General features: G+C 35.4%; 1 protein-coding gene across 1 annotated transcript; it reads left to right on the forward strand.

Moving 5' to 3' along the window:
• The first annotated feature begins 25,551 nt into the window (after positions 1-25,551).
• Positions 25,552-58,758, forward strand: LOC140157854 (aminopeptidase N-like). Its single transcript, XM_072181102.1, has 20 exons — positions 25,552-25,741; positions 39,129-39,539; positions 39,988-40,261; positions 40,756-40,876; positions 41,641-41,795; positions 42,245-42,358; positions 43,152-43,286; positions 43,414-43,479; positions 43,744-43,809; positions 44,520-44,704; positions 45,233-45,327; positions 46,989-47,122; positions 47,260-47,463; positions 47,932-48,008; positions 48,365-48,475; positions 49,263-49,430; positions 50,664-50,804; positions 51,394-51,475; positions 55,394-55,594; positions 56,960-58,758. The coding sequence occupies exons 1-19, from the start codon at positions 25,629-25,631 to the stop codon at positions 55,535-55,537; spliced, it is 2,796 nt and encodes a 931-aa protein (XP_072037203.1). The 5' UTR covers positions 25,552-25,628; the 3' UTR covers positions 55,538-55,594; positions 56,960-58,758.
• Positions 58,759-60,948: the final 2,190 nt, after the last annotated feature.

Genomic DNA, 60,948 nt, shown 5'->3' on the forward strand with positions numbered 1-60,948 from the left:
TTTAAATGTCAGGTTATCAAAACGCTAGCTCACGCTAAATAGCGCTAATTGCGCTATTAGCGCTAATAGCGTAAGAGTGCTAGGTAACGCTAATTAACGTTATTAGTTCTAAAACGCTAGATCACGCTAAGTAGCGCTAATTGCGCAGTTAGCGCTAATTAGCGTAAGAGTGCTAGGTACCGCTAATTAGCGTTATTAGCGCTAATTGCGCCCCACTGACTGGGACATCTTCAATTTTCTAATTTAGCGACAGAATGCCAGGTACCGGTTATTAGCGCTTAAACGTTAAGTGACGCTAATTAGCGCTAATAGCGCAAAGTAGCGTCAGAGTGCTAGGTAACGCTAATTAACGTTATTAGTTGACGCTAATTAACGCTACTGATAGGGCAAATTAGCGTCATAGTGCTAGATACCACTAATTGTGCCATATAAACATCCTCGTACGTATCATTCTTCCATAAATTTTCTTGGTTTTACTAGTAACTAAGGGCCATGTGGGTTCGTTTTGTAACGCAAGAAGTCAGGATCTTGTGATCACAAATCCCGACTTCTTGTGTTCCTGACTTAGCCAGTTTGAAATAAAGAGACTTTAAAGTCAGGAACTCGTGAACACAAGCCGCGATTGAGTTCACGACTTCCTGACTTTTGAAGTCAGGAACACAAGAACTCAAGCGCCGCTTGAGTTCACGACTTCCTGACTTGGAACTCAGGAAGTCACGAACACAAGAACTTAAGCACGGCTTGAGTTCGCGAGTTCCTGACTTTAACACGTGTGTTGCTAGCGCCATCATTTGATATTTATATGCATGCATTTAGGCTCTCTCATCTGGTAAGTGACACCGAACTAAACCTGTCATATACTCGGATGGGGGGATCTTGCAACTATAGTGGATTGATATCAAATATTTTGTAACAAAATTAGCACAAAAAATACACAAAATAGACACATTTACCGACATACTTGCCCGGTATTTTGATTTAAAGAATGAACGAAAAATGAACGAAAGTGATCCAGAAATGATCGTTTGCAGTATCGAATATCGCCAAAAATCTTTCGTTGGTGTGATGGTGTGTCTAGTATTATCAGGTAATGATGATGATGATGATGATGATGATGTTAATGATCATAGTGATGATGATGATGTTGATGATGATGATGTTGTTGATGATGATGATGATGATGAGCCAAAAAAGACATCATTTCCAAAGACACAGTTCAGTGACTTCGAGGCCTCCATTCAACAAGAAAGTTAACCTGACGTTGTGGAGTATGATGTGTTATATCCAATGCGTTCAGAGGTCAATTTATGAGTGCACAAACATTGTAAGGTCAACCCGACTATGTCTTTATAATTCGAACAGCATGTAACATATTTTCTTCAAGGCCAACCGGACTTTTACAATGCATTAATAAAATCAAGGAGCCAAGAGGTCAAATTTGTCCATGTTAAAAATAGAATAATATTACTACATGTAGTATATGCCAGGCATACTGCAGTTACTGTCCGTTTTCCTATACACAATACACAGTGCTCTTCCCATTGACGTGTGACCTCTACAAATAGCCTACGTTAGAAGTATGGGGATTTGCCTAGTTAACGTCGCTGTGTGAAAAATAACCGGCCGATATTAAAAGTACTCTTCTAAAATTCTAGAAAATATAGTTTTGTAACATGTCCTAAATTTTTAGCTAATTTAGATGTTTGGAAATATGCGTACTTTGGTGTTTTAGTGTATGTTACAGGTAATAGTACATTGCCTAGTTGACGTCGCTGTGTGAAAAATAACCGGCCAATATTAAAAGTACTATTCTAAAATTCTAGAAAATATAGTTTTGTAACATGTCCTAAATTTTTAGCTAATTTAGATGTTTGGAAATATTTGTATGTTTGGTGTTTTAGGAAGGATATGTAAACGACAGATACCACCAAAAATATGAAGAAATTATTATGTTGCTCATTTTCAAGAAAAAAAAAAACAAAAAAGCAGGCCATTGTCTCATTTCGTGAACAAAGGTCCACATACCATTGTTTCCTTGCGTTTCCTTTATAATCGGTTACCCAACTGAAGCTATAAATACCAGCTCATTGCGATACCGCACATATAAAACAGACACATGTGCACAACCAGAGAAGATCTGATTTAATCAGTTGAGCTGTTTTCAATCAGTGTTATCTTGGTTTAATAGCTTTTAATGGGGTTTAAGTCCTGGAAAGGTCGCGGTGAATTCTACTGTAGACATGACTGCATCATGGCATGTTTATTTCTCTTTATCGTTTGTGTATTAATTATCATAAAAAATAAAATAAATAAATGTAGATATTTATATAGCGCTTTATGCCGTAAACAGCCTCAAAGCGCTTTACATTTATTCCGCCGTCATTAGAATATGTCGGAACCACGTTTGCAGCCTACAATTGGCGCAGGATTCATCAGTACAACGACTGTGACAACCCCTAACAGCTTCCCATTGCACCTGGGTGGTCATCATCATCATCTGTCATCGTCATCGAGTCATTATCATCATCATTATCATTCATCATCATCATTATCGTCGGCGTCATCATCATCATCATTACCATCATTACCTGATTATTAGACACACCACCAGTCCTCAGAGAAAATTAATTTATAAATATTTAACATCATGTTTTATTACAACGTTTCTAATTGCAATTACAAACACAACTGCTAAATTAACAATGATTAAGCTGAAATGAAAAAATAGATTAAATAAATAATTGTTCAGAGAGAGAAGTGGTATCCGAGTATATGACAGGTTTATTTCGGTGTCACCTACCAGCTGAGAGAGCCTAAATGCATGCCTATAAATATCAAATGGCGCTAGCAACACACGTGTTAAAGTCAGGAAGCCTAGTCGTGAATTCAACCGCGACTTGTGTTCACGAGTTCCTGCGCGGCTTGTGTTCACGAGTTCCTGACTTTAAAGTCGTGAAGTCAGGATCTCAAGCGCGGCTTGTGTTCACGAGTTCCTGACTTTAAAGTAATGAAGTCAGGAACTCAAGAACTCGCAGCGCACGAGTTCTGACTCATGAAGTGGATCTCGTGATCCTGTGTTCCTGACTTGAAGTCAGGAAGTCAGGAACTCAAGCGGGGCTTGAGTTCACGAGTTCCTGACTTTAAGTCATGAAAATAGGATCTCGAGATAACTAAAGTGGATGGGCTTACAATTAAAATACTAACGCCGTGAAAATTGAACAGATTTCATGAGTTCTTGAGATCCTGAGTTGTCTTAAATATTTCTTTATTTTTATATCTTTAGTATCTCTTTATTTCAAACTGGCTAAGTCAGGAACACAAGAAATCGGGATTTGTGATCACAAGATCCGGACTTCTTGCGTTACAAAGCGAACCCACATGGCCCTTAGTTTCTTCCGTACGAAAGCAATGGTGTAGCGCTGATGGACTTTAGCGTTATCGTTTTGGGGCGGTTTTCGAAGTTTGTTTTTCTTTATTAGCATGCTCTTACGGGAGAGCGTGGCGCAATGGTTAGGGTACTTGCCTTTAGTGCATGAGGTCCCGGGTTCGATTCCCGGCGGTGGCGATTTGCTGGGATATTGACTTGGAAAAAAAGTCTGAAATTAATTGGCAACTTCTGTAGATTAAATTCAGACTTCCGCTCTCCCATGGTTCATTTAGAATTGGGTAAATGAATCATGAAAGTACTCCGTCCTTCGGAGGGACGTTAAGCCGTCGGTCCCGTGTACAGAGAGCCATCCCAGCAAACACAAAAACGTTTTAAAAACGTTTTAAATAAGTTATATTTTGGCTTTTGGTTTAGGTAAAAACGTTTTAATAACATTAAAATGTCGGGTTATATAAAGGTCATGATAACGTTGTAAAACGTGTTGTATGAAAACACACTACAAAAATATTTTAAAATATTATAAAAAAATGTTATTGTAAACTATTTTTGCAAACATTTTTGCCAAATATTGTGTCAATACTTAAATAACATTATGTTAAAATATTTGAACCCAGTAAACACAGAAATGTTCTTAAAATGTTTTTTTTTTTTTTTTTTAATAACATTTAAATGTCGGGTTATATAAAGGTCATGAAAACGTTTTTAAAACGTTATTGAAAATATTTTGGGCAAATATTTTTCGCAAAATATTTTTCCAACCCCAAAATAACATTCTGTTTAGAATGTTTTATATCAAGTTTTCAAGAATGTTTTTGGAATGTTATTAAAACGTTTTTATACCCTTTATATAACCTGACATTTAAACGTTTTCTGTAAAACATTTTTGTTTGCTGAGCAGTAGATTATCAAAAATGTTTTTTAAGGTTATGAAAACGTTTTATACTCTTAATATACCCTTTATATAACCCGACATTTAAACGTTTTCTGACAACCTTTTATAACCTTTTGCGAATGATGTCGAAAACGTTTTGTGTTTGCTGGGATACCTGTACATGTATCTCGCAGCCAGTTTCGAAAAGAGTAGGGTGTTAACCCCTGACTGTTCCCAACCCGTCCCGGTGTTCAAATGGACCCCAATGGAAATAAGCTTCAATAGAGGCTTTCTTGGGTTATCCAGGGTTGAACCCGAACAAATCAAATCAAATCAATACGTATCATTCATCCATAAATTGTCTTGGTTTTAAACAATGCGGTTTTCGAAAGCAATGGTGTAGCGCTGATGGACTTTAGCGTTATCGTTCTTGGGGCGGTTTGTGGATTTTTTTTTATAAACATCCTCGTACGTATAATTCATGCATAAATTTTCTTGGTTAAACAACGCGGTTTTCGAAAGCAATGGTGTAGCGCTGATGGACTTGAGCGTTATCATTCTGGGGCGGTTTTTGGAGTAGCGTAAGAGTGCTACAATCTACGAAAAAAGTCCTTGGAACGCTTGGTACACTCTGTCGAAATTCCGTGCAGAATTTCATATGATCATGGAAACGACGTATATATTGCCTGGGAACAAGCATGACATCTACAACAATGATTAACCCTTCCCCTCTCCCCATCAATCAATGTTGGAACACATTGGGAAACCGCTGAAGACTTTGGTATTTCTCAACATTGCACGGGGAGAGGGGTGACAGTTTTCCGTTATTTAAGCGCAAGCGTTTCAAGACTTTTTCGTTGATTGTCTCTACCGAATGCAAAATATTTCATCTAAATTTCGTTTTTGGCTCATAACTCAAAAACGGAATGTCGTATGAGCTTCATATTGCACACGATTTGAGAGTGGATTATATGCTTTGGAATCATAACAAAATTGTTGATAAAGAAATTGGTTTATTTAGGGAGTGGTCACTGAAACCATCCCCTATGCTAAACAACACACGTTTTGTAATTATGGCTCTAAACTGCTCTAAAATGTCATTTTGTCCCATAACTTAAAAACAAAATGTTGTATGAGCTTCATATTGCACACGATTTGGGAATATATAATATCCCTTTGAATCATAATAAAATTTTTGATAAAGATGTTGGATTATTTAGGGAATGGTCACTGAAAACACCTCCTATGCTAAATTACACACATTTCGTAATTATGACTCAAATCCCGTTTTTGTCTCATAATTCAAAAACACTACAAATATAGTTTTTAAAAATATTACAATGTTTTGCAGCATGTTTTGCAGCATGTTTTTGAATTTTATTAAAACGTTCTGTACCCTTTATAATATAACCCAACATGTAAATGTTTTCTGTAAAATCTGTGTTTGCTGAGTATAGGCTTATCCGAACGAATTAGAAAGATTATGATGTGACAATTTGAAACAACTCATTTCTGGATATTATTTATAATAAAATACGCTTTTGCGGTGAGAAAATAAAAAGAAAAAAGAAAACAACAATTGAATACACTTAAAGAAAAAAATCGACCACCACGGGGATTCGAACCATTCGCGTCAATCAATAGTCAAAAGATTACCAGTCGAAGGACTAAGCCGTTGCGCCACGCTGCCATTTCGCAATCGAAGTAACCAGTTTTGGTCTTTTATAGTAGTCAGGTATCGGGGAAAGTGTAAAGCTGAATAGTGCAAACGGCAAAGTGTATCAGTTTACCATAATGACAAAATGGTCCAAAATCGACCTTTTATGGTTTTTAGGCCGCATCTCATGAAGCGTGATGTTCGCTTACATTGGCTATACCAATTGAGAATGTTTGAATACAAAAGTAATGACACATTGATCGCATTTATGAAATTTGTTAGCAGTTTACCATTTTGAATTGAAATAGATATCTATACGTATATATTAGTATCAATGCAGGGCAAACTGCTCAGTATGCACGTTGTTCAATGCAGCAGTTTACCATTACAGATTACCATTATGGGTTTACACTTTACACCATTTGACTATTCGTGTTTTAATTGCGTGAATCATTGCTAAATTATGAATTCATTATTTCTATGCTTCTTTTTTTTTTTTTTTATTAAAAATAAAGAAAAAAGAAAGAAAGAAAGAAAGAAAGAAAGAAAGAAAGAAAGAAAGAAAGAAAAGAAAGAAGGAAAGAAAGATCAATAATGAATCAATGACAGAATGAACGAAAGTCATTTTATATAAAATACTTAGTTTCAATCATGAAAGAATGAACGAAAGACATTTTAAATAAATAAAAACATGAACGTGGAAAAAAAGTTGAAGTGACCGCTTATAGGTTCAAATTACAAGCGTCTTAATCACGAAGCTCCCGTGGCGAAGTGGTTAAGGCAGAGAGTCTTATAAACCTGAGGGTCTGAGTTCGATTCCCAGGCGGTATCACTTTTTCTGTCTCATTTATTATTTGCGACGGTGAACCTGGTGAATTTTTTTTGTTTATTATAAATACATGAAGTATACATTTTGTCTTTATTTTTTCTGTCTTTTTTTCTTCCTTTCTTTCTCTATGTTTGATTTTATTTTATTTTATCATTTCTTTATTTCTTTCCCAAAAGCTCCCAAATGAAATACTTTCCGATTTAAATGTGATCTTATAATAGTCCTACAAACCCCTCCGCCCTACCCCAGATACATCCCACGCCCTACACCATGCACGCACACACCCCACACATTATACATACACACAAATTTGTGAAGCACACATCTGCTGAAGATAGTTGTTACATCATGTCAAAAACAAGTTAATGCTATCTACTGAAGATAGTCGTAGTTTATTATTTACTTCATTACAAATCGTAACCTACATGCGGTTTTAGTATTAAATTAAAACTCAATTTTCTTTTTCTAACGTTCATTCACCTATCTGACAAGTGCTATGAAGGTGAACTTTAATATTAATTTTAAAAATAAATTAGGCAACTCGGAATCATGCAGCTTAGAGCCGTAATTACGAGATATGTGTTTGAAACGATTTCTCGGTTTTGAGATATAGCATAAAAATTTCATTAAATGCGTGTAAGTTGGGGTATGGGGTGTTTCAGTGCCCACTCCCTGAACCAACCAATTTCTTTATCAGCAATTGTATTATGATTCCTAAGTACATGGTCTACTTCCAAATCCTGTGAAATATGAAGCTCATACAACATTCTGTTTTTGAGTTATGGGACAAAAACGACATTTTAGAGCAGTTTAGAGCTATAATTGCAAAATGTGTGTATTTTAGCATAGGGGGTGATTGCAGTGACCACTTCCTAAAGAAACCAATTTCTTTATCAACAATTTTGTTATGATTCCAAAGCATATAATCCACTCTCAAATCGTGTGCATTGAGAAGCTCATACGACATTCCGTTTTTTGAGTTATGAGCCAAAAACGAAATTTAGATGAAATATTTTGCATTCGGCAGAGACAATCTACGAAAAAAGTCCTTGGAACGCTTGGTACACTCTGTCGAAATTCCGTGCAGAATTTCATATGATCATGGAAACGACGTATATATTGCCTGGGAACAAGCATGACATCTACAACAATGATTAACCCTTCCCCTCTCCCCATCAATCAATGTTGGAACACATTGGGAAACCGCTGAAGACTTTGGTATTTCTCAACATTGCACGGGGAGAGGGGTGACAGTTTTCCGTTATTTAAGCGCAAGCGTTTCAAGACTTTTTTCGTTGATTGTCTCTACCGAATGCAAAATATTTCATCTAAATTTCGTTTTTGGCTCATAACTCAAAAACGGAATGTCGTATGAGCTTCATATTGCACACGATTTGAGAGTGGATTATATGCTTTGGAATCATAACAAAATTGTTGATAAAGAAATTGGTTTATTTAGGGAGTGGTCACTGAAACCATCCCTATGCTAAACAACACACGTTTTGTAATTATGGCTCTAAACTGCTCTAAAATGTCATTTTGTCCCATAACTTAAAAACAAAATGTTGTATGAGCTTCATATTGCACACGATTTGGGAATATATAATATCCCTTTGAATCATAATAAAATTTTTGATAAAGATGTTGGATTATTTAGGGAATGGTCACTGAAAACACCTCCTATGCTAAATTACACACATTTCGTAATTATGACTAAAATCCCGTTTTTGTCTCATAATTCAAAAACACTACAAATATAGTTTTTAAAAAATATTACAATGTTTTGCAGCATGTTTTGCAGCATGTTTTTGAATTTTATTAAAACGTTCTGTACCCTTTATAATATAACCCAACATGTAAATGTTTTCTGTAAAATCTGTGTTTGCTGAGTATAGGCTTATCCGAACGAATTAGAAAGATTATGATGTGACAATTTGAAACAACTCATTTCTGGATATTATTTATAATAAAATACGCTTTTGCGGTGAGAAAATAAAAAGAAAAAAGAAAACAACAATTGAATACACTTAAAGAAAAAAAATCGACCACCACGGGGATTCGAACCATTCGCATCAATCAATAGTCAAAAGATTACCAGTCGAAGGACTAAGCCGTTGCGCCACGCTGCCATTTCGCAATCGAAGTAACCAGTTTTGGTCTTTTATAGTAGTCAGGTATCGGGGAAAGTGTAAAGCTGAATAGTGCAAACGGCAAAGTGTATCAGTTTACCATAATGACAAAATGGTCCAAAATCGACCTTTTATGGTTTTTAGGCCGCATCTCATGAAGCGTGATGTTCGCTTACATTGGCTATACCAATTGAGAATGTTTGAATACAAAAGTAATGACACATTGATCGCATTTATGAAATTTGTTAGCAGTTTACCATTTTGAATTGAAATAGATATCTATACGTATATATTAGTATCAATGCAGGGCAAACTGCTCAGTATGCACGTTGTTCAATGCAGCAGTTTACCATTACAGATTACCATTATGGGTTTACACTTTACACCATTTGACTATTCGTGTTTTAATTGCGTGAATCATTGCTAAATTATGAATTCATTATTTCTATGCTTCTTTTTTCTTTCTTCGCATTAAAAATAAAGAAAAAAAGAAAGAAAGAAAGAAAGAAAGAAAGAAAGAAAGAAAGAAAGAAAAGAAAGAAGGAAAGAAAGATCAATAATGAATCAATGACAGAATGAACGAAAGTCATTTTATATAAAATACTTAGTTTCAATCATGAAAGAATGAACGAAAGACATTTTAAATAAATAAAAACATGAACGTGGAAAAAAAGTTGAAGTGACCGCTTATAGGTTCAAATTACAAGCGTCTTAATCACGAAGCTCCCGTGGCGAAGTGGTTAAGGCAGAGGTCTTATAAACCTGAGGGTCTGAGTTCGATTCCCAGGCGGTATCACTTTTTCTGTCTCATTTATTATTTGCGACGGTGAACCTGGTGAATTTTTTTGTTTATTATAAATACATGAAGTATACATTTTGTCTTTATTTTTTCTGTCTTTTTTTCTTCCTTTCTTTCTCTATGTTTGATTTTATTTTATTTTATCATTTCTTTATTTCTTTCCCAAAAGCTCCCAAATGAAATACTTTCCGATTTAAATGTGATCTTATAATAGTCCTACAAACCCCCTCCGCCCTACCCCAGATACATCCCACGCCCTACACCATGCACGCACACACCCCACATTATACATACACAAATTTGTGAAGCACACATCTGCTGAAGATAGTTGTTACATCATGTCAAAAACAAGTTAATGCTATCTACTGAAGATAGTCGTAGTTTATTATTTACTTCATTACAAATCGTAACCTACATGCGGTTTTAGTATTAAATTAAAACTCAATTTTCTTTTTCTAACGTTCATTCACCTATCTGACAAGTGCTATGAAGGTGAACTTTAATATTAATTTTAAAAATAAATTAGGCAACTCGGAATCATGCAGCTTAGAGCCGTAATTACGAGATATGTGTTTGAAACGATTTCTCGGTTTTGAGATATAGCATAAAAATTTCATTAAATGCGTGTAAGTTGGGGTATGGGGTGTTTCAGTGCCCACTCCCTGAACCAACCAATTTCTTTATCAGCAATTGTATTATGATTCCTAAGTACATGGTCTACTTCCAAATCCTGTGAAATATGAAGCTCATACAACATTCTGTTTTTGAGTTATGGGACAAAAACGACATTTTAGAGCAGTTTAGAGCTATAATTGCAAAATGTGTGTATTTTAGCATAGGGGGTGATTGCAGTGACCACTTCCTAAAGAAACCAATTTCTTTATCAACAATTTTGTTATGATTCCAAAGCATATAATCCACTCTCAAATCGTGTGCATTGAGAAGCTCATACGACATTCCGTTTTTGAGTTATGAGCCAAAAACGAAATTTAGATGAAATATTTTGCATTCGGCAGAGACAATCTACGAAAAAAGTCCTTGGAACGCTTGGTACACTCTGTCGAAATTCCGTGCAGAATTTCATATGATCATGGAAACGACGTATATATTGCCTGGGAACAAGCATGACATCTACAACAATGATTAACCCTTCCCCTCTCCCCCTCAATCAATGTTGGAACACATTGGGAAACCGCTGAAGACTTTGGTATTTCTCAACATTGCACGGGGAGAGGGGTGACAGTTTTCCGTTATTTAAGCGCAAGCGTTTCAAGACTTTTTTTTCGTTGATTGTCTCTACCGAATGCAAAATATTTCATCTAAATTTCGTTTTTGGCTCATAACTCAAAAACGGAATGTCGTATGAGCTTCATATTGCACACGATTTGAGAGTGGATTATATGCTTTGGAATCATAACAAAATTGTTGATAAAGAAATTGGTTTATTTAGGGAGTGGTCACTGAAACCATCGCCTATGCTAAACAACACACGTTTTGTAATTATGGCTCTAAACCGCTCTAATATGTCATTTTTGTCCCATAACTTAAAAACAAAATGTTGTATGAGCTTCATATTGCACACGATTTGGGAATATATAATATCCCTTTGAATCATAATAAAATTTTTGATAAAGATGTTGGATTATTTAGGGAATGGTCACTGAAAACACCTCCTATGCTAAATTACACACATTTCGTAATTATGACTAAAATCCCGTTTTTGTCTCATAATTCAAAAACACTACAAATATAGTTTTTAAAAAATATTACAATGTTTTGCAGCATGTTTTGCAGCATGTTTTTGAATTTTATTAAAACGTTCTGTACCCTTTATAATATAACCCAACATGTAAATGTTTTCTGTAAAATCTGTGTTTGCTGAGTATAGGCTTATCCGAACGAATTAGAAAGATTATGATGTGACAATTTGAAACAACTCATTTCTGGATATTATTTATAATAAAATACGCTTTTGCGGTGAGAAAATAAAAAGAAAAAAAAACAACAATTGAATACACTTAAAGAAAAAAATCGACCACCACGGGGATTCGAACCATTCGCGTCAATCAATAGTCAAAAGATTACCAGTCGAAGGACTAAGCCGTTGCGCCACGCTGCCATTTCGCAATCGAAGTAACCAGTTTTGGTCTTTTATAGTAGTCAGGTATCGGGGAAAGTGTAAAGCTGAATAGTGCAAACGGCAAAGTGTATCAGTTTACCATAATGACAAAATGGTCCAAAATCGACCTTTTATGGTTTTTAGGCCGCATCTCATGAAGCGTGATGTTCGCTTACATTGGCTATACCAATTGAGAATGTTTGAATACAAAAGTAATGACACATTGATCGCATTTATGAAATTTGTTAGCAGTTTACCATTTTGAATTGAAATAGATATCTATACGTATATATTAGTATCAATGCAGGGCAAACTGCTCAGTATGCACGTTGTTCAATGCAGCAGTTTACCATTACAGATTACCATTATGGGTTTACACTTTACACCATTTGACTATTCGTGTTTTAATTGCGTGAATCATTGCTAAATTATGAATTCATTATTTCTATGCTTCTTTTTAATTTCTTTATATTAAAAATAAAGAAAAAAAGAAAGAAAGAAAGAAAGAAAGAAAGAAAGAAAGAAAGAAAGAAAAGAAAAAAGAAGGAAAGAAAGATCAATAATGAATCAATGACAGAATGAACGAAAGTCATTTTATATAAAATACTTAGTTTCAATCATGAAAGAATGAACGAAAGACATTTTAAATAAATAAAAACATGAACGTGGAAAAAAAGTTGAAGTGACCGCTTATAGGTTCAAATTACAAGCGTCTTAATCACGAAGCTCCCGTGGCGAAGTGGTTAAGGCAGAGGTCTTATAAACCTGAGGGTCTGAGTTCGATTCCCAGGCGGTATCACTTTTTCTGTCTCATTTATTATTTGCGACGGTGAACCTGGTGAATTTTTTTGTTTATTATAAATACATGAAGTATACATTTTGTCTTTATTTTTCTGTCTTTTTTCTTCCTTTCTTTCTCTATGTTTGATTTTATTTTATTTTATCATTTCTTTATTTCTTTCCCAAAAGCTCCCAAATGAAATACTTTCCGATTTAAATGTGATCTTATAATAGTCCTACAAACCCCCTCCGCCCTACCCCAGATACATCCCACGCCCTACACCATGCACGCACACACCCCACACATTATACATACACAAATTTGTGAAGCACACATCTGCTGAAGATAGTTGTTACATCATGTCAAAAACAAGTTAATGCTATCTACTGAAGATAGTCGTAGTTTATTATTTACTTCATTACAAATCGTAACCTACATGCGGTTTTAGTATTAAATTAAAACTCAATTTTCTTTTTCTAACGTTCATTCACCTATCTGACAAGTGCTATGAAGGTGAACTTTAATATTAATTTTAAAAATAAATTAGGCAACTCGGAATCATGCAGCTTAGAGCCGTAATTACGAGATATGTGTTTGAAACGATTTCTCGGTTTTGAGATATAGCATAAAAATTTCATTAAATGCGTGTAAGTTGGGGTATGGGGTGTTTCAGTGCCCACGCCCGGCACCAGCCAATTTCTTTATCAGCAATTGTATTATGATTCCTAAGTACATGGTCTACTTCCAAATCCTGTGAAATATGAAGCTCATACAACATTCTGTTTTTGAGTTATGGGACAAAAACGACATTTTAGAGCAGTTTAGAGCTATAATTGCAAAATGTGTGTATTTTAGCATAGGGGGTGATTGCAGTGACCACTTCCTAAAGAAACCAATTTCTTTATCAACAATTTTGTTATGATTCCAAAGCATATAATCCACTCTCAAATCGTGTGCATTGAGAAGCTCATACGACATTCCGTTTTTGAGTTATGAGCCAAAAACGAAATTTAGATGAAATATTTTGCATTCGGCAGAGACAATCTACGAAAAAAGTCCTTGGAACGCTTGGTACACTCTGTCGAAATTCCGTGCAGAATTTCATATGATCATGGAAACGACGTATATATTGCCTGGGAACAAGCATGACATCTACAACAATGATTAACCCTTCCCCTCTCCCCATCAATCAATGTTGGAACACATTGGGAAACCGCTGAAGACTTTGGTATTTCTCAACATTGCACGGGGAGAGGGGTGACAGTTTTCCGTTATTTAAGCGCAAGCGTTTCAAGACTTTTTTCGTTGATTGTCTCTACCGAATGCAAAATATTTCATCTAAATTTCGTTTTTGGCTCATAACTCAAAAACGGAATGTCGTATGAGCTTCATATTGCACACGATTTGAGAGTGGATTATATGCTTTGGAATCATAACAAAATTGTTGATAAAGAAATTGGTTTATTTAGGGAGTGGTCACTGAAACCATCCCCTATGCTAAACACACACGTTTTGTAATTATGGCTCTAAACTGCTCTAAAATGTCATTTTTGTCCCATAACTTAAAAACAAAATGTTGTATGAGCTTCATATTGCACACGATTTGGGAATATATAATATCCCTTTGAATCATAATAAAATTTTTGATAAAGATGTTGGATTATTTAGGGAATGGTCACTGAAAACACCTCCTATGCTAAATTACACACATTTCGTAATTATGACTAAAATCCCGTTTTTGTCTCATAATTCAAAAACACTACAAATATAGTTTTTTATTAATATTACAATGTTTTGCAGCATGTTTTGCAGCATGTTTTTGAATTTTATTAAAACGTTCTGTACCCTTTATAATATAACCCAACATGTAAATGTTTTCTGTAAAATCTGTGTTTGCTGAGTATAGGCTTATCCGAACGAATTAGAAAGATTATGATGTGACAATTTGAAACAACTCATTTCTGGATATTATTTATAATAAAATACGCTTTTGCGGTGAGAAAATAAAAAGAAAAAAAAACAACAATTGAATACACTTAAAGAAAAAAAATCGACCACCACGGGGATTCGAACCATTCGCGTCAATCAATAGTCAAAAGATTACCAGTCGAAGGACTAAGCCGTTGCGCCACGCTGCCATTTCGCAATCGAAGTAACCAGTTTTGGTCTTTTATAGTAGTCAGGTATCGGGGAAAGTGTAAAGCTGAATAGTGCAAACGGCAAAGTGTATCAGTTTACCATAATGACAAAATGGTCCAAAATCGACCTTTTATGGTTTTTAGGCCGCATCTCATGAAGCGTGATGTTCGCTTACATTGGCTATACCAATTGAGAATGTTTGAATACAAAAGTAATGACACATTGATCGCATTTATGAAATTTGTTAGCAGTTTACCATTTTGAATTGAAATAGATATCTATACGTATATATTAGTATCAATGCAGGGCAAACTGCTCAGTATGCACGTTGTTCAATGCAGCAGTTTACCATTACAGATTACCATTATGGGTTTACACTTTACACCATTTGACTATTCGTGTTTTAATTGCGTGAATCATTGCTAAATTATGAATTCATTATTTCTATGCTTCTTTTTTCTTTCTTCGCATTAAAAATAAAGAAAAAAGAAAGAAAGAAAGAAAGAAAGAAAGAAAGAAAGAAAGAAAGAAAAGAAAGAAGGAAAGAAAGATCAATAATGAATCAATGACAGAATGAACGAAAGTCATTTTATATAAAATACTTAGTTTCAATCATGAAAGAATGAACGAAAGACATTTTAAATAAATAAAAACATGAACGTAGAAAAAAGTTGAAGTGACCGCTTATAGGTTCAAATTACAAGCGTCTTAATCACGAAGCTCCCGTGGCGAAGTGGTTAAGGCAGAGGTCTTATAAACCTGAGGGTCTGAGTTCGATTCCCAGGCGGTATCACTTTTTCTGTCTCATTTATTATTTGCGACGGTGAACCTGGTGAATTTTTTTTGTTTATTATAAATACATGAAGTATACATTTTGTCTTTATTTTTTCTGTCTTTTTTCTTCCTTTCTTTCTCTATGTTTGATTTTATTTTATTTTATCATTTCTTTATTTCTTTCCCAAAAGCTCCCAAATGAAATACTTTCCGATTTAAATGTGATCTTATAATAGTCCTACAAACCCCTCCGCCCTACCCCAGATACATCCCACGCCCTACACCATGCACGCACACACCCACACATTATACATACACAAATTTGTGAAGCACACATCTGCTGAAGATAGTTGTTACATCATGTCAAAAACAAGTTAATGCTATCTACTGAAGATAGTCGTAGTTTATTATTTACTTCATTACAAATCGTAACCTACATGCGGTTTTAGTATTAAATTAAAACTCAATTTTCTTTTTTCTAACGTTCATTCACCTATCTGACAAGTGCTATGAAGGTGAACTTTAATATTAATTTTAAAAATAAATTAGGCAACTCGGAATCATGCAGCTTAGAGCCGTAATTACGAGATATGTGTGTTTGAAACGATTTCTCGGTTTTGAGATATAGCATAAAAATTTCATTAAATGCGTGTAAGTTGGGGTATGGGGTGTTTCAGTGCCCACTCCCTGAACCAACCAATTTCTTTATCAGCAATTGTATTATGATTCCTAAGTACATGGTCTACTTCCAAATCCTGTGAAATATGAAGCTCATACAACATTCTGTTTTTGAGTTATGGGACAAAAACGACATTTTAGAGCAGTTTAGAGCTATAATTGCAAAATGTGTGTATTTTAGCATAGGGGTGATTGCAGTGACCACTTCCTAAAGAAACCAATTTCTTTATCAACAATTTTGTTATGATTCCAAAGCATATAATCCACTCTCAAATCGTGTGCATTGAGAAGCTCATACGACATTCCGTTTTTGAGTTATGAGCCAAAAACGAAATTTAGATGAAATATTTTGCATTCGGCAGAGACAATCTACGAAAAAAGTCCTTGGAACGCTTGGTACACTCTGTCGAAATTCCGTGCAGAATTTCATATGATCATGGAAACGACGTATATATTGCCTGGGAACAAGCATGACATCTACAACAATGATTAACCCTTCCCCTCTCCCCATCAATCAATGTTGGAACACATTGGGAAACCGCTGAAGACTTTGGTATTTCTCAACATTGCACGGGGAGAGGGGTGACAGTTTTCCGTTATTTAAGCGCAAGCGTTTCAAGACTTTTTTCGTTAATTGTCTCTACCGAATGCAAAATATTTCATCTAAATTTCGTTTTTGGCTCATAACTCAAAAACGGAATGTCGTATGAGCTTCATATTGCACACGATTTGAGAGTGGATTATATGCTTTGGAATCATAACAAAATTGTTGATAAAGAAATTGGTTTATTTAGGAGTGGTCACTGAAACCATCCCTATGCTAAACAACACACGTTTTGTAATTATGGCTCTAAACTGCTCTAAAATGTCATTTTGTCCCATAACTTAAAAACAAAATGTTGTATGAGCTTCATATTGCACACGATTTGGGAATATATAATATCCCTTTGAATCATAATAAAATTTTTGATAAAGATGTTGGATTATTTAGGAATGGTCACTGAAAACACCTCCTATGCTAAATTACACACATTTCGTAATTATGACTAAAATCCCGTTTTTTGTCTCATAATTCAAAAACACTACAAATATAGTTTTTAAAAAATATTACAATGTTTTGCAGCATGTTTTGCAGCATGTTTTTGAATTTTATTAAAACGTTCTGTACCCTTTATAATATAACCCAACATGTAAATGTTTTCTGTAAAATCTGTGTTTGCTGAGTATAGGCTTATCCGAACGAATTAGAAAGATTATGATGTGACAATTTGAAACAACTCATTTCTGGATATTATTTATAATAAAATACGCTTTTGCGGTGAGAAAATAAAAAGAAAAAGAAAACAACAATTGAATACACTTAAAGAAAAAAATCGACCACCACGGGGATTCGAACCATTCGCGTCAATCAATAGTCAAAAGATTACCAGTCGAAGGACTAAGCCGTTGCGCCACGCTGCCATTTCGCAATCGAAGTAACCAGTTTTGGTCTTTTATAGTAGTCAGGTATCGGGGAAAGTGTAAAGCTGAATAGTGCAAACGGCAAAGTGTATCAGTTTACCATAATGACAAAATGGTCCAAAATCGACCTTTTATGGTTTTAGGCCGCATCTCATGAAGCGTGATGTTCGCTTACATTGGCTATACCAATTGAGAATGTTTGAATACAAAAGTAATGACACATTGATCGCATTTATGAAATTTGTTAGCAGTTTACCATTTTGAATTGAAATAGATATCTATACGTATATATTAGTATCAATGCAGGGCAAACTGCTCAGTATGCACGTTGTTCAATGCAGCAGTTTACCATTACAGATTACCATTATGGGTTTACACTTTACACCATTTGACTATTCGTGTTTTAATTGCGTGAATCATTGCTAAATTATGAATTCATTATTTCTATGCTTCTTTTTTCTTTCTTCGCATTAAAAATAAAGAAAAAAAGAAAGAAAGAAAGAAAGAAAGAAAGAAAGAAAGAAAGAAAAGAAAGAAGGAAAGAAAGATCAATAATGAATCAATGACAGAATGAACGAAAGTCATTTTATATAAAATACTTAGTTTCAATCATGAAAGAATGAACGAAAGACATTTTAAATAAATAAAAACATGAACGTGGAAAAAAGTTGAAGTGACCGCTTATAGGTTCAAATTACAAGCGTCTTAATCACGAAGCTCCCGTGGCGAAGTGGTTAAGGCAGAGGTCTTATAAACCTGAGGGTCTGAGTTCGATTCCCAGGCGGTATCACTTTTTCTGTCTCATTTATTATTTGCGACGGTGAACCTGGTGAATTTTTTTTGTTTATTATAAATACATGAAGTATACATTTTGTCTTTATTTTTTCTGTCTTTTTTTTCTTCCTTTCTTTCTCTATGTTTGATTTTATTTTATTTTATCATTTCTTTATTTCTTTCCCAAAAGCTCCCAAATGAAATACTTTCCGATTTAAATGTGATCTTATAATAGTCCTACAAACCCCCCTCCGCCCTACCCCAGATACATCCCACGCCCTACACCATGCACGCACACACCCCACACATTATACATACACAAATTTGTGAAGCACACATCTGCTGAAGATAGTTGTTACATCATGTCAAAAACAAGTTAATGCTATCTACTGAAGATAGTCGTAGTTTATTATTTACTTCATTACAAATCGTAACCTACATGCGGTTTTAGTATTAAATTAAAACTCAATTTTCTTTTTCTAACGTTCATTCACCTATCTGACAAGTGCTATGAAGGTGAACTTTAATATTAATTTTAAAATAAATTAGGCAACTCGGAATCATGCAGCTTAGAGCCGTAATTACGAGATATGTGTTTGAAACGATTTCTCGGTTTTGAGATATAGCATAAAAATTTCATTAAATGCGTGTAAGTTGGGGTATGGGGTGTTTCAGTGCCCACTCCCTGAACCAACCAATTTCTTCTTTATCAGCAATTGTATTATGATTCCTAAGTACATGGTCTACTTCCAAATCCTGTGAAATATGAAGCTCATACAACACTCTGTTTTTGAGTTATGGGACAAAAACGACATTTTAGAGCAGTTTAGAGCTATAATTGCAAAATGTGTGTATTTTAGCATAGGGGGTGATTGCAGTGACCACTTCCTAAAGAAACCAATTTCTTTATCAACAATTTTGTTATGATTCCAAAGCATATAATCCACTCTCAAATCGTGTGCATTGAGAAGCTCATACGACATTCCGTTTTTGAGTTATGAGCCAAAAACGAAATTTAGATGAAATATTTTGCATTCGGCAGAGACAATCTACGAAAAAAGTCCTTGGAACGCTTGGTACACTCTGTCGAAATTCCGTGCAGAATTTCATATGATCATGGAAACGACGTATATATTGCCTGGGAACAAGCATGACATCTACAACAATGATTAACCTTCCCTCTCCCCATCAATCAATGTTGGAACACATTGGGAAACCGCTGAAGACTTTGGTATTTCTCAACATTGCACGGGGAGAGGGGTGACAGTTTTCCGTTATTTAAGCGCAAGCGTTTCAAGACTTTTTCGTTGATTGTCTCTACCGAATGCAAAATATTTCATCTAAATTTCGTTTTTGGCTCATAACTCAAAAACGGAATGTCGTATGAGCTTCATATTGCACACGATTTGAGAGTGGATTATATGCTTTGGAATCATAACAAAATTGTTGATAAAGAAATTGGTTTATTTAGGGAGTGGTCACTGAAACCATCCCTATGCTAAACAACACACGTTTTGTAATTATGGCTCTAAACTGCTCTAAAATGTCATTTTTGTCCCATAACTTAAAAAAACAAAATGTTGTATGAGCTTCATATTGCACACGATTTGGGAATATATAATATCCCTTTGAATCATAATAAAATTTTTGATAAAGATGTTGGATTATTTAGGAATGGTCACTGAAAACACCTCCTATGCTAAATTACACACATTTCGTAATTATGACTAAAATCCTGTTTTTGTCTCATAATTCAAAAACACTACAAATATAGTTTTTAAAAATATTACAATGTTTTGCAGCATGTTTTGCAGCATGTTTTTGAATTTTATTAAAACGTTCTGTACCCTTTATAATATAACCCAACATGTAAATGTTTTCTGTAAAATCTGTGTTTGCTGAGTATAGGCTTATCCGAACGAATTAGAAAGATTATGATGTGACAATTTGAAACAACTCATTTCTGGATATTATTTATAATAAAATACGCTTTTGCGGTGAGAAAATAAAAAAAAAAGAAAACAACAATCAAATACACTCAAAGAAAAAATAGACCACCACCGGGATTCGAACCATTCGCGTCAATCAATAGTCAAAAGATTACCAGTCGAAGGACTAAGCCGTTGCGCCACGCTGCCATTTCGCAATCGAAGTAACCAGTTTTGGTCTTTTATAGTAGTCAGGTATCGGGGAAAGTGTAAAGCTGAATAGTGCAAACGGCAAAGTGTATCAGTTTACCATAATGACAAAATGGTCCAAAATCGACCTTTTATGGTTTTTAGGCCGCATCTCATGAAGCGTGATGTTCGCTTACATTGGCTATACCAATTGAGAATGTTTGAATACAAAAGTAATGACACATTGATCGCATTTATGAAATTTGTTAGCAGTTTACCATTTTGAATTGAAATAGATATCTATACGTATATATTAGTATCAATGCAGGGCAAACTGCTCAGTATGCACGTTGTTCAATGCAGCAGTTTACCATTACAGATTACCATTATGGGTTTACACTTTACACCATTTGACTATTCGTGTTTTAATTGCGTGAATCATTGCTAAATTATGAATTCATTATTTCTATGCTTCTTTTTTCTTTCTTCGCATTAAAAATAAAGAAAAAAGCAAGAAATAAATCAAGCACTAGAGAAAGAAAGAGAGAAAGCAAAGAAAGAAGGAAAGAAAGATCAATAATGAATCAATGACAGAATGAACGAAAGTCATTTTATATAAAATACTTAGTTTCAATCATGAAAGAATGAACGAAAGACATTTTAAATAAATAAAAACATGAACGTGGAAAAAAGTTGAAGTGACCGCTTATAGGTTCAAATTACAAGCGTCTTAATCACGAAGCTCCCGTGGCGAAGTGGTTAAGGCAGAGGTCTTATAAACCTGAGGGTCTGAGTTCGATTCCCAGGCGGTATCACTTTTTCTGTCTCATTTATTATTTGCGACGGTGAACCTGGTGAATTTTTTTGTTTATTATAAATACATGAAGTATACATTTTGTCTTTATTTTTTCTGTCTTTTTTCTTCCTTTCTTTCTCTATGTTTGATTTTATTTTATTTTATCATTTCTTTATTTCTTTCCCAAAAGCTCCCAAATGAAATACTTTCCGATTTAAATGTGATCTTATAATAGTCCTACAAACCCCTCCGCCCTACCCCAGATACATCCCACGCCCTACACCATGCACGCACACACCCACACATTATACATACACAAATTTGTGAAGCACACATCTGCTGAAGATAGTTGTTACATCATGTCAAAAACAAGTTAATGCTATCTACTGAAGATAGTCGTAGTTTATTATTTACTTCATTACAAATCGTAACCTACATGCGGTTTTAGTATTAAATTAAAACTCAATTTTCTTTTCTAACGTTCATTCACCTATCTGACAAGTGCTATGAAGGTGAACTTTAATATTAATTTTAAAAATAAATTAGGCAACTCGGAATCATGCAGCTTAGAGCCGTAATTACGAGATATGTGTTTGAAACGATTTCTCGGTTTTGAGATATAGCATAAAAATTTCATTAAATGCGTGTAAGTTGGGGTATGGGGTGTTTCAGTGCCCACTCCCTGAACCAACCAATTTCTTTATCAGCAATTGTATTATGATTCCTAAGTACATGGTCTACTTCCAAATCCTGTGAAATATGAAGCTCATACAACATTCTGTTTTTGAGTTATGGGACAAAAACGACATTTTAGAGCAGTTTAGAGCTATAATTGCAAAATGTGTGTATTTTAGCATAGGGGGTGATTGCAGTGACCACTTCCTAAAGAAACCAATTTCTTTATCAACAATTTTGTTATGATTCCAAAGCATATAATCCACTCTCAAATCGTGTGCATTGAGAAGCTCATACGACATTCCGTTTTTGAGTTATGAGCCAAAAACGAAATTTAGATGAAATATTTTGCATTCGGCAGAGACAATCTACGAAAAAGTCCTTGGAACGCTTGGTACACTCTGTCGAAATTCCGTGCAGAATTTGATATGATCATGGAAACGACGTATATATTGCCTGGGAACAAGCATGACATCTACAACAATGATTAACCCTTCCCTCTCCCCATCAATCAATGTTGGAACACATTGGGAAACCGCTGAAGACTTTGGTATTTCTCAACATTGCACGGGGAGAGGGGTGACAGTTTTCCGTTATTTAAGCGCAAGCGTTTCAAGACTTTTTCGTTGATTGTCTCTACCGAATGCAAAATATTTCATCTAAATTTCGTTTTGGCTCATAACTCAAAAACGGAATGTCGTATGAGCTTCATATTGCACACGATTTGAGAGTGGATTATATGCTTTGGAATCATAACAAAATTGTTGATAAAGAAATTGGTTTATTTAGGAGTGGTCACTGAAACCATCCCTATGCTAAACAACACACGTTTTGTAATTATGGCTCTAAACTGCTCTAAAATGTCATTTTTGTCCCATAACTTAAAAACAAAATGTTGTATGAGCTTCATATTGCACACGATTTGGGAATATATAATATCCTTTGAATCATAATAAAATTTTTGATAAAGATGTTGGATTATTTAGGGAATGGTCACTGAAAACACCTCCTATGCTAAATTACACACATTTCGTAATTATGACTAAAATCCCGTTTTTGTCTCATAATTCAAAAACACTACAAATATAGTTTTTAAAAAATATTACAATGTTTTGCAGCATGTTTTGCAGCATGTTTTTGAATTTTATTAAAACGTTCTGTACCCTTTATAATATAACCCAACATGTAAATGTTTTCTGTAAAATCTGTGTTTGCTGAGTATAGGCTTATCCGAACGAATTAGAAAGATTATGATGTGACAATTTGAAACAACTCATTTCTGGATATTATTTATAATAAAATACGCTTTTGTGGTGAGAAAATAAAAAAAAAAAAGAAAACAACAATTGAATACACTTAAAGAAAAAAATCGACCACCACGGGGATTCGAACCATTCGCGTCAATCAATAGTCAAAAGATTACCAGTCGAAGGACTAAGCCGTTGCGCCACGCTGCCATTTCGCAATCGAAGTAACCAGTTTTGGTCTTTTATAGTAGTCAGGTATCGGGGAAAGTGTAAAGCTGAATAGTGCAAACGGCAAAGTGTATCAGTTTACCATAATGACAAAATGGTCCAAAATCGACCTTTTATGGTTTTTAGGCCGCATCTCATGAAGCGTGATGTTCGCTTACATTGGCTATACCAATTGAGAATGTTTGAATACAAAAGTAATGACACATTGATCGCATTTATGAAATTTGTTAGCAGTTTACCATTTTGAATTGAAATAGATATCTATACGTATATATTAGTATCAATGCAGGGCAAACTGCTCAGTATGCACGTTGTTCAATGCAGCAGTTTACCATTACAGATTACCATTATGGGTTTACACTTTACACCATTTGACTATTCGTGTTTTAATTGCGTGAATCATTGCTAAATTATGAATTCATTATTTCTATGCTTCTTTTTTTTTTTTTTTTAAAAATAAAGAAAAAAGAAAGAAAGAAAGAAAGAAAGAAAGAAAGAAAGAAAGAAAAGAAAGAAGGAAAGAAAGATCAATAATGAATCAATGACAGAATGAACGAAAGTCATTTTATATAAAATACTTAGTTTCAATCATGAAAGAATGAACGAAAGACATTTTAAATAAATAAAAACATGAACGTGGAAAAAAAGTTGAAGTGACCGCTTATAGGTTCAAATTACAAGCGTCTTAATCACGACGTTCCCGTGGCGAAGTGGTTAAGGCAGAGGTCTTATAAACCTGAGGGTCTGAGTTCGATTCCCAGGCGGTATCACTTTTTCTGTCTCATTTATTATTTGCGACGGTGAACCTGGTGAATTTTTTTTGTTTTTTATAAATACATGAAGTATACATTTTGTCTTTATTTTTTCTGTCTTTTTTCTTCCTTTCTTTCTCTATGTTTGATTTTATTTTATTTTATCATTTCTTTATTTCTTTCCCAAAAGCTCCCAAATGAAATACTTTCCGATTAAATGTGATCTTATAATAGTCCTACAACCCCCCTCCGCCCTACCCCAGATACATCCCACGCCCTACACCATGCACGCACACACCCCACACATTATACATACACAAATTTGTGAAGCACACATCTGCTGAAGATAGTTGTTACATCATGTCAAAAACAAGTTAATGCTATCTACTGAAGATAGTCGTAGTTTATTATTTACTTCATTACAAATCGTAACCTACATGCGGTTTTAGAATTAAATTAAAACTCAATTTTCTTTTTTCTAACGTTCATTCACCTATCTGACAAGTGCTATGAAGGTGAACTTTAATATTAATTTTAAAAATAAATTAGGCAACTCGGAATCATGCAGCTTAGAGCCGTAATTACGAGATATGTGTTTGAAACGATTTCTCGGTTTTGAGATATAGCATAAAAATTTCATTAAATGCGTGTAAGTTGGGGTATGGGGTGTTTCAGTGCCCACTCCTGAACCAACCAATTTCTTTATCAGCAATTGTATTATGATTCCTAAGTACATGGTCTACTTCCAAATCCTGTGAAATATGAAGCTCATACAACATTCTGTTTTTGAGTTATGGGACAAAAACGACATTTTAGAGCAGTTTAGAGCTATAATTGCAAAATGTGTGTATTTTAGCATAGGGGGTGATTGCAGTGACCACTTCCTAAAGAAACCAATTTCTTTATCAACAATTTTGTTATGATTCCAAAGCATATAATCCACTCTCAAATCGTGTGCATTGAGAAGCTCATACGACATTCCGTTTTTGAGTTATGAGCCAAAAACGAAATTTAGATGAAATATTTTGCATTCGGCAGAGACAATCTACGAAAAAAGTCCTTGGAACGCTTGGTACACTCTGTCGAAATTCCGTGCAGAATTTCATATGATCATGGAAACGACGTATATATTGCCTGGGAACAAGCATGACATCTACAACAATGATTAACCTTCCCTCTCCCCATCAATCAATGTTGGAACACATTGGGAAACCGCTGAAGACTTTGGTATTTCTCAACATTGCACGGGGAGAGGGGGTGACAGTTTTCCGTTATTTAAGCGCAAGCGTTTCAAGACTTTTTTCGTTGATTGTAGGTACCTTCTACGAGGTGGTATCAACATCAAGTTCATGTATCAGCTTGTACGTAGCATTTAATACAAATGTTAAAACGCTGCTGATTTATTACTCGCAAAATGAAGAAAAAAGCTGTCTATATTATCAGTGTAGCTGCCGTAGTTTTCACTGCTATTATCATATGTCTTATAGTAATTACCGCTCATGGCAGTGCAGCTGGAAGGAAACAAAGGTAAGAATAGTTAGATTTGTAGAAATTTGCTTAAAATTACCCGGGTAAAATTAAGCTTAAAGGGGCATTTCGGGATCCACAGCCTCATCCCCCCACTTTTCTCAAAAAAAGTTGAGATTTTTATATCACTGGAAACAATATAATTCGTAACAATTTAATTCGCAAAGGTTAGGGACCGTTCAAAACACTTGTTTTTTTTTTTTGGGGGGTGGGGGAGTCTGATGCAAAAAAAATTTCCGGGCCCCCTTTTCAGACCTCAAATTTCAGGGCCCCGTTTTTGACATGAAAATTATGGGTCAACCCCACAGAAAAGCATAATTTATAAACTCAATTATCACAAGAAAATTTGTGGTCATTTTTCAGGGCTCACAAGTCCCGCCACAAGTGTTTGTGAACGATTCCTTAGTATTGGGCTGCTGTGCAATCATTGCAATGTGTACGCAGGGGTGTTGAATTCTCAAAATGATTTTACAAAAATGTACTACTTGTACCATTTTACCACCCTAGGCTCATACAGGCGCGTACAGATCGAACTTCATCAATGGGGGGGGGGGATTTCTTGGTAAGCTAAGAAAGGATCATGAAACATGTTAATATAACATATATTGAAGCGTATCATGCTTAAATGGTCAAAATGGTTTAAATCGGCAAAGTGCCTCTAAATTTGGGTTTTTAAAGCTGAAATGGTCAAATAATAAGATTATTTCGTCAAAATCACATTCACACAGGCCTTTTCACCAATTTCTCTCGATCCACTTGTTTTTAATGCGAGTGGGGTGGGGGGGTGGACGTGCGGCGTGCGGCCGTTTAAAAAGGGCTGTATATACGCTATTGAACACTAAATTACAACTCAAAATACTAACCAGGTTACAACTCAAAATAGTTTAGGGCGTGAAAACAGGTGCGTGTTACCTGTTTATGGTATCGTTTTAGCCCAGGGTTAAATCCTTGTTTAGGGTGCTTTTCCGACTGATTTTGCTTGATCACATCACGTAATGTCATAGGCCAAACAAGTGCAGCAAGAAAGTAAATAAACAGAAGAATAACGACCAGTAGATCGTCGCTTTGCTGTTTAAAACGGTGTCTAGACAGTTTTTCGAATTTCATGAAATATAGCATTTAAACGAAACCCTCTCGTTTGAGTGTTGTTGATTTAGCGACATTTTCTCTTCGTTCCAGTTACGTTTTGAGGAAGTTTAATCTGAACATAATGGGTAATGTATTCATGTGTCCCGTAGAATGGGCTATTCCATTTAAAATCCACATTCCCCCTGTGGAAAATTTTGGAAATATCTTCCACAGTGGGAGTATGAATTTCAAATGGATTTAGCACATTTAGCTGCTGCATTTTAAACTTACCCTCCCTCTGTGGAAGATTCAGGCTGAATCTTTCTCAGAGGGTGTGTGAAATTCAAATGGAGCTGCCTGATGTGCGAATTCCATTTGAAATTCATACTCCCCCGTGGAAGATATTTCCGAAATCTTCCACAGGGGGAGTGTGGATTTAAAATGGAATCGCCCAATGTTAAGGTGACTTTAAGGGCACCGTCCCGAGGCTCCGTCATTTTGTATTGTTTGGTAAGGATGTTTACTCAAACAGCGTGAACAGAGTAGCCCAGAGTGTGCGTTTTTAAAAGCTCAATTGGGTCATGTGCTGACATAAATCAGGAAACTGCAAAAATGCTACAAATGAAAGAAATGAATTAGTGTGTCAAGTTTGGGTTAGTTGCCAAGTGCATGTATGACCTGTTTAATTGTTTCTTAGCAGGAAAAATAGAAGAATATATGATAGTATTTTAATTCTCTTTTATATTTTGACTTTTAGCATAAAGGCCAGAAAGAACCAGAAACGCAAAAGTCTATCATAACAGGAAAACGTCATAGACTAATATTGAAGAGCTTTGTTGCAAAAGGGAGCGATCGTTATTTATAGCAGGGGAACACGAAATTTTTTTGGGTCTTGAGGGGTGAACCTGAAATTTTTAGTTGAGCCAGGAGGGGGGATTGTTAAATTTTAAATGCAGAACATTGGAAAAAAGGGGGAAATTATGCGAAAATTTTGAGCGGACGCGAGGGAGGAACGCGACATTTTTTGTCGATATTTTTTCCAAAACGCCCATTCCCCCCTGTGGTAAATAACGATCGGTACCTTACATCCACTTCTTGACTTTTTGAGAAAACATTTTTTTTTTAATTGTGCAATTATTATTTGTTCGATTTGATTCATTTTTTTTGGATAAAGTGTTGATGAATAGAAACTAAAATAGGTTTGGTACAGGTTCCAAGCCTTCCTATTTATTTTCTTTTATATCACGCCCTTTGTGGATGTAAGGCATTTTGCAGCAAAATAAATCTACCCCTTTACTAGAAACCACGTTTGGAATCAAATTTAAAGGCCCTTTCAGTGATCCCAGCGAAAGTGCAAAAAAAAAGAAGAAGAAGTGAATTCGTTAGGTATTTTTGAAATGTAAAACTTCGGCAAAAATGAGGTAACAGCAGTAATGTCATAGCTGAGGCCCATTCAAATCATAGACCCTGGATATGTACTGTCAGTATATAATTGACAGATTTCATGCAAATGCATTATTTTGTCTGAACGGCTGAACCACACAGCAGGCTATGTTAGCACATCTATAACAAATATGTACAAAAATCTGAATTTTTATGACGCTTGTCCGGATGAGCAATCACTGATTGGGCATTTTTCATGTTCAAAGTTCATTTTTTTGCACTTCTTTATGAAACTTGACTAAATTATGCTTTCAAAATCAAAAAGAAAAATTGTATCCCATTTGCTTTTTACTATGAATTTTTAAGTAAATTTGGCAAAATGCATTTTTCGGGCATTTTTGAGTATTTCCTATTATAAGCTACAATTTTTGTTAATTAAAATGATTTTTGTTTCAAACAAAGTAACTCCAAAACAGTGCCTATTGGTTTTAATAGCTAAAGAACATTCAAGGCTACTATTATACATAAAAAACTTAAAACAAATCTATTTTAATAAAACATTATATTCTTTTTAAGTTCAGATTTTCGGAAATTCCCTTAGATTTTTCAAACGGGAAATATACGATATCTCCGGAAGGGAAGGTGGTATGAAAGTAACACAACCACCAAAATATGTATTTGTATTCCACATTATGTCATGACAATACTCGTAACAAAGTGGGTAATGGTGTCTGCAACGGACGAGGTACAAAACACACCAAGGTTCAAAGGATGATACAAGAGGATACCTAGAATAAAAATATAAAAATAGAAAGATTTGAGCCGGGTATACCAACTTGGTGTGGGAAACAAGACAAAGGCAAGATAAAAACTAATGCAGTGTGTAAACCATAAGTGTACACTGCCTCATTTCAAATATTTAGTTTTAGTTTTAGTTTTAGTTTTGTTTTGGTCACGTGGTTTCCTATTGTCCTGCCTAACCACTTGAATCACAAGATATCGAACTCTTTGTTTCTACCTTTTGTTTAAAACTAAACATTTGTGACAGGTAGTTTCGGTTTTGGTTTCAGTTTCTTATAAGTGGTGTGACGAATAAAATTAACTTAAATATTTAAATTTCGCAGTGCAATATTCACGAGCAGAGAAGTCAAACAAAGCACCCAGCAAACACAAAAACGTTTTAAATAAGTTATATTTTGGCTTTTGGTCTAGGTAAAAACGTTTTAATAACATTAAAATGTCGGGTTATATAAAGGTCATGATAACGTTGTAAAACGCTTTGTATGAAAACACACTACAACAAAATTTTTAAATGTTTTCAAAAAATGTTATAGTAAACTATTTTTGCAAACATTTTTGCCAACTATTGTGTCAATACTTAAATAACATTATGTTAAAATGTTTGAACCCAGCAAAGACAGAAATGTTCTTAAAATGTTATTTTTTTCAAAACCTTTTAATAACATTTAAATGTCGGGTTATATAAAGGTCATGAAAACGTTTTTAAAACGTTATTGAAAATATCTTGGGCAAACATTTTTCGCAAAAAATTTTTTCAACCCCAAAATAACATTCTGTTTAGAATGTTTTGTATCAAGTTTTTAAGAATCTTTTTGGAATTTTTTAATAACATTTAAATGTCGGGTTATATAAAGGTCATGAAAACGTTTTTAAAACGTTATTGAAAATATCTTGGGCAAACATTTTTCGCAAAAAATTTTTTCAACCCCAAAATAACATTCTGTTTAGAATGTTTTGTATCAAGTTTTTAAGAATCTTTTTGGAATTTTATTAAAACGTTTTTATACCCTTTATATAACCCGACATTTAAACGGTTTCTGTAAAACATTTTTGTTTGCTGAGCAGTAGATTATCCAAAAATGTTTTTAAGGTTATGAAAACGTTTTATACTCTTAATATACCCTTTATATAACCCGACATTTAAACGTTTTCTGACAACCTTTTATAACCTTTTGCGAATGATGTCGAAAACGTTTTGTGTTTGCTGGGCAGTCTACATTTGAAAGCACTGATTTAGTTTGAAAGCATTGACTTGAGACTACGAAATAGCCTAAGCTGATTTCACTGTGAAAATATATAGAACATCGAAATATTTCCACAGACATTACAATAGACGCTTGGCAGATTATGACTTCAGTGATATAAACACTATTATACACAACTCTATTTATGTGCATGTCGTATGACGGAAGATCAATATCATAGAAAGCTGGTTTAAACTGACTTTTATTCAATTTATTTATTGGAGAAGAGAGAGAGAGAAGAGATCGCCAGGGAAAGAGGGTGTGTGTGTGTGTGGGGGGGGGTAAGGGTAATGGAGAAAGAGAAACAGAGGGGAGAGAGCATTGGAAGTGGGAAGGGAAGGAGGGGGAGAGGGGAGCTCAAGAGTGGAGTGGAATAATAGGGAAGAGTCGATATCGAGTGTGGGGAGGGGGAGGAGGGGTTATATATAGGTGGCGGAGGGAACATAGGTAAGAGGTATGGGTTGTGCTTTCCGGGGAATAATCTAATTCATAATCAAATCATCTACATCATCATGCATCGTTTATATTTCAGACAAATAAACAAAACACCCCCCCCCCACCCTCTCAATATATGCACATGATTTCTACATGTAGGCCTCGTATATAGAACTCGGGTGTAATTGGAAGTGTGCCACCTACGGCAGAGAGCATCAACTGTCGCCCGCGTTGATAGATATCGATAATGAAAATGTTAGCACAATAGGCTATTATATACGTATGGTTATAGGCCATTATACTTTTGATTATACCCTCTTGTGTCCTCCCAGCGCAATAGTGTTATGATTGCAGACCAAGTCATCTCCACTTTTTAATCCCTTGATTTTTGGTTTCTGAACAAAAGAGAAACCAAAACAAATGATTTGAAATGAGGGACTGACTCGACTGCACTAGTAAAAATTCAAAACCACAGGGATAGAAGACAAAGTTAAACAAAAATAAACCAACGTTTCGAGCAGGGACAAACAACAACATATACAGCAAATAATATTGAATCTAGTTACAAGTGGGTAGCAAGCATAAAATTAATTAAATTATAGCACATAACTACTACTACTACTACTACTACTACTACTACTACTACTACTACTACTACTACTACTACTACTACTACTACTACTACTACTACTACTACTACTACTACTACTACTACTACTACTACTACTACTACTAATAATAATAATAATAATAATAATTTTATTGAGGGAAATTCCACTTCGGTGTCAAGCACTGCTTTCCAAGCAGGCCCTCATACAATTATAAATACTGTAATACATGTTGATATACAGTAAATTTACATATTATACACATGGTAAATCAATAACATAACAATTAAAATTGAACTCATATGGCAAAGATTATACAAAATACAAGCTAAAGTTAAAATGTCCTTATAAAAAGTACAATTTATAAAGGAATAGAAATCCCAAGTTATTTAGCAGAAATATTTGTTTGCGCTTTAAATTGATACAAAGACATATTATTTAATTCTTTGCGGATTTGAGGTGCAATTCCATTCCAAGTATTAACAGCTCTGGCATGAAATGTACGCTTGCCTGAATTTGAATTACATTTTGGTACAACAAGAGTATTTGATGTATGATTCCTGGTAATATGCATATGACTATCATGAACAAATTCAAATTGAGATGATAGATAAGATGGACCGAGGTTTCTTAAAAAACTAAAACAAGAAATTGATTATTCCATCTATCATTTAGTTTTATCCACGTTAGTGCACTAATTAAGTTACTTATTGGTGTTCTAATATCTGCAGTTAAAATTGTCCTGGCTAGCTGATTTTGTAACACTTGCAGCCTTGTTTGAAATTCACAAGAACAATTATTCCATACAGAACTAACATAATCAAATTGAGGCATAACAAATGCATTTGATAACATAACAATGGTTTGACGAGGCAGGAAGTATTTAACACGCCTAATTTTTTAGAAACATTTTTACATAAATAATCTACATGGGCTGACCAAGAAAGTTTAGAATCGAGTTTTACTCCAAGATATTTAAACTCGTGAACTCGTTCAATAATAAAAGTATCTTCATATGTTAGATTTATACCATTAAACTTTTCAAGCATTTGGTTGGTACCAAAGACCATAAACTTGGTCTTATCAACATTTAAAGTAAGTTTGTTTGCATGAAACCAATTTGCTACACTCTAAAGACTTGACTCTAATTTAACTTGCAATTCCAAAACATTCTTTCCTTTACACATTAAACTTGTGTCATATGCGTACATAATAGTTTTACAGTTAACAGCATTAGGCATACAATTAACAAAAATAATAAATAACCAAGGACCCAAGATTGATCCTTGCGGAATTCCAATATTAACATTTTCAAAGTCAGATAAAGAAGAATTTACACTAACTGTTTGAGATCTTTTATACAAATATGATTTAAACCACAGAAGCTCTTTACCTTGAACACCATATTTTTCAAGTTTTTTAAGAAGTATTTCATGATTGACCGTGTCAAAAGCTTTCTTTAAATCAATACATATAACACCAGTAGCGAATCCACTATCCATGTTCTTAAGTATAAAATCTTCTACATTAAGTAAAGTTGTGGTAGTTGAGTGGTTGGCACGGAAACCAGATTGATCTTCAGAGAGAAGACCTGCATTAGTCATAAACATTTCAACAACCCTTCCTATACCTTTGTACAGGAGCCAACCGTTGTTAATCCATGATGAATCCACACTTTTACTGTAGCGTATACGCAAACGCGAGCGAGATTACGCGTTACGCGAGAGCGCGTAAAATTCGTCATGCCTGGAACCTTTGTGCGTATGCAAGCTTACAATTTGAATTCAGTATTTTTCAGGTAGCGGCTAAACATTGCCGTTTTATTCTGTAGTTTTATTGCTGATATCAACAGAGAAATCATCGAAGTTTTTGCAATGATTGACTGACATTCCTCATAAAATAATCGTGCATTATACGATCTTTAGCTTCTTTTCGTTGTTGAAATGGATTCAATTATCTTTCACCGTTGTTCATCATCGATTAACAACTCGCGTCCGGCGCGTCTGCGTGGTTTACTTCGCTCGGGCAGCTAAAGCTGCCCTCGCGAAGTAAACCACGTAGACGACGCGGACGGTGATGAACAACGGTGAAACATGATTGAATCCCTAAATATAATTGATCATGAATGGCCCTCTCAATAATTGGAAGAACAGAAATGGGCCTATAATTTCCAACATCAGTTTTGTCACCTGATTTATAGATTGGTGTTACTTTTGCTTTTTTCCATAGATCAGGGAAAATAGACTTACTTAAAGATATATTACAAATATATGCAAGACAATTTGAAATGTAAGGTCCAGCTAATTTGAGCAGCTTGACATCAAATTCATCTAGACCAGTTGATTTATCAATCTTCATATTGCGTATCTGATCAAAAACAAAGTCAGGACTTATTTCCAGGAATTTAAATGTAGATGATGAATTACATTGTTGAGAGCATATAGAATTACATGCACAATTTACATTTGCATTTGTATCAAATTTTCTTCCAAGTTCAGTACCAATTGATGTAAAATACTTGTTAAATGTGTCTGCAGTATACTTTGCATTTGGAACATCATTATTAGAATTAATGTTAGGCACATTGGATGATTTACTACTTGGAATAATTTTCTTAATACTTTTCCACAGTTTTTTACTATCATTCATGTTATTAAGGCGTGGGATATGGGCGAACTTGAAGTACAGGTATCTGGAGAGGGGAAGCAACGAGTTACCCCAAATCACAGCGGCAGGTAGTCAGTGGGCCGCCGAGTGCTAATTTATATTTATTTTGGAAGGTTCGTGTTTGTTTTAAATTTTGGGGCGTTTTCCCAAAATTTGATGTTTTTTGTGATATTTCAAAAAAGCGACATGCCAAAGACAACTCTTTGGGCACATAGTTTGTTATTGTTATTGCAGTTCTTTTGCACATACCATGGAAGTGTACTTCCATGCACATACGTACGTTACCATCTGCTTGGGTGATTTAGTAATATTATATATTTTATGTCTGCAATTTGGCGTTTTCAATGCAATTTAAGCTTATCATGAAATTAAGGAAAATATCTGCTCATCAGGGGCGTAGCCAGCCCTCTTTGCCAGGGTGGGCAAGGCTAAAAATTTCCCCCAAGTTAATAATAAATAGAGCGAAGCGAGCATAGCGAGTGGAGCGACCACGGTCGTGGGGTCCAGGGGCCCGCTTTAGGGTTAGGGGCATTTTTATACCATGAGGGGAAGCCTCATTGCATACATTTGTAACGTTATTATGTGAACATTTTGCCATGTAAAAAATGTAAAGTTTTGATTTTAGAATTATCTGAAAGGGCCCGCCTTAAGGCCCCTGGTTGGATTTGTGAATTATCTGAAAGGGCCTGCCTTAGGTCCCCTGGTGGGGTCCAGGGGCGATCTGAAAGGGCCTGCCTTAGGTCCCTGGTGGGGGTCCAGGGGCGAAGCCTCCTTGCATACATTTGTAACGTTTTTATGTGAAAATTTTGCCATGTAAAAATGTTAAGTTTTGATGCTAGAATTATCTGAAAGGAAACAAAAATGAATTTACAATGTAAGAACAATGTAAGAACAATTAAAATAAATAATTATTCTTCACTATTACATTCACTTGAATTATTTCCCCCTTCTCCCCTTCGTTCTCTTTCCTTCTTCTTTACATTCTTCAATTTCTTCCCCTTTCTCTCATTCCTTCCCCCTTCCATTAAATTATTTTCCAATTACTTCCCCTTCACGGTTGTTTGATGTATATAGAATTGGCTTCATTATTAACTAAATGCAAACTATAGATGGCGCTATTGATCCTAAATCATATTTCTTTATTTGCAAGGGGTAGGTGATTAATACTTCCATTAAAACAGCTGGAACAGGTGAAATAAGCAACAAGGAAATTTTATAAACATATTTTACGAAAGAATAAAAGAAATTATTTGTATTAAAAGCTTGAAACAGTAATTTTTTTCATTAATAGATACATTTTATACACGAAAAAGCTATAAAAATGCTATAAAAGTGAATAATTTTGTAAAAGAGGGGAAATTAAAGTTGAGAATGACTCAAGAGCATCTGTATACATTAGCATGATATCACATTTAGCTGTTTTAGCATAAAATTTGGTTGTACATGATGTTTTGTTTGAAAAACTAATAAATGATCCCATCAAACAACCGTGCCTTCTGTTCCTTAAGTTTCCATTCTTTCTCTTTCCGTCTTCTTCATATTCTTCAGTTTCTTCCCCTTTCTCTCATTCCCCCTTCCACTCACTTTAATTGCTTCCCCTCAAATTCCCGGTCCTTCTTCATATTCTTCAATTTCTTCCCCTTTCTTACATTCCTTCCCCCTGTGCATGCATTGCTTCCCCACAATAAACATTCAAGTTGGTTTTTTTCCTCTTTTTCACTCTTTCGTCCTTCCCCCATCCCTCTTAGGCTTCCCTTTTGTTTTTTCATTTCCCCTTTTTTATTTATTCGGGATTCCTCTCTCTTGCTTTTCCTTCCCCCTGGACCCTTTCTTTCCCCATTCCCTGTTCCTTTTATCTTCTTTTCTGTCCCCCTCTTTCTTTTTTCCTTTCTTTTTCCCTTCTTTCCTTTCTTTTTCCCTTCTTTTCTTTTTTTTTTCCCTCTTTCCTTTCTCTTTTTTTCCCTTCTCACTGAAAATTGTCCCCCAGATTTTTCCAGGGTGGGCGAGTTGCCCACCCCTAGCTACGCCCTGCTTTTAGAATTTTTACCTGATCGTCGGCTTTTGCAGGCAACAGAATGCAGATTGGCTCACGAAAGATGTCGTATTCCTCTATGTGGATCTATTGATCATTTCATGTACATATCCGTAAAACTTTTGAATCCATGCTTTCTTCAAATGTTTTCAGCTTTGACAGCCAGTTGCCATGGCAATTGCCATGAGCTTGAAAGTTAGTCTTAAAACACAGTGGTCAATCTGTCATCCTAACCAGCTGGACTTCACTTGGGTCACCATATTATATGCCCTCTGGCAATTCCAGCCTTGAAACTCACTCCCCTGCCCAGCTGACCTCCAGAGCACCAGGAATGTGTTGACATGCAAAAGGTCAAACATCAGCAGGTGTCGAGGTATATGAGATCAAATTATGAAATTCAATATCATAAAATGAAACCAGTGAAACAAAATTTATTACCCTCGCTTTTCTCTAATCGAGGGTAATTTTGCTAAAGTTCTTTAAGGACCCGTCGACGAAATGTGATAAAATTACTTTGAATTCCTTGTAACAAGAAGATAACTTACCTCTGTTTATAGGGTTCGTCGCTGTGGCATGGAAAAGCCGTAGCCTTTAGCGCCGTATCAATATCTCGAAAAAGGGTACGACTAGCGAGAATGTGTTCATATTTCCCGCATGAAACTATACTATTATGGATACGTTGGTTGCCCATTATCAAACATGTGCTGTGATTGGTGCTGCTCTTTGTATAATGCCAGAACCGATTAGCAAGCCACCAATGACCGACCTTGTTACAGACTCTTAATCTGCTATCATGGTTATAAAGCATACAGATAAAATGCTTATTGGTTTAGAAGCTGGTCAATGGATAATCCGTCAGGACACACACCAGTTTGACTATGTAGTGAAATACCCATTATTGATTAGGCGCGGATATTAAATGCGCAGCTCCTTCGCGTGTATAGCAGAAAATTATAAATAATATAATGTTTGGAATTTAGCAGAGAAGATGTAAAGAAAGGAGATAGATCCAGCTATCCTCAAACAAAATATGTGTGTTGCCGCTCATTCAAAAGCAATCACGCTATTTAGGTTTAACAATAAAATACAACAAAAGGGTTCGAACCCATGACGGGTGTGATACACAAGTTGCTGCTTACTAGTTTTAGGGAAAGGTCAGTGTCTGTATACCATCAATACTATGCATACCATGCATGTAGATCCTAACATCCAGTTTATTTCAAATAAAATATGACCGAAGTTCCATGGCAAATAATAATTTTGCACGCTTGGTTACGCTTTCAACCTCTACGATTTATGATACAGCCTATTTTCAATTATCAAAATATCTTTATTAGGTTTGCAGGAAATGACAGGAAAATACATAAAACAATAAAATATAGATGATCAAAAATCATCCCTTTTCTAACAAAATCCTAAAACACTCTCCTAAATAATTAATATATGTTCCAAAATGGGCGGATTTTTTTGGAATCTTTACAAAACTACATTTCTTTCTTATAGTATCCACGTGTGGCATCCCTTCAGAGCAACATCAGGTACTTAACACACACGTGTCATACTTTCAAGGGATTCTCTATAGAAACATTGGATATGGTTTCAATTCTGGAGTGAAAATTAATCAACCGTAGTCGGCAACACACATCACATCAAAGGCTACTTTCAAGTAGATGTGTAACTACTTGAGAATAAAGGACTATGAATAGGTGCGACAGGATTACCTACGGGATTATCTCAAGGATATAATTCCGTTCTCCCTCCTTCTTTTTCAACTTTCCTAAAATACTAACTGCATTCTGCATTATGTATTTATTTATTTATTTATTTACGGGTCCTATGTCTATTTATTTGTTTATTTACTGACATTTGAATAACATCGTACATAAGATGAATATCAGTATTGATTTATTGTATTCAGCAATATCAAGGACTACTATCAAACCTCTCACAGCAAATAGCTAGTTGGCTTAGTGGTAATGCATTGAGTTTCAGAACCGCGAGGTCCCGGTTCGATTCCCAGCTCTGCCTAATTTTTTTCAAGGCTGGGAAAAATATCAATTTCTGAACTGCTAACTCTGAACTTATTTGGCGCGCGATCTGAGCTATTCCTTTTCTGATGGCTGTGTCTCTTGCAGGCACACTCCCTCTGGAATCCAAACTAGGTTCCTGCCCATTACCCCTCCCTTAACAACAGCTTCATTGCAATAATTCTTTTTAAGATAATATCTCATATTGTTAACTTTATTCCTTAAAGTTTTGCCATATCCCAATAAGCTGGATTGTTTGTTTTGTGTGCTTTATCAAAATAATAGTCTCTATCTTTACTTAATCTTAGAAAATCACTAGTGATCCATTCAGGAAGGCACCCTTTTATCCTTTTCTCTTTTTTGACAGGCGCATGCTTATCACAAGCTTCAATAAAAAGTGATTGCCATGTGCTAAGGGCAATGTTTACATCATAAATGTCTTCAATTTGATTCCAATCCATATTTTGAATAGTATTAATAAAATCAGCATCATTAAATTGTTGAAAACATCTAGTCTTAACATTTCTTGGAGGAAGTTTTATTTGAATGGTCACTCAGACCTAAACTGTGAACTCCTGATGAAATTACATTTTCTGGCTTAGATACAAATAACAGGTAAATTTTTGTTTTACTTGTGGGTGTTACCCTTGTATATTCATTAATTAACTGCTTCATATTTGAATTATTTGCCAGAGTAGATACCTTTTTAGAATAACTAGTCTTAGCTATATCATGGAAGGCTATATCTAAGTTAAAATCTCCAAGGATATACACTTCATCATATAAAGTTGTTACATTTCTGGAAAGTATCATTAAGTCTATCTAGATAATCAATAGTAGCAGTTGGTGTCCTATACACAGTGCTTATCAGAATAGGTTTAGTACTAGGTAAATTGATTAATATCTATTATTGTTTTGTCTGTTGCCTCACATTTGGTACTATTTCGAGGTCATACAGTGTTCGAAACCCAGCCACCAAAGTCATATCCCGACCCTAAAACTCAGGAAACCGGTCCGAATTTTCCGAAATCTCAATATTTGTCATGTATCAAATACATGATATACCATGTAAACAACAAGTCAGAATTTTAAATTTGATGATATTTTTTCATTTTGATGCAGTAATGGTGGCGCAGAGAACTTGAAGGGTATGAGGCTTCCTACTTCGCTGAAACCATCACTTTACGATGTCCGACTACGCTCCGATTTCGTCAACTTCATTTTCGACGGCGTCGTCTCAATTGATGTTGAGTGTCATGAGAAAACTAACGTTGTTGTATTGCATTGCTCAGAATTGACCGTCACTGACGTAGCAATGAGTTCTCCTGATGCTCCACATCCTACTTGGGAAAGTAATCCTGCTTTAGATGGAAAACCCAAGTTTGATGAAGAAAACCAGTTCTTAATCTTCAAACTACAAAAGCCATTGTCAAAGGGGAGTAAATACACTATCCATTTGAAATTTTCTGGTCCTCTTCAACAAGATTATGTGGGGTATTATGCTACGCCATACAATACAACTTCTGGTACGAGGTAAGGCACGAATTCCATTGTATATCGATACCGCTATCGTAGCGATCAGTAGTACGATGTGATGTGGTCGATAGGTTTTCAGGTATACTATAACATTGTGTAAGGTCGTAATAGTTCCACATTGGATTGGTGGACTTTATCCGTTTATTGAAATAATTTATTGGTATACCAGTTATTTTCTATTAATTTATTGGGATTACCAACTTTATTGAGGCTTTATGTAAATAAATTTACGATGAGAAAGGCCGGTTCTTGACTTCCCTTGATGATCCCATGATTCGTGATATAGAAGATGACAAGTTTCTGAAGTTTTCGTTCAATGAAATATCAAAATTCACTACGAGAGAGCCATGTTTCACACACGACTTTGTTGTTACTGAAATTAAGACAACAACATAATTATGCAATTTTTAGTTATCTAGTTGCCGTTGATAATTCTGTCATACAGATGGATAGGATCAACGCAACTTGCTGTAACATATGCACGCCGAGCCTTCCCTTGCTTCGATGAGCCCGCCTTCAAAGCACGTTTCCTATTAACATTAGACCACGCACCTGACTACAATGCCATATCCAACATGCCATTGATGTCTAATACTACTCTTGAAGATGGATGGACAAGGTCAAAGTTCGAAGAAAGTGTACCGATGTCAACTTACTTGATGGCATGGACTGTATTTGATTTTACACCATTAGAAAAAACAACAAACAATGGAATTGACGTAAGTATTATAGCATGATATACCGTAAAACCTCGTCTACAAGCGTATAAGTGTTTTTGATGAAAGCTAAGTTCATACGAAACTAGCGCAAATATGTCAATACAAAATATTGGTCTTACAATAATACTTGTTCGTATATGCTTGGATCTGTCATTTATTTGCTCAAACTCCATAATGGCACCTGGATTAATTTAGTTTTCATCAGCAGCATTCTATATGCCTGTAGACGAGGTTTTACGGTATGCGGATATACGAATCAAACCCGCCTTTTAAAAGGAGGGACCACTCTATTTGTCTATATAATATAAAGGATATTCCTCGAAGAATCACTTTGTCGAAGAATTTTCATGCGGCAACAGATCGGTTATCCATCATCAATATGTTAATTTCAGTTACGACGATGTAATGCAGGGTGTTTTCTAGCCGTACTCAAACTTACAGTCGATTACATTTGTGCTATTTTGTTCATTCACTTTTGAATTTTTGAATTTTAGTTTCGTGTGTGGGCACGACCTGACGCAATGGACGCTGCAAATTATGGATTAAACAAAGGGGCTGATATTATTGATTTCTATGGTGAATATTTCGGTACAAAGTTTCCGCTACCAAAAATGGGTACGTATCTGAAATCGCCAAGTTGTGATTTTAGTTTACCACCTTAAGATATAATTTAGATAGATTCTACATGCGATGATTATGCCTTTCCTCTTTCAGCATGCCAGGATACGCTTGCTTTTTGGTAATAATTTAGTTAGGGAATGCATAATGATAATGGTGTCTTTAAGATCAGATTTAACAAATAACATTGTGTATACTTTCAATCATCTGAAAAAAAGGTTCAAATTGTATCAAATTGAATCTTGTCAACCAGAAAACCTCACTTTGGTTAGCAACATTGCGGCCAAACCTTTGGCCTTCAGCTGGGTGGATGATCTAGGGTCATCCGAGGTCAATCGATGAGGAAGTTGTTTGATGACCCGATCCCAACCATGTGACAGATTCACTCTATTAAACACCCGCTCTTGTTGAGAGACGGTTGTTCGGCTCGTACCCACACTGCTTCTTTGACTCCCCGTTCAACCCCCTGCCAGTTCAAGTGGTAACGATTCAGCGGTCTACAAGCATCTTGAGGAAACGGTCACAGTTTTGACATTGACGACGTTGTCATGTTAGATTGTGAATCCCGTTGGTTTGAACGGGGAGTCAAAGAAGCAGTGTGGGTACAGAGCGGGGGCAGTGAATCTGTCACATGGTTGGGAGTTTTTGGGTTGGGTTGGTTAAGTTTTTTCTGGTTGAAAAGATTCAATTTGATGCAATCAGATTTAACATTATTTATAATTTACTAATAACTATGATTGTTTCATTTTATTTGGCGCTAGACTTTGTGGCTGTTCCTGGTTACCAAATTATAGCCATGGAAAATTGGGGAATGAATGTATTTGAACCAGCTAAGTTTCTTTATGAAGAAGGTGTGACAACATCCGAAGACCAAGTTACAATTTGTGAATTGATAGCACATGAGCTTGCTCATCAGGCAAGTATTTTGTTTTCTATGTGCATAGACATTGTTTTGTCTACAAAAACTAACATCTTGTAGAAGCTGACACATCTCCTTGCAGAATTGAGCCCGTGATCTGAAAGCAGGGATATGACAGGGAGAGCTTTCTAAATGCGGGCTGCAGAGCTGTACATAGTGGTATAAATTGCATGAAAGATTTCTGGAGGCTGACAAGGTTTGACCTTGGTATCTCAACCACAAGTTTATGTGATCTAAGATCTTCGGAGCCTGGGATATGTGGTTTTACCCACGTGTATAAGGGCCCGATTAATAAATTAGTTCTCGCAAAATATTGGTTTTCTGCAATTTCCCGTGTGTATTCTAATACATTTTTTGCATGTAAAATTGCAAATGCATGAATGATAATATTTAAAAATAATTCTTTATTCTTTGAATCTATTTTGGTTGTTTTTCATCTTCCTCAGTGGTTCGGAAATCTAGTGACGTTTCAGTGGTGGGACGATTTGTGGCTTAATGAAGGATTTGCTAGTTACGTTGAATGTTTAGGAACTAATTTTACAGAGCCTGAGTGGAATATGGTAAGTAACTTAAATCATAAATCATTAATGTGACGATGTTACCACCTGGTGTTATTGCACCGTTCATTATCTAATAATTATGCTGATGTAGTGATTTCTCTACTGCTAATATGTTTTTTATTATAATTGTGGTCGGTCTGTTTATGGAGAAATCTTGTTCAATTTAATAATGGAATTAAACAAAACAGAATGCAATTTGATCGTCAAATATCAACCGCTAACCGTTTATTTTATTGTTTATAGTGTAATATGAAATATGCAAATTAACTACACGGTCAAAGTAATGTTCCATACGATACCCTTTACGATAGGTTCTCCCGTTCCTTAGACCTTACAACATACCGTAAAACCTCATCTACAAGCATATAGAGTGTTTTTGATGAAAGCTAAATTAATCCAGACGCCCTCCATAAACAAAATTATATCATTTCTGGAGTTTGAGGCTTTGAGCTTATAGGATATACACACAAGTATTATAGTAAGACCAATTAATTGTATTGGTATAATTACGGCTGTTTCGTATTAGACGAGGTTTTACGGTATTATTTTCTCTTGACATCTTTATAGAGCTTCTATCAGGATTCTTTATCTGCCACAAAGGATCCCATATGACCATAATATTTTTCGTAAAGCCAGGGGCATATGTTAAATGTGGAATGAGTTATAAAAGAGATGCCTTGTGACGTTTATATAATTAACCTTCTTAAGGACGGTTTCTTATAGCGTCAGGAAGTGTGAAACAACCATTGGTCAGCTATCCGCTGTGACAACTTCTCCTTTTATCTTTCTGCAGATGGACATGTTCATGTGGCGCGACAAATACCCAGTACTAGTGACTGATTCCTTAGTCACATCGAGACCTATTTCTATGTCTGTTGATACATATGACAAAATATTTCAACAATTTGATTGGATTTCGTACAATAAGGTGAGTGGAAAGAATAATGTTTTTGGATTGATATAAAATATAACCACAATGCATTATTATGTAGAACCAAATTCATATGTCGCTCTAAATTGGAATGACCTTTTTTTCTTCTTTAATCTGTTTGCAGGGTGCTTCAATTCTTCGAATGTTGTCAAATTTCCTTGGTGAGGATACTTTTCGAAAAGGACTAAAGGCAAGCCGTAAATTATAGATATACTATCACTATTATACTATTTCATGATCATCGTCGTCGTCGTCGTCGTCGTCGTCGTCGTCGTCTTCTTCTTCCTCTTCTTTTTCGTCGTCATCATCATCATCATCATCGTCATCGTCGTCGTCATCATCATCGTCATCATCAATTCATCATCGTTTTGTCATCACATTAGTAATAGTATTATTTGGTATTAGTAGGGCGTTTAATATTAATAAAAGCGATTTTTTGGTATTGTCTTCACAGTGGTATCTAGAAACATTTGCATATGACAACACAGACAAGGATGGATTGTGGCTTATATTAAACGAGGTAAGACTACCGATAGGTATAGAAAAAAATATGCCAAAGGAGATACACAAATTGCCCACGTACACAAACAACCCCCCCCCCCTAACCCACTACACACATCACCCACAAACACACCCCACCACAACCCAAACACACACACAAACCGCTATCTGCATCATCAAGAACACTTATCTTATTATCTTTAAAGATGTTACGCAATGGTGTTTATTTGTTTTTCAACTTCACCTTCACTTTATTTCCATATGTGACCATCCAGCACAACTGAGCCCTGAAGTCGCCAATCATCATTTTTGAGATATTCAACCAAAATATTCTGCTTGAAATTAACTTTAAAATGATGTATATCATGTCTATAGTACTTGACATTTAAGTAGTGAAAAATCAATAAAACAGTCAATAAATCCTTTGTTTCCTATTGTTTATTGTTAAGTTCAATGGAGCATATCTCAATAGTGGCACTGGCGACATCCGGGCTCAGTTGTGGTGGATGGTCACATATTGTCAAAAGCATAAAACAATAACTTATTTACAATACTTAAGGAGGAAAGGGCTGGAATTGGAAGGACTGATGGACAGCCCTTCCCTAAAAAATTAACATTAACATCAGATCAATAAAAATACCGAAATGTAAATATATGACCTTCAGTCCTATTGTTAACAAGCATACATACAACGTTTATTTTTCCAAACCATTCGTAAATGTGGTATAGGCAGCAGGTGAAGATGGCAAGAGTCACATGGACGTAAAGAAGATCATGGACACGTGGACAATACAGATGGGTTACCCATTGGTATCTATAACAAGAGATTATGATAGAGAAGATGGTATACACTTCACAGCTACACAAGAGAGATTCTTACTTAATCCGGATCATCCTGATGCCAAAAAACAAGAGTAAGCATACTTACCATGTACCTGTAATCAGGGCCTGTAATATTGCTGACAAGAGGGCGAAGTTTTCGTCGTATCCATCGACGCTATTGCTCTGAATCCGTCAAAATCTTTTATAACTCATTCCCTATATATAAACATATGCATGCCCCTGGCTTTACGACAAAATAATCATATGCTTTATCATGTTTATGCCTTAGTGACAGATAAAAGAATATACAATAGAACTCTAAAGCTGCATGTTGTACAGGAGCAGGAGAACCTAATGTAATATTAGGGGTATCGTATGGAACTTTAATTAAAGCCATATTGGAACATTTCCATAAAGAAAAAAGATTAGTACGTCCTCTTTTAATTGGAATTTACTACTAGCGCCGATGACGCCAATGCGTGTGACGCCGTCGGTCGTGCTACGTTACGGTCCTTTGAGTACAAATTTGCCCAACATAACGTTAGTGAAAAATACAAACAAAATAATTAGAGTAATGAAGCGACAATACTTACCTTGCTTTCATTTGTGTGATCCAACAGTTACAAATGGCACGTTCCACTTACGTACACCACGTCTCGTCTTCCTCAATTTGAAATGATGCCTCAGGAATGGCTAACACCCAGTACAGATACTAGTAAGTATCTACATTTTGACAATATAGTATAAAAGTTTCTTTTCAGATCCAAGAAACTGATACGCAGGAATATTTCAATTTCTGACATGAATCTTGCTCACCGCTCTGGTCTGATCTTTCTAGATGATGTTTTTTTTTTTTGGGGGGGACTGGCAACACTCTTACCTGGTTTTGATGATGTCACCAAACTTCCTTGTTGCCTTTTTTTATATGAGTTGATCGTATTTTGTTTTCAGTTTGTAAGCCCCCTCGTCCTTGTTCACGGTGTCTTGCCCCCTATTTCTGATCCAAATTGCTTCCTTTAGCTAGCGCGTTGTTTGATCTGATTCTGGATCTATGACCTGAGCCTTCTCCCATCCAACACCAGACTTGAGTGAACAAGATTCTAATAGAGGAAGTGACGTCAGTACTTTGTCGCAGTTTATACTTAACGCGTGTACAGATGTACCGCCTGTGATCATTGCGCGTATAAACACGTCTATTCTTTGAGTCAACGTAATCGATTTAATACTAAGTCCACTGGAGTAATTCTCAGATGTCAACTCTCACTGGGCAACTCTCAGAGGTTCCATGTTCCATTCTCCCTCCCGCACAGCTTTACTGCAAGGCTCTTTCTTCCCCGACACTATCCGTCTATGGAATGCATTGCCGCAGGAAGTTGTTGAGTCGCCAACCCTAGACGTCTTCAAGTCCAGAGTATGTGGCGTCTCCTTCACCTAATAACCAGTCCACTTTCCAGTCATCTTTTTAAGCTGCACATTTCACCTTGTATCAGCACTCTTTGTCTGCACTTACTTGAATGCGAGTATACTCCAGCGGAGGTTTCTGCACAGTATCGGAAGATGATGATGATGATGAATTACTAACGTCACTGTCTTGAGGATAGTTGAACTGATTTTTCACGCTTTCAAAGCATCATGCTTTGAATCCGTACTATTGGCATGCCATCGCATATAAACGCATCCCAAAAATAAAGTATCCAGTTTGATTTAGGTCCATAAGTCAAAGATGTGGTCTTAAATCAAGACCTACTAAAAGTATGTTACAGATGAATTTATTCCGCACAGTTTGATACCTCATTTGTCCAAATCGATGCAGAAATAATGACACAGTGATCTTTTAAATGTAGTCACTTCAATTTTTAAAGTTGCAGTAATTCCTATTGATGTTGTTTTCCTGCTTCTCAAGATTCTTCACAAAGGTACACAATAACAGAGACGGTCTAAGGCTGTTTGACTCCATTTCATGTGTTTTATTCAATACAATGTTTCCCCGTTCACTCTTCACAGTCCATATCTGGTATGTCCTCCTGCTGCATCAATGATTGCCAGACATCTGCGGCCCATGCTCTCAGCGAGACTTCTGATGCGCACATGGTCTATCGCTGTTCATATTGAGTAGCAGTGACCAAATCAGTAGGAATTTACTGCAACTTTTGAAATTGAGGTGATTGCATTTAAAAGGTCATTGTGTCATCAATTCTGCATCGATTTGGACAAATGGGGTATCAAACTCTGCGGAATAAATTGATCTGTAACATACTTTTGGTAGGTCTTGATTTAAGACCACATCTTTGACTTATGGACCTAAATCAAACTGGATACTTTCTTTTTGGGATGCGTTTCAAAAATTTTCCATTATTTTGACTTAAATTTCCACAGGGCAAATTTCTATAGGAGAAGCACAGAGCAGTGATTGGTTATTGGCTAATGTGGAGTCACGTGGTTATTACCGTGTGAACTATGACCTTTCTAATTGGGCACTATTGACTGACACACTAATGAAAGATCATGCTGTAAGTAGGCTGTTCTTATTTATGATTAATTATTAGATGTGTTCAAAGTGTTAAGAACACAGTTTATTTGAAATGCTATGTTCCACCAGAAAATATTATGTTTCTTACCCCAGATATTATCATTTTTTATTTATTAGGCAATACCACCTGCGAGTCGTTCAACATTAATCAATGATGCCTTTAATCTTGCTCGTGCTGGTTATCTGGATATCGGAGTTGCACTCAATATCAGTAGATATCTCTACAGTGAGTGGGACTTTGTTCCTTGGGCAGCTGCAGATGATGTAATGGGATTTGTGGAATCTATGCTGAGAGGTACAGAGGCTTACGGCAACTTTAAGGTACCACTTGCAATCATTATTGACGCTTATCTGTTCAGAATAAGATCAGCTTGTGTGAGCAGGTGTAACTACAGAGTGTTGTTACTTGCAGAAGTAATATTTATTTACCCGATCGCTATGTAAGGCATTTGATTATGTTTGATTTAGAGGTTTGATTTAACGTTACAGCAAATTTATTAAACATCACCTTTTCACTTAATCAATTTTTGTGCTTTTAGGTAGGTTACATTTACCAATTCAACATTTACTATTTAACAATATAATTATAATAATTAATTAATATATTTAAAAGACAGCACTAAACCTTTGACGCGTCACCTCTACTCTCCTACATACACCATTCATGCTATATGTTCTCCAAGATTTTAGCGAAGAAACGAGGCTCAGTTAGTTTTGTCAGAGAATTTGTTGTACATCCCGTTATTTCAATACTTATCTTAATTGGATTTGTGACTTCTCTAATTACAGACTTACGTGGCTGATTTGACTTCATTATTATTTTCCAGTGGTATCGGTCAGATTCAACGAATTGCATTTCTGAATAAGTAAGTCACCTTGCATACTTTCAACAAGTTGAATGAAATGCTTATTCTTTTGGCGAGGGAACATATTCCGCCAAACTCATTGCTCTGGGTGGATAAGATCATCCTTTTCTCTTTCACCCTTTCTTTCTTCTTTTTCTTCTTATTTCTTTCCTTCTTCTCTTTCCTTTATTCATCTGTTTTTTACTCTTCTCCCTTTATCTTCTCCTCTTCTCTTTTGCCCCCTTCCCCTTCAATCTGTTCGTCCACCTCATCTCATTTTATTGTCGGTGGTTTCCTATGTGATGCCGCACTTAAAAAAAAAAAAAAAAAACCTTAATTTTCAATTTTCCTACATTTGTGTCGCTGATTTCCTTCAGACGTCTGCAGGCCGTTATTGTTAAGCTCGCCTGCTCCTACGGAAATCCAGATTGTTTGCAAAAGGCCAAGTCTCAATTTGCGAAATGGAAGAACAACCCAGCAACAAACATGTAAGATTTATGCCTAATTTATTATCATGAAACAATGATCATAAACAATGATGCAATGATCATAACCAGTAATGCAAGTGTACGTAAGAAAAGTTGGTTATCCGTCAAAAAACACCTAATTATTTCGGTTACATACATTACGTTACTGATATAAATGCTCCTTGAATAAGTTCATCAGGACTGAAGGTATCATACAATTGGTAAATTATGTTTTACAAGTCCAATAATTTACTCACGTTTTTAGACGTTTTTAAACGTCTAAAAACGTGAGTAAAAACGTGAGTAAAATCTTCCGATCGGTAGACCTGTAGCTACTGCGAAGAACTGAACACTCTGGAGATGCTGATTAATCGCACTGCTGAAGAAGTCTTCCGATCGGAAGATGAAACGTCTAAAAACGTGAGAAAATTATTGGAATTGTAAAACATAATTTACCAATAGTATGATATGAACGCTGTTCACTTTATAATCGGAATTGATGAAAGTTTGCTGTAGGCCAAAAGGCTGAGTATAGAAGTCTTACATTTGGCTCCCAACGTTATACTCGCAACATCCATGTAGACCAATCAGAGTTTTGAATCAAAGATCACCGAAATTTGGCATGTGCAAATGGGGATCAGAGATTTTTAGTATATCGAGAGGGGGACAAAGATTTTTGGCACACTGAGAGCTTGAGGGCCAAATAATGTATTTATGGTATACCATTAGGAAATTTTGCTATCCCCGGCTTTGGGGCAAATAATTAGAGTCCGTATAAACCTATTTTTATTTCTTGTAAACTACAAAGGATCTTTCCTGATATGAGATTAGCAGTGTATTGTACAGCCATAGCGGAAGGTGGACAAGGAGAATGGGAATTTGCATTTGAGCAGTATCAAAAAACCAACTCAGATACGGAAAAAGCTACACTACTGGCTGGAATGACTTGTAGCCAGGACAAGGATATCCTTAAAAGGTCAGTGGGGTCAAAGTTGAGTGATTGTTTCAAAAGAGAAAATATAGGCATGTTCAAGATGCAATGACATGTGCGTTTCCCAATTCCATCTTCAACTGTTGCTCCATTTTGGCACGGTTGTGAAGAGCATTCGTCAACATCCGATATGAGAAACATGCGTCAAATAAATTTTGTGCAAAACACATATGAATACATGAATACAAAACCCACCCAAGTCCATGGGAAGTGATTTTGAGAGAAAAACCTGTGTATCATTTTAATTCCTTCAGTTACATTTACCTGGTCAATATGGTAAGTTTTACGTGCGAATGAGTGGATTAACCTGTATTAGGTATGACGATTAGCTAGCATTTCAGGGACTTCGTGGGGTTCATTTTAAATTTTGGACTTGGGTGGTTTTTTGAATCATATACAAAGACAATAATGTTGGAATGAGATTACCACTAGTAAGGTAATACAAAATAAAGCACACAGGTATGTATAATGTTGATAAAAATTCTGCCATGTAATATAAACCACACACTTTCCTTTATTAAACCCTTTTTTTTTCTTCAAAAGTCACTCTCTAGCAATGAATGTGTTACAAGTGGACTTTTATACATACTGGATTTCAATCAAATGTGTTACAAGACTCAAATCATGGAATTGGGTGATTCTTTCATACATGCTATTTTTCACATGCTATAGACACAGAGGATGACTTTGAGTTGTTCTTTCATACATATAACAGGCCTGTGTATAGCAACAATTCCACATGCTTAACTCATTTTGGCCAAAGTATGGACTTGGGTGGGTTTTGTATTCATTCATATGCAATCATCGACAAGATGCATGAAAGGATCTATTGTCAAATTTTATGTCGATATGAGTAAAAATTGTAGGCCTACGTGGTCTTGTGTTGACTTTCACGTTGACCTCTGATAACGTAACGCATGAATGTGTTTTGGAAATACCTGCGCAATAACTAATCTCGAAGAACTCACTATTTATTTGAAAAGCACAGTACTAAGAGAGTCCGCTTGATAAACTGGAGGGCCCTGGTTCAATTCCCGGTCGAGGAATAAATTTCGCCATGCATTTTCATTGTTCACCGCTTTGTTCCCAAGAAGGTTTCTAGTATTTTCTCATTACAACAAAAATCTCGTCGTTCAGTAGTTTAGATTAGAAACAATGCTATTGATTTTTAAAATCCGCACGAATATAATCTTTCAATCCAAATTCTTTTCACAAAAGGTACCTATCGTACCTACTGGATATCGATGTGATCAGTGACGCCTACCATGAGAGAGTACTTACCGGTGTAATAGCAAACGCGGCAGGGTCGACACTCGCCTGGGAATTCTTTTGGAATAATTTTGATACCATTTTAAAGATGTAAGTACAAGGCAGGGCTCAAATGCGTACGTATTAGTATTTAGCTGCATTTGACTTTGAGACATATAAATAAAGTGGTTGTTATACTTGCCCTTATTTCAAGCTGTAAATTTGAGCGTTGTAAAATATCGCTTATTTAAGGAACTCGCAATAATTATACCGTAAAACCTCGTCTACAAGCATATAATTATAGTATTTGTGATGAAAGCTAAATTATTACGAAACAAGCGTAAACATGCCAATACAATAGATTGGTCTTACAATAATACTAAATTATTTGCTCAAACTCCATAATGGCGCCTAGATTAATTAAGCTTTCATCAGAAGCACTTTATATTTTAGTGTAGACGAGGTTTACGGTATCGCGAAAAGAACAAAATTGTCGTTCCAAGGGTGAGAAAAGCCGGATATAGATGTAGCCTATTTCGGAGGGAAAATCAAACATGGATTCAAATGAATTATTTGAATTATTGTATATATACTGCCCATTTTGAAAATAATAATCCAATATTGAGCAAAAGATCGTCAAAAATACAGTCTCTGTAAACGTGTTAAAAGGATTTACGTTATTATCTAATTATATTTTCAGCCACGGTGAGAATTTCTTCAATTTCATTGCCATGGCTACCAGTCTAACTGCAACACTGAATACAGAAGAACAGCTTGCAATGGTGAGAATTAACTAGCAAATGAGATAACTTTGAAAATATGTTGAAATTTTAGTTCAGAAACCACAGTTTTATTGGCAAATCTGTTTTCAGTTCCCAAAATTCGGCGCTCCGCGCCACACACCCTTACTAAAATGAAACTTGAGTGCCCCCGGTGTTGCGTTTTCTATTCACCGCTGCGAATTTCTGTTTTTTATGATATACGAAACCATGGTTGTTTGATGGCATGTACAAATCGTCGGGCGCATACTGACGTATTCGACATTTTTAAAATTTTTGAGAAAATTGGTAAATTAGTTTGTTATGTTCTACTCTATATATTCACCAAAAACGATGCCTCAAAGTGGCTTAATTACTAAGATATTAATTAATTTAATTTTGACGTATTAACAAAACCTTGAAATGTCTGTATCACATAACGACGTATTTGCCGATCACCTATACTGCGCAAGCCCAGTATGTCGTATCTGCAATTTGAAGAATTTGCCGTTTCACATACTGACGTATTTGCGCGACTTTGTCATTACACGATAAAATCGCTGTTTTGTCATTTTCACATACTGGCGTATTTGCGCAACTGTTTCACATACTGACGTATTTGCGCGACGTATTTGTCATTTGAACAGCGAAATTGTCATTAGTCCTTTTCACATAGTGACGTATTTTATTTAATATTGTTTTTTTGCAGAATAAGTTATGCTCTGATAGTAATAAGTGAATTATATTGAAAATATAGTATGTTCGCGTTACTGCTAACCTTGTTTTAATCGACAATAATGTTTTAATCAAGATTATGAAGCAAATGAAAATCTCTAAATTTTCAAGTTCAATTTTCTCCAAATGCGTATTTTGCAAATACGTCAGTATGTGATGCGGCCGACGAAAAGTTAAACAATGATGGCGCTAGTTATCTGAAATCGTGTTTGCATATTTACAAGGGGTAGACACTTGTAATATGGTATTAGAATATCAGCAAACAGACTAACAAATGACATGGGAATTAAAAAAAAAATACCATGAAATGTATGATATAACTCATATTATTTGGCTAGATTAAATTTAAAATCTATGTAAATAGCACCCTCAATTTGCACACAAATGTACAGTTTATAGAATTAAAATTACCACGAAAAAGCGGAAAAAGATGAATAATTTGAAATATAAACGAACCATCTATGTTATAATTTAAAATATATGTGTCTGTGCAGTTTATTAGTGTGTTGGAATATTTCAGTTCTAGAATTGACCATTATAATAATGTTTTGTTAGATAAATTAATGAATGATCACTACAAACACCTGCATATATGCGACGTGTCATGTCAAAAGGAGACACTTTTGGGCAGGATCGTAAATGGAGAAATAGCCAAAAATCTGCCCGGGGGAGATTTTTCACAATTTGGGTTTGTTGCGAATTTGTGATGTTATTAATGATTAAAATATTGTCTGATAGTTTCAGACCGGAATATAACTGGCATCTTGTATTTTTTGAGACATTTTTCTAGGTAATTCCTACTCTCAACATTGTTAATAATATTTTTAAAGGCCGATATCTCAATTTCCAATTTTATAATACCATAACTTACGAACTCAATATCTTCGCATTGTGGAGCAAAATATCTCTATATTTAAGATATGTAAAAACCTCAAAGTCGATAACCTGCCCAAAAGTGTCTCCTTTCACTAGTGGAAGTTTTGGATGAGAAAACGGACATTTTGATGAGAATCGGCCAAAATGGTGAGAATTTAATTTTCTCATTCTTTTGGATGAGAAACTTCCTGGTGTGTGTGTCAATCATTATTGTCTTATTAAAACTGGTGGGAATTGCTAATCCCCGATTATTATTTTCTCATCCGAAAGAATGAGAAAATTAAATTCTCACCATTTTGGCCGATTCTCATCAAAATGTCCGTTTTCTCATCCAAAACTTCCACTAGTGTAAATAGAGTATCATGTGTCCACGGCCATGATGATTAAGATAACAAAGTTTGAAATTGACGATAAAAATCCCTCTTATTGCCATTTTATACCAAGAGAGATTTTCCAATTCAGAACAAAATATTTGAACCGTATTTTACGAAAAATTTGAATTTTAAGCTGTTGAAATCCCAAGTGGAAACAAATTTGGTTCATTCAGGTTGCATGAGATATGATATGCATAGAAATGATCAACCATGTTGGTTTTCTAGCACTTTAGAGATATCATATTTTCAAATTACTGCAGATATCTAGTTTTGTCGATTGCGTAGGCCTATGCATTTTAAACATTTTGTATTGACAAATGATTGATTATCGATAATCGATAATCGATAATCGATAATCGATTATCGATTTTCCTCCATCACCCTCAACTACCCACATATTACCCCCCCGACCTAATCATCCTTAGCGACTGCGATTGAACATGACAGTCTGTGATCATCATTAGCTTGTTAGGTTTTAGAATTTAATTGAATATTGACAATTAATTGATCATTCATGGTCGGTTATCGACTGTTTATTACCCCCCCTTCCCACCACCACCACCAACTCAAACACTGCTTTACAACGACATCTACCGGCGTGGCGTGTTAAATAAAGACTGCGATCACGAACACCTACACTAGTGGAAGTTTTGGATGAGAAAACGGACATTTTGATGAGAATCGGCCAAAATGGTGAGAATTTAATTTTCTCATTCTTTTGGATGAGAAACTTCCTGGTGTGTGTGTCAATCATTATTGTCTTATTAAAACTGGTGGGAATTGCTAATCCCCGATTATTATTTTCTCATCCGAAAGAATGAGAAAATTAAATTCTCACCATTTTGGCCGATTCTCATCAAAATGTCCGTTTTCTCATCCAAAACTTCCACTAGTGTAAATAGAGTATCATGTGTCCACGGCCATGATGATTAAGATAACAAAGTTTGAAATTGACGATAAAAATCCCTCTTATTGCCATTTTATACCAAGAGAGATTTTCCAATTCAGAACAAAATATTTGAACCGTATTTTACGAAAAATTTGAATTTTAAGCTGTTGAAATCCCAAGTGGAAACAAATTTGGTTCATTCAGGTTGCATGAGATATGATATGCATAGAAATGATCAAAATGTTGGTTTTCTAGCACTTTAGAGATATCATATTTTCAAATTACTGCAGATATCTAGTTTTGTCGATTGCGTAGGCCTATGCATTTTAAACATTTTGTATTGACAAATGATTGATTATCGATAATCGATAATCGATAATCGATAATCGATTATCGATTTTCCTCCATCACCCTCAACCACACACATATTACCCCCCCCCCCGACCTAAGGAGCCTTAGCGACTGCGATTGAACATGACAGTCTGTGATCATCATTAGCTTGTTAGGTTTTAGAATTTAATTGAATATTGACAATTAATTGATCATTCATGGTCGGTTATCGACTGTTTATTACCCCCCTTCCCACCACCACCACCAACTCAAACACTGCTTTACAACGACATCTACCGGCGTGGCGTGTTAAATAAAGACTGCGATCACGAACACCTACACTAGTGGAAGTTTTGGATGAGAAAACGGACATTTTGATGAGAATCGGCCAAAATGGTGAGAATTTAATTTTCTCATTCTTTTGGATGAGAAACTTCCTGGTGTGTGTGTCAATCATTATTGTCTTATTAAAACTGGTGGGAATTGCTAATCCCCGATTATTATTTTCTCATCCGAAAGAATGAGAAAATTAAATTCTCACCATTTTGGCCGATTCTCATCAAAATGTCCGTTTTCTCATCCAAAACTTCCACTAGTGTTTTGACATGACACGTCACATATAATGACCCAACCAGGGATACGTTTCGTTACAATTTGAACACATCGCAGCGTAAGTAACATGTAAACTACTATTGTTTTTACTTTATGCATATTATTCTTGGAACTTTGTTTTTGCAGCTGAAATCCGAACTCGATAAACACCCAAACCAATGGGCAGCACAAAGGACTTTTACTCAAGGGATTGAAATAACAGAGGCTAACATCCGATGGATGGGAAACAACTACGATAAGGTTGCAACATGGCTTCAGCAAGAGGCTTAACCACAGTAATAAAAACATTTACATACTCAGGTCCTGGTATCATGATTGGTTTAGGGCTACACTCACAGAAAAAAATACACAAATTGTGTAAAATTTTACACAACTTCGATGTACGTATAGAACTCCAAAATAAATAGGTATTTTTTACATAACCATGAATTATGTAAAAACAACATAGCAGATAAAATACTTACATATTATGTAAAATATTTACATAACTTTTATGTAGATTTTTTACCTCAGCTATTAGGTATTTTACTACATAATTGTTATGTAATATTTTACACAAATTATGTAAAAAATACATAACATTTATGTAGCATATGAACCCTATAACAAATAGGTATTTTTCACATAACCTTGAATTATGTAAAAAATACATACTAATTAAGCAAAACAACAGGTCAATAGGATTGGGGCTTTCTTTCTTTCTTTCTTTCTTTTATTTTATGCTGAAACATAATTCATGATAGATTTGAAGTCGTCAAATCTTGGTCAACTGTCAGATTCGTTCAACAATACAATTTCATGCATGAAGTATTTTATTTTATTTTATTTTCCATTAGTTCAACGGCATTTGCTATCGAGTTAATGTTCAATGTAAGCATTTCTCTCTTGCATGTACATGTACGATACAATGCTATAGTAGGCCTACACTAATGCATTGTCACTTCAAGGATTCAAGCTTAATTCGAGTCCCACACTTGGTACACTACATTACACTACATTATCGAAGTCATTTCAATGCATATCACGGCTACACTGTCCGTATTACCAGAGAAAATCTCCTGTGGTATTTGTGATCTATCTCAACACGTACACACATTGCTAGATACACGAAGTGTCCGGGCGCAGTATACAGTACAGTATTGTACTGTAATGATTGTCCTACTCGTAGCACACGATCGCTGCAATGTCCCGGTGCATGTCAATTCTAATGTTGATCAATCTAGCAAAATGAACCCATAAATAGCCATTTTTAAAGTCTCAAAGAAATCCATGCATAACTTACCGAACGAATCTCCAGTTTGGTTCAAGCTTAATGACTCCGAAACCTACCTATTTGAATGAAGTTTCAGCAGGTATGCGCTACACGATCACACACACGTCGTGTCCGCCATTGCTTTCGCTCTGCGCTATAATTTCTTACATGAAATAGGTAAAAACTACATGCGTGTCGATTTACATAACACATTAGGTAGATTTTCTCCAATCAGCGAAGTATTTTGGGCTGACATTTTACTTCACTTCATGCAATGATTACACAAATTAGGTAAACTAGCTTCGTTACAGTTCAAATATGTATTTGGAGCATTTACAAACTGGCATGGTAAAAGTTTTTGACAAACCTTTACATATATTGTGTATAATTTAATTTACATCGTATTTTTTTTACATAACGTGTGAATATTTCTCTGAGTGTATGTAACAGTTGGTGTACCAACACAGTGAGCGAGAGAGGGGAATGAGAACATATAGGGCCTACATGTCTTTCTCCAGCCAGGACCCTTGCCCTCCCCTGATTCCCAATGAGTTGGCGGGTGTGTGACAATCATCATCCGTCCCATTTGACCCTGTGCATGGTGCATGACCCCTTCCTACCCCCTCGATTGCAAAAGGCGGGTTACGCCACTGTAATATCTAAAGATTTGCTCGGTAAGCAGGGCTATCACTGTGATTGGAAAAATTTCATACCAAATTATGCAGAGTGGCCGGTTGCCCCTAAAGTGCTTTCCCAATTAAAACTTGCTCAGTCCACTACCAACATACTACTGATTGACATTATTTGTCACTAGTACCGAAAAATCGTTAACATGGGGGTAGTGGACTGTCACGACTGAACTAGTTTTGGATTGAGTTGTCGGTACGTCGGCAAGGGCACTATTTAATTGTCGACAAAGGCACTATTCAAGGTACGTCGACTTGAAGGTACTCTTCAATTTTCGGTACGTCGGTAGTGACATGACATAATTAATTCGGCGTATCTCATCTTCAAAATGAAATCCAATTTCACAAGGAAAAGAAGGAGCGGAGATTTATAGAACAAATGGCAGATCTGGAACCAGTTCTTGTGTTATTAAGGAGCAACAACAGAAGATTGGTAGAATGCTGGGTGAAATTGTTAATTTTACATGAATGTACCAAGAGCTTTTTAACATTTCTCATGATTATCCTGATGGTAATAACACGTTTTCTTTGCCTCGTTCACATAATCTACACTGTTAAAACGGTTGGGTAAAACTTTACCCAGCCCTGCACTGCAAAAATATTTTACTCAACACTGAGTAAAAAGGTCACAGCTCAACAAATTACTCAATGTTGAGTAATTTTTTACTCAACTGTTGAGCTGTGACCTTTTTACTCAGTGTTGAGTAAAATATTTTTAGAGTGTGGGTGCCATTATGAACAACCCTTTTGTTGGGTAAAATATCACAGAATAATTCTGGTATATCCTACGCACAAGTATATTCTTAACTAACCCTAACCCTAACCCCAACCGTATATTTGAACATTGTCGGTTGGACTTTTACTGATGCTGTATTTTTGAAATCATAATACTGGGCATGCATCTATTTGTACGCCCAAAATGTCTTTCGCATGATCAATTTATTATTTATGTCTTCAACTCCTTCAATTTTCGGCTGCAATAAAAGTAATTTTATGTGTTTACCGTGGACTGAATTTACAAATTGAAGTGATGATTATTATACCGTTCAGGCGTCGATCGAAAAAAGAAAACCATGTTCTAAGGGGAGGGACGATCAGTCGGGTTTTTTTTATTTATAAGAATCATATTTACGTTGTAGGACTTTCATGACTACGGCATTTTTGTGTTAAACTTTGATTTATGTTTTAAATTGGTTGCGAATTGCCAATAAAGGTAATTTCATTATACAGTATGAGTATGACTTACAGAACCAAATTACAACAGATAAAGGTTTATGAGAAAATAAATGTTTTCATTAGTATAGTGACAAAATGTTGTCCTAAAAACCCGGTCGGCCGCGCCCGTAGAACAGGGTTTATTTTTGTTCGTCGCCTATTAAGTCTTTCCCTTTTTGAGGACAATTTGATGGAATTTATGTGAGAATCCCGCTAAAAAATTCAATATTAAAACGTACTTAATCATATATTTACAATGATAGATAAATGTATATTTAGGATTATAAAGCTTGTACCAAGCATGTGTTATTTTTTTTTATATTTCAAAATAAATGAGCTTGAACGATATACCCGAATTTCTTCTCAATCATGTGGTGTGGTGTTTTTTTTTGCACCTATGATATAAGACACATTAGTACATGATTTCGATATTAAATGAATAAATAAATATATAAATAAAAATATCTGTTAGTTATATTTATTCATCTATTAGGGCTGCTACATACTTTTTAGTGGATGAAGAATATTCGGTGTACACGTGTTAGTGTTCGTTATTTTGTTCGTAATGTTTAATTTCTAACGAATACTTGATGACGTAAAATGATAATATATTTCCATTGGACATTCTACATAACATATTATTTATTTTACGTCATCAAACATTCGTTAAAAGTTAAACATTTCTGGAAATAGAATGGGAATAAATTAAATCATGTTACATCGAATATCCAACATTGAATACTCGGAATCAGGATGGCCCATTACACATAATCATTTTGTGATCCACACATAATCATCACAGCAATATCCATACCGCCATATTATACGGTGTAATAATTATTTCTGCGGTATTTACAGCGAAAAATTAATCATAACCCAGCGAACACAAAATGTTATAAAAATATTATAAACGTGTTATAAACGAGTTATGGTTTCGGTTTAAATGATAGTTAGCAATAGTCGATTTTCATTATCTGGATCAATATATTATTGAAAAATAACACTTTGGTGTTTTGCAAAAGTTCATTCTACAAATCATATACTTTGAAAACCTGCTTAATTTATTGTTGTTAATGAGTTATGTACGTTTTACAAAAGTGTTGTTGTTTCAGCCCTCTTTACAACATAACTTAAGAACCATAGGACCAGCAAAAGTATATCTGTGATATTTGAATTCTTCTACACGCTCGCTATGAATTGAGCAATGCAATTTTTGCTAAAGCTCACTATACCATTCGCAAGATGCTGTGAACTACATTTTTTTGTTGCTGCTTCGACCAACAATACCTCGTATTACCTTAAATATTATGTTTATGAAAATATTTTCAAAACTGTGATAGGAACGAACACTACAACATTTTTAAAACGTTGCTAAAATGTCATTGCAAAATATGTTTTGCCAAACATTATTTTTTGCCAAAAATTGTGTCAACTTATTAATATCAACTTGATAATATCAACTTGATGCTAGAATGTTTTGTAAAACGTCTTGAGTTTGCTGGGAATGCAGTGTATGTATAACAAAATTCTCCACGTCAAGACTAACATCATGCAGTACCTTTACAACCAGCAAGCTGTGTTTTTGGTTTTACTAGATCTGTCAGCTGCATTTGACATGGTAGAGCATAGTGTTTTGGTTCATCGTATGGCTAATGAAATCGGCCTAAGCGGAACTGCACTAGACTGGTACAAGTCATATTTTACCAACAGAACCACCAAAATGTGTATCAATGGTACTTTGTCTGATCCTCATCAGATGTACTATGGCCTTCCACAGGGTTCCATCGTTGGTCCAGCATCATTCAGAATTTACATCATCCCGGTTGGTCGTATTATCAGGAAGCATCAAATCCATTACCATATGTACGCCGACGACATTCAGCTCTTTTTAAATTTCAATCCTTCTGATCCGATTTCCATTCAATGTGCTCTGTCAAGACTCTCAAACTGCATTAGTGAGATAAAACTGTGGATGACTAACAACATGTTGATGCTGAACGATAACAAAACGGAGTTTTTTATCGCTGCTTCACCACACAACAAAACGGAGTTTTTTATCGCTGCTTCACCACACAATAGGCGCAAGTTACCATCAAATATTCATCTTCAAATTGATAACAATGTTATTATTCCCTCTGACACTGTTCGTAATCTGGGTGTCCTCTTTGATGGTCAGCTTTCCATGTCAACCCACATTACAAGCTTGTGTAGTAATGTCACTTACCATCTTCGTAACATAACACGTATACGCCGGTTCTTAGACAGAGACACATGCCACCACATCGTTAGGTCGTTAATTCTTTCTCGTCTCGACTATGCAAATGCAGTTCTACTTGGAGCAAATGCAACTGACATCGCGAGACTTCAGAGACTGCAAAATTGGGCGGCAAAACTAATTTTCTGTGCAAAGAAGCGTGATCATGCAACACCGTTCATCAAAGAGCTCCACTGGCTTACTATCAAGAACAGAATAACATTCAAAATCCTTGTCATTGTTTTCAAGTGCCTAAATGGCTTTACTCCATCAT

This window comes from Amphiura filiformis, chromosome 7 (genome assembly GCF_039555335.1).
Source record: "Amphiura filiformis chromosome 7, Afil_fr2py, whole genome shotgun sequence".
Classification (NCBI taxonomy): Eukaryota; Metazoa; Echinodermata; class Ophiuroidea; order Amphilepidida; family Amphiuridae; genus Amphiura; species Amphiura filiformis.

Coding starts and splice junctions, on each gene's coding strand:
- LOC140157854 (XM_072181102.1), top strand. CDS start 25,629: ATGAAGAAAAAAGCTGTCTATATTATCAGTGTAGCTGCCGTAGTTTTC. Junction 25,742..39,128: donor GCAGCTGGAAGGAAACAAAG/GTAAGAATAGTT, acceptor ATTTTGATGCAG/TAATGGTGGCGCAGAGAACT. Junction 47,464..47,931: donor AGGCTTACGGCAACTTTAAG/GTACCACTTGCA, acceptor CTCTAATTACAG/ACTTACGTGGCTGATTTGAC.